Here is a 72,089-nt window from a genome sequence, read left to right as displayed (position 1 = left end):
ACCATCTTTTTGCTTGAAGGTTTGAACATCCACTCTCAGCTTGCTCAACTTTTGAGGAGGAAAGAATTTATCCAGAAAGGCAGTGACCAGCTTATCCCAAGAGTCCAGGCTATCCTTAGGTTGTGAGTCCAACCATATTCTCGCTCTGTCTCTTACAGCAAAAGGGAAAAGCATAAGTCTGTAGACTTCAGGATTAACTCCATTCGTCTTTACAGTATCACAGACCTGCAAGAACTCAGTTAAGAACTGGTAAGGATCTTCAGATGGAAGTCCATAAAACTTGCAGTTTTGTTGCATTAATGCAACTAGTTGAGGCTTAAGCTCAAAGTTATTGGCTCCAATGGCAGGAATGGAGATGCTTCTTCCATCAAACTTGGACGTTGCCTTTGTGAAGTCACCAAGCATTCTCCTTGCATTATTATTATTATTATTTTCGGCTGCCATCTCCTTCTCTTGTTCGAAAATTTCTGAAAGGTTATTTCTGGATTGTTGTAATTTAGCTTCTCTTAATTTTCTCTTCAGAGTCCTTTCAGGTTCTGGATCAGCTTCAACAAGAGTGCCTTTATCCTTGTTCCTGCTCATAAGAAAGAGAAGAAAACAAGAAAAGAAAAAGGAATCCTCTATGTCACAGTATAGAGATTCCTTTATGTTAGTAGAAGAAGATAGGGGTATAAGAAAGAAGACGGATGGATTTGTAGACGAAGAGAGGTGAAGAGAAGTGTTAGTAATTAAATAATTAAATAGAAGAAGAGATGAGAGGGAGAGAAAAATTCGAAAATAATTTTTGAAAAAGGGGTTAGTATTTTCGAAAATTAGAGATAAAATATAATTAAAATTAAAATTTAAAACAAAAAGAATTTTTGAAAAAGAGAGGGAGAATTTTCGAAAATTAGAGAGGGAAAAGTAGTTAGGTGGTTTTGAAAAAGATAAGAAACAAACAAAAAGTCAGTTAGTTGATTGAAAAAGATTTTGAAATCAAATTTTGAAAAAGATAAGAAGATAAGAAGTTAGATAAGATATTTTGAAATCAAATTTTGAAAAAGATAAAATTTTGAAAAAGATAAGATAAAAGATAAAAAGATATATTTGAAAAAAAATATTTTGAAAAAGATTTAATTTTAAAATTGACTTAACTAACAAGAAACTACAAGATAAGATTCTAGAACTTAAAGATTGAACCTTTCTTAACAAGAAAGTAACAAACTTCAAATTTTTGAACCAATCACATTAATTGTTAGCTAATTTTTCGAAAATTGGATAAAAAGATAAGAAAAAGATTTTGAAAATATTTTGAAAAATAATTTTGAAATTTTCGAAAATCATAAAAAAAATGAAAAAGATATGATTTTTGAAAAAGATTTTGAAAAAATAAGATTTTTAAAATTGAAATTTTGACTTGACTTGTAAGAAACAACTAATTTTAAAAATTTTTGACCAAGTCAACCCAAAATTTCGAAAATTTTGGAGGGAAATAAGGAAAAGATATTTTTGATTTTTAAAATTTTAAAGAAAAACACAAAAATGACCCAAAACATGAAAATTTTGGATCAAGACACAAGATGCATGCAAGAGTGCTATGAATGTCAAGATGAACACCAAGAACACTTTGAAGATCATGATGAACATCAAGAACATATTTTTGAAAAATTTTTTGATGCAAAGAAAACATGCAAGACACCAAACTTAGAAATCTTTAATGCATGAAAAATATGAATGCAAAAATGCACATGAAAAACAACAAAAGACACAAAACAAGAAATCATCAAGATCAAACAAGGAGACTTGTCAAGAACAACTTGAAGATCATGAAGAACACTATGAATGCATGGGATTTTCGAAAAAAATGCAAGAAAAATTTTAAAAGCATGCAATTGACACCAAACTTAAAAATTGACTCAAGACTCTAACAAGAAACACAAAATATTTTTGATTTTTATGATTTTCTAATTTTTTTTGTATTTTTATTGATTTTTTCGAAAAACATTTTTGCAAAAACGAAAAATAAAAGAAAAATTTTTGAAAAAGATTTTTGAAAAGAAAATTACCTAATCTGAGCAACAAGATGAACCGTCAGTTGTCCATACTCGAACAATCCCCGGCAACGGCGCCAAAAACTTGGTGGACGAAATTGTGATTCCCTTTTTTTCTTGTAATTGGATTTATAAAAGATGTATACTCTGAGGGCATTGTTTATTTTCTTCACAATCTCGTTCAACTAACCAGCAAGTGTACTGGGTCGTCCAAGTAATAACCTTACGTGAGTAAGGGTCGAATCCACAGAGATTGTTGGTATGAAGCAAGCTATGGTCACCTTGTAAATCTCAGTCAGGCAAATTAAACATTATTTATGGGTTTGAGGATAGGAATAATAAAAAGAAATAAATAATAAAAGGGATAGAACACTTATGCAGATTCAAAGGTGGGAATTTCAGATAAGCGGATGGAGATGCTGTAGAGCTCTTGGACGCCTGCTCTCCTACTCCTTCTACTCAATCCTTCTTACTCCTTTCCATGGCAAGCTGTATGTAGGGCATCACCGTTGTCAATGGCTACATCCCATCCTCTCAGTGAAAACGTTCCTATGCTCTGTCACAGCACGGCTAATCATCTGTCGGTTCTCAATCAGGTTGGAATAGAATCCCTTGATTCTTTTGCGCTTGTCATCATGCCCAGCCTTCAGGAGTTTGAAGCTCGTCACAGTCATTCAATCATAGAGTCCTACTCGGAATACCACAGACAAGGTTTAGACTTTCCGGATCCTCATGAATGCCGCCATCTATCTAACTTATACCACGAAGATTCTGTTGGGGAATCTAAGAGATACACATTCAAGCTCTTGTTGCATGTAGAACGGAAGTGGTTGTCAATCACGTACATTCATAAGTGAGAATGATAATGAGGTTAATCTGACTCATCACATTCATCATGTTCTTGGGTACGAATGAATATCTTGGAATAAGAATAAGATAGAGAATTGAATAAAAGATAATAGAATTTCATTAATACTTGAGGTACAGCAGAGCTCCACACCCTTAATCTATGGTGTGCAGAAACTCCACCGTTGAAAATACATAAGCAAAGAGTCCAGGCATGGCCGAATGGCCAGCCCCTCTCTAACGTGATCAATGATCCCCTAAGATGAAGAATAAAACAAAACTGAGACCAAAGATGTCTAATACAATAGATAAATGTCCTATATATACTAGACTAGCTACTAGGGTTTACATGGGTAAGTATTTGATGCATAAATCCACTTCCGGGGCCCACTTGGTGTATGCTTGGGCTGAGCTTGATCAATCCACGAGTAGAGGCATTTCTTGGCGTCAAACTCCAGGTTATGACGTGTTTTGGGCGTTCAACTCCGGATCATAACGTTTTTCTGGCGTTTAACTCCAGACAGCAGCGTGTACTTGGCGTTCAACGCCAAGTTACGTCGTCTTTCTTCGAATAAAGTATAGACTATTATATATTGCTGGAAAGCCCTGGATGTCTACTTTCCAACGCCGTTGAGAGCGCGCCATTTGGAGTTTTGTAGCTCCAGAAAATCCATTTCGAGTGCAGGGAGGTCAGATTCCAACAGCATCAGCAGTCCTTTTGTCAGCCTTCTTCAGAGTTTTGCTCAAGTCCCTCAATTTCAGCCAGAATTTACCTGAAATCACAGAAAAACACACAAACTCATAGTAAAGTCCAGAAATGTGAATTTAACATAAAAACTAATGAAAACATCCCTAAAAGTAGCTCAAACTTACTAAAAACTATATAAAAACAATGCCAAAAAGCGTATAAATTATCCGCTCATCAGACATCTTAGCCATATCTGTGATCCCATAATAGAAAATGTCTAGCTTCACCCATTCTAAAAATATTTCAGTGGGGCATTTTCTGAGCATCATTCTGTATCTTCCCAAGCATCATGCAAGGATTCATTTGCTTCTTGTCTGAAGCCTTGGATGTCCAGTCTCAACTAGGTCAGCTTTCTTGGAGGAAAGTATTGATTTAAAAATTTATCCACCAACTGACTCCATGTTTTCAAGCTAGACTTGGGTTGGTTGTCTAACCACCTCTTTGCCTGCTCTTTAATAGCAAAGGGAAAAAGTAACAACTTATAGACATCCTGGTCTACTCTATCAGTGTACACTGTGTCAGCATATTGCAAGAAATTCGCAAGGAATTCTATGGACTCTTCTTGTGGAAGTCCATAAAACTGACAGTTTTGCTGTACTAGTGTAATTAACTGAGGGTTTAGCTCAAAATTGCTTGCTCTAATGAGAGGTATACTGATACTTCTTCCATAGGGGTCAGGAGTGGGGGACGTATAGAACCCCAAAGTTCTTCTGAACTGTTCATTTCCATTTGGGTCCATGATGAACTCTTCTTGTTCCTATGCACTCAAGCAAGAAACAAGGAAATGGGAAGGTAGGTGTCTCTACATCAGAGTTTAGAGCATTTCCAGTGAAATGTCTTGAGAAGACAAGAAGATTGAAGGTAGAGGAAGAGATGGGTTCAAATTTTTAGAATTATAAGAAAAAAAGAAATTAAAATATTTTTGTTTTTTATTTTATTTAATTGTTAATTTCGAAAAGAAGAAAAAAAGAAAAATAAAAGAAAATTTAAGACAACTAATTAATTACAAAGATTTGAATTTTTTAAAGGTGGTTTTTGAAAAAGAAGAGAGAGAAAGAAGTAGATGATTTTCAAAAATAGAAGAAAGAGAAAGAGGTAAGAATTTTCGAAAAAGAAGAGAGTTGAATTAGTTAGGAAATTTTGAAAAAGAGAAAAGAGAATAAAAGATAAAACAAGTAACTAACTAATTAACAAGATTTGAAAACAAAATAAAATATTTGATTTTGAAATTAAAAGGAGAAAGTATAAGAGAAGATTCTGAATTTTAAAAGTTGAAAGAAAGTAAAGATTTGAAATTTAAAAGTTTTAAATTCAAAAAGAAAGATAAGGTCAAGATTTAAAAAGATTAAGAAAGATAAGATTTAAAGTTTAAAAATTTTGAAAATCAAATTTAAAAGATAGTAAAGATTTAAAAAGATAAGAATTTAAAATTTAAAGATTTTAAAAAAGTAGATTTGAAAAAGATATGAAAAAGCTTTGAAAAGATAAGATTTGAAATTTGAATTTTGAAAAAGATTTGATTTTGAAATTTAGAATTTTGAAAATTGAATTTGAATTAAGAAAAGATAAGAATTTGAAATTTAAATTTTAAAATTTGAATTTAAAACAAGATAACATAAAATTTTGAATTTAAAGAAAAAGATAAGACAAAGATTTGAAAAGATAACAAGAAAGTTTAAAATTTGAATTTTGAATTTTTGAAATTTGAAAAATTACAAAGATAAACCCTAAAAGACACCAAACTTAAATTTTTTTGAAATTAAAAACACAATTTTTGAAATTTTGACAAAGAAAAATACTAAAAGACACCAAACTTAAAATTTTTAAGCTCAAACCAAGAAAAATACCAAGAACAATTCGAATACAATTAAGAACACTCAAGAACACTGTTTGAAAATTTAAGAAAAGAAAAACATAAAGAAATACCAAACTAAAAATATTTGAAATTAAACAAGAGAAATAACAAGAATAGTTTGAACACCAAGAAGGAAAACAAATAACAATTTTTGAAAAACTAAGGAAAGAAAAATAAAGAAATTCCAAAAAGACACCAAACTTAAAGATTGACACAAAATTCAAACAAAGGAAAAAGATTACTAAAGAAAAGAAAAGGTTTTGAAGAGTTTTTGAAAAGTTTTCTAAAAAGAAATTAAGAAACATAATTAAAAAAGCAATAAAACCTTAAAAAATACTTAATCTAAGCAACAAGATAATCCGGTAGTTTGTCAAATCTGAACAATCCTATCAACGGCGCCAAAAACTTGGTGTACAAAACTGACTCCACACATTTTGCACAGATAAAATGGCAAGTATACTGGATCGTTCAAGTAATACCTCAGGTGAGTGAGGGTCGATTCCATAGAAATTGTTGGTTTGAGCAAACAGTAGTTATCTTGCAGATCTTAGTTAGGCGGATAGAAAATATAGTTTTTCACGGGAAAACGCATAAAATAGATAAATAAATAAAACGTTACTAGATAGGTATGAAATTAGTGGTATGAGACCGATTGAGGCTCCGGAGATGCTTTGTCTTTCCGGATTAACTTTTCTTACTGTCTTCTTCAATAACTTTCTGATTCCTTCAATGGCAGCCGTAAGTGATTAACTCATGTCCTCTCATAAAGTTAACCTCCTCCACTGTAGCAATCCACCATGTTGCAAGTGACTCATGTCTTCTCATCAAGCCACCTCTAGGTTTCTCACTGTAGCAGAAGATGAAACTCTAAGCAATCCACTCCCCTTTATGATCCTACTCAAGGTGCCACAGACAAGGCAGATCTTTCGGATCAGGGAACGCTGCTTTTCAAACTCTAGCCTTAGCGCCACAGAGACCTCACTTACCCACGGTCAACGGGATTTTATGTCACGTAATGACGAATGGATTTATGCCGGTAAAGAAATTCATAAAAATAATCGCGTTGTAAGTATAGTTTCTAAACCAACAGAGAATCCTTTCGTACAAAAGTTTTGTTTGTCACTTAAGCAAACCCAATAAAATTGATAACCGAAGTATTTAAACCTCGGGTCGTCTTCTCAAGGAATTGCAGGGATATGTGATTTATTATTGGTTAAAGAAAACAGTATAATTTTGAGTTTTTAAAAGGTTTGAACAAGTAATTTAATTGATAAGGAAAATAAATTAATAATTAATAAAAACTATTGGCAAGGTATAAGAAATTAAAGTCCTATCCTAGTTATCCTTATCATGTGTGATGAGAATTGGACCCTACTCCCACTTTAGTTAACCCTTACTAAATAAAAGATAGTCAAGCGGACTAATTAATTTGATCCTCAAGTCCTAGTCAACTCCTATGGAAAGACTAGACTTATTGGAGTACAAATTAACCAGCAAAGAATTCCAATTTCAATCAACAGGTGAGTTTGATAACTCAAGTGTTACTAATTACTTAACCAAAGCCAAAAAGGAAAAATAAATCTAAATTAAATTAAAAGCATTCATAAATAAAATAAGGAGAAAAATCAAATCTGAATTACCTCAATTTGCATTAATAAAAGAAATCAAATCTAACATGGGAAAGTTCATAAATTAAATTGGGAAAATAAATAAAAGAAACATTAAACCTGGAAATTGAGAAGAAGAAATCCTAAATCCTTTAAGAGGAGTCCTAATCCTAAATCCTAAGAGAGAGGAGAGAGGAGAGAGCCTCTCTCTCTAAAAACTACATCTAAACCTAAAACTATGAATTATGAGTCTATGCTAAGTGTGTATTGAGTCTCTACATGTTCCCTGCCTTTATTTTGTGTTTCTGGGCTGAAAACTGGGTCAAAACGCGGCCCAAAATCGTCCCCAGCATTTTCTAAATTTTCTGCAGATCGCGCATGTCACCCGTACGCGTCGGTTACGCGTACGTGTCGTTTGATGATTTTCTTCTCCACGTGTGCGCGTCAGGCACGCGCTCGCGTCATTTGTGCGAACTCCAATCCACGCGTACGCATCAAGCACGCGTATGCGTCGCTGTGATTTTGTCCAAATCGCGCGCACGCGTCTGCCATGTGTGCGCGTCACTGCTCATTGGTTGTCTCCTTTATTTCTTGTGCTTCTTCCCTTTTTGCAAGCTTCCTCTCCATTCTCTAAGCCATTCCTGTCCTATGAAGCCTGAAACACTTAACACACAGATCACGGCATCGAATGGTATAAAGGAGAATTAAAATACGTAATTAAAAGATCTCTAGGAAACAAGTTTTCAACCATAGAACTAAACTAGGAAGGAATTGTAAAATCATGCAAATCATATGAATAAGTGGACAAGAATTTGATAAAAACCATTCAATTAAACACAATATAAACCATAAAATAGTGGTTTATCATGTATCCAAAGTTGCCCAAGTACTCTATTGGAATCCGCAATTCAATCTCTAGCTTTGGTTCAACACTATCTGGGTCAGGACTCGCATAGAACCCATGTAGAACAAGGGTGATTGTCATGGGTCACACTCAATTCATAAGATGAAGAACAAAGATGCATAAGAGAATAGAATCAGACATATTGAAATAGAATAGTAATATTATTAATCCATAAAACTCAGCAGAGCTCCTAACCTTAACCATAGGAGGTTAGTGACTCATACTGTTCGAAAAGTACAATGAAAAATGTGTAAAGTGGGAAAAGATATCTAATAAGAATGATCTTTATTCTATATATACTATTCTAATAACTAAGAATTACAGAAATATGATAGACTAGACTTAAGAGTGCGAAGATTCACTTTTGGGCCCACTTGGTGAGTGTTTGGGATGAGCTAAGAGTGTCTCCCACGAGCTTGCTCCCTTTTGGGTGTCCAACGTCAGCTTTGGATTTCCTTTTGGGCGTTGGACGCCAGCTACTCCTTTATGGGCGTTCAACGCCAGGAATTGGGTAGGTAGCTGGCGTTGAACGCCAGTTTTGGGCCTTTATTTTGAAAGCAATGAATGGACTGTTATATATTTCTGGAAAGCCCTAGATGTTATCTTTCCATATTCGTTGAGAGCACGTTATTTGAACTTCTGTAACTCCAAAAAAGCTCCTTTGAGTGCATGAAGGTCAGATCCTTACAACATCTGCAGTCCTTTCTCTGTCTCTGAATTAGACTTTTGCTCAAACCCCTCAATTTCAGCCAGAAAATACCTGAAATCACCATAAAACACACAAACTCAAAGTAGAATCCAAAATTATGAATTTTGTACTAAAACTTATGAAAATATAATAAAACTTAAACAAAACATAGCAAAAACTATATGAGAATGATGCCAAAAAGCGTATAAAATATCCGCTCATCAAGGACATATCGCAAGTAATAATTGGCAACTTTACAAATAGCTAATATAGCACCTGATTCATAATCTTTTTCATGTTCTTCATATTCAGTATCATTATCTGTTTCGTAATCACTTATCCTGTATAATTTAAATCAACATGAAAAATAAGATAACAAAGCAAAAAATACTATCTATAATGTCATTATTAAATAAAAGTTTCAAAATATAAAATTAAAATACAAATTATAACATTGTCACTAAATTAAAGTTCAACAATAACGATAATAAAAATTCATGCAGAAAGAAAAATTTAAAAATAAAGTTTAGAGACGGTTCATGTCATCTAATTTAAAAGATTCTAGTCATCCAAGTTATAGATTGGGATCATCACTCAATGCAATAAAAAATTCTCTATATTGTGCCTTAGCCATTAATCTAATTCCCAAGTATAATTGTGGGCTATATGGTTCTAGGCTAGGTAATTTGCGTAGCAACTTGATGCAATTTTCTATGAAGCGAAGATCATATACATTAGTTGCAGCTTTTGACTCCACACCAACTAAAATACAATTAAGTGAGCCGTATAATCTAGATGCTATTTAATCTTATTTCTCAACTCTTTTGCTAGAAGTCTTCATTCTTTTCTCTCTAATAGGATTTTGAACAACTGTATAATTAGTAATGTCTTCTTCAATAAATTCATTTGTATAATTAATATCACCTCCACTCTTGAAACCCTCGTTGTCCTAATTATTAAATTCTTCAGCTTTTGAATCTTTCGATGGCGCCCAAACACTATAACCAGTAGCTATGATGTCCTTGAAACACTGTTCAAGCCTATCTAAAAAGTTAGGACCTTTATTTTTAAACTTAGCGAATTTTGGATTAATCTATTTAAAATATGCAAAAGAATAAATATAAAAGATATCTAATAATTAAATTTAAAAGATAAAAATAAATTATGTATTATTTTATAATGCAAAATTAACATACCTTAATTTTATCAATCCACCAAGATTCAGAAGCTAACGCTGTTTTTTCTTATGATCCCAACTAAGATCAGTCTTTTGTCCAACTAATTTAGCCCATAATTAAAAATAAGATTTAAGAGCATTTCATCTATTTCTTAGTTGTCTATACACATATGGGAGTGATGTTCTCTTTCTAAATTTTTTTTTAGATTTTTTCAACCAATTTTGCTTAAATGTTTATTAAGTCTATTACCATCTCGTATTTATTCTACACAGATAATAAAAAATATTTCAATTTTCTAATCATCCTATTTTGCTTTTACAATTTCTACTTTTCTTTCATTCATTGCATTTTCGTTTTCAATATTTACTTGACTAAAACTTTTTCTTGGATTTAGTTTTGGAGGCATACTATATAAATTATAAATTGTATCAATATTTATAATGTATAACGTTAATAAAACAAATTATAATGTAAATAATAACATTGAATATAATAACACACTAAATAAAAATAAAGTACTATAATAAAAAACCAAATAATAATAGCGTAAAGTAAATAATAATAATGTAAATGATAACAAATTAATAATAATGAAATGATAATAAAAGAATAAAATAAAAAATTAATATGAAGACGGAAACAATATGAAAAAAAAAAGATAACAAAAGGGTAAAAGAAATAAAAGAAAGTAAATTGAATCTGTTTACAATATGAAAAGAAAGAAGATAATAATAATACGAAAAAAAAGTACAAGAAAAAAATTTGATAATTTGTTGTTGAGTGTATAAAAGAACAATGTCAAAAAATAATATTCTTTCAACCTTTTTTTATATATATAAAACTAAAGGAATATGTTATATTTTTATTTGTGAATCATTCCAGATTTTTTTATTTTTTATATCTTGATATTAGTATATTTTTTATCTTTAATATGTTTATATTTTATATCAAATCATTAAAGATTTTATCTCAAAATATTGCATGATTTGAATATTAATGTAGTACATTCATCAATGAAAGAAAGCGGATAAAAGATGTATTTTCAAAATTTTAGTAAGAATATTTTTATCTATCAATGATTACAAAACATTTTTTTAAGAAAAAAATCTTTGAAAAAAAGTAAATTGTAACTTTTTAAAAAAGATTTTTTTAATTTTTTTAGTACTTTTACTTTTATTACTAAAAATTATCAAACACACTAAAAAATAAAAATATATTTTTTATCAAAATAATAACATTCAAATAAGCACTAAGTGGCACATAATAAAAGAATTATTTAAGAAGTTTTAGAAATGAAAACTTACAAAATAGGTGAGATGCAAGTTTTTTCTTGTCCAAAAATGGCAAGTACTCTTTATATTCATCAATGTGAAAAGGCTTGTTAATTTTTGAATCAATATACACCTCTTTATGTTTTACCAACATGTTATTCTGTAAAATTTGAGTAACACTGAAAGAATCAGTTTTAGCACACAGTATATTTTTAAAATGCACTCAAAGTTCATAGTAATAGAACTTACCACAATATCATGTGGGACACAGTATATGAATTTTTCAAATTTTTTACATTTTTTTCTGTTCAAAATTAGACACATTGTGAAGACTACCTAGGAAAACAAAAAAAATTCAAACTCATAAAAAATCATTAATGTTAATCTAGGATTATCAAATTTTTTACATATGATTTGGCTTTTAAAGATAAGAATTGCATTCTAGTTACCTCTAATTGAACTTCATGGTCCATCTTAAATATGATTTTTCACTCATTAGTGTTATCATCTCTGTAAGTTTTAATATATGTGACTTAGTGATAATATTTTTTTTTAAATTTCTCTAATATTTTCTTTTGCTTTACCAGAATCTTGAACTTCTTAAGGAATCTCAGACTAGATTGCAACTTTTTTCATGAAATGTTTTTTTCTTAACATATTTTAATACTGTTGTAATCCCAATATCTATCACCTCAATTAACTTTTTCAACTCTTCCACCAACACTGGACTGTCTTGAGATTTTTTCATTTTAGCTGATAGTTCACCCTCTTAAGTAACTGTAGCTTCATCATTTGATTGTTTAAAGCCAAGGCAAAATGATGGCACACCAAATTCATCCTTCAATGTAACATTAGTAACTATCATTATTCCAGCTTTCAAGTCTTGAGCTGGTAAATGACTGCATGGTGACACATAGGGGATGGCAAAACGGGTCGAATCCGTCGGGTCGACTCGCTGAACCTGTTAAAAGGCGGATCGGGTTAGCTTTTGAAATCCGCTAATTTAAAAAAATCTACCAAACTTACACTGCCAAATTTACAAATTTTGGCGGGTAAAGCGAGCCGGCTCGTTGGGCCAAGAATTTTTATTTTTATTTTTTATTAAATAAAAGAGTAATTACTACTACAAAAATTAATAATTATATAATTTTAAAATTTTTTTATTTTTTATTTTTATTCTTCTTTTAGTTATTAACTTTATTTCTTTTATTTTGCAATTTCGTATATATGCCTAAATTATGTGACTTATTTTTTAAAATAAAAATGGTTCCATTGATAAATATTATTTTGAACAATTTTATTGAAATTAAAAATTAAAAAAGATAATAAAAAATTATATTATAATTTAACTAATTTTTATTTGTATTTTAATTTTTTAATTATTACTTTTTTATTAATTTAAAATGAATTTTCTTTCATAAAAAAAAGTCAAGCAGGCTAACTCGCCGGCCTGCCATAAAGCGAGGCAGGTTAGTATTTTGAACCCACTTTAGTTAGCGTGGTATGGGCCTAGGCGGATTGGGGCAGGTTAGTCCGCTTTGCCACCCCTAGTGACACATAAAATAGTTTAGAAATGAACCAAAAATATTAAAAAGAATTTTATTAAGTAGAACTTATACATTAGGAGGAACTACATGCTAAGTTTTCTTTTGGAGAGCTTCCTCCATCGTGAGTTTCTTGTTGAGGTTGTGGAGGACTGCAAGATTACACAAACAAAATTATGAAACAAAACTATTAGAAAAGGAATTTAAGTAATACTTACATATTAATAGGTTCTTCTTCCATGTAGTCCTCTATAAGAGACTTTGCAGTAGGCTGTTCAGTTTGTAAAGGACTTGAGACAGTAGTTTTCCATGAAGGAGCAATTGTTCGAAGTGAAACTTTAATGAAGGCAAACAATAAAAAAAGTTAATATGCACTAAATATTCAAGTGCAAATAATTAACTCAATGATTATAACATTAAAAGTGAATTGAAAAACTCACATGTTCATGTTCAGTGGTTCAAATTAAAAACGAGTTTGTTTTTGAAGAACAATCATTTGTTCTTTAGGATCATTATCGTTATCAACAGTTGGGCTACTCATCTTTTCTCGCAATTGGATTTCTTATTCCATTTTTGCTTTCTGAACATGGTTTGGTTTTATTCATTTTTTCTTCTTGTTGTTTGAACCTGTAAAAATCATTTGTTCTTTGCAGCAATTCTAATTCTTCGACAATAGCTTTTTTGTCATTGTTCATCTTGCTGAACATATCAAAAATGGATCTTATGGAGCACTTCAAATCATGAATTTTCTGTAAATAAATAAAAATTATGTTACATAACTACATTTATAAAACAGAAATGGATTGTTCTAATATATATGTGCTAACTTGATATTTTGATCTTTTTTTGTTTGTGGTGCTCCTCTCAACAACTCTCTTGATTGTCATTTTTTCTGTAAGAAATAAAGAATTAAGTTAATATATAATAACAACACCAAATGTACCTCAATTCACATGAAATGCATCAAAAGTCACATCAAATGCACCGAAAATATTTCTTAATTACATCACACAATCTAAGTTCAAAAAGATATACAAATCAATCAAACATGTATAAAATGACACAAAAATACTATAACAACATTCCATGGAATAGTTACAATAAATCCACGAACAAATCCCTCAAACTTAGTTTCAAAGCATGCAAATTCCTCAAACAGACAAAAACACATGCAAATTATTCAAATATGCACAAAAAGAGGATAGCAACACCGATTACACCTCTATTCAGACAAAATGCACCGAAAATTGTTACTAATTATTACACACAAACTTAGTTTAAAATATGCAAATACCCAAACATACACAAAAACACATTTAAATTCCTCAAATACATGCAAATATATGTTAAACTATACAAAAAATAAATATTATAATAATATTGTTACACCAACTTAACACCGTTATCACCAAATAAATTAACAATATATGAGAATAATAATATCTACTTTAATACAAGAACACAAAATAAATTTATTAGATAAATAAAAATATGACTATCTAGCATTTCGTGATTGAAAATACAAAAGAGAAAAGTTAAAAAATGGACGATTAGTGAATAGTACCTTTAATAATCTTTTATTTTCTGTTTTTGTATTTTTTTTTTGAAGATTTTGAATGTAGCTTTCAGATTTTCTTGAATTTTTACAAAAATTTTAAAAAATTTTGAGTAATATTTGAAATAAATTTGTTTCAATTTTAATAGAGAGATATAAAACTTTTTTTATATCAATCTTTGCATTGCTGAACAATTACACGAACGCGTATTTACACACTTTTTAATGTAAAGTTAATTTTTGTTATATTTAGACTAATTTAATTAGATTTAGATAATAAAAAAATTTGTATACGTAACTATATATATATATATATATATATATATATATATATAAAAGCCATAATTAAAATTCTATAATATTTATTCTTAGAAAAGGATTGTCTATTTGTCTTATAAAAGGAATCACGTGTTTGGGACACGGAATGTAAAAGGAATATCCGTCATTTATTATAGTGTACAAGTTGATATTTGTATGACCCCATTGTCTACTTGTATGCATCCAATTGGTCAGTTAATAAAGTGTATGACCCACGAAAACATGCTGGTTTTTGTGTTTTGACTTTTGACATTAATCCTTAGGTAGATAAACAAATAAAATAAGGGACCATCTAGTGTACAGATGTATTTGTACAAATTTTTGTCTTTTTGTAGTTAAAAAAGTGTGTCATTAAAAATGTTGTTTAAAGAAAAAGTGTTATCCTTAATCGTTAATTTGGTTCTGATACCAATTTTTAAAGTCGTCTTTTCTTTTAATTTCTTTTTCAAATTTCTATTAACTCTTCGAATAATTTGCCAATTCATAATAAAAAGTATTGACCGTATTACTAGTATTTATAATTCTGATTTCAATCTTGTTTTAGTTTATAATATTCTTTTTTGCATGGATTATTGTATATAAAATCTTTTATCTGTTTGTCTTTTTCTTTAATATAATTTCTTAAATCCTCAAAAATTTCTTTTGTTTCTACACTTTCTGTTGTTTCTAAATATCTTTTTAATTTTTCAACTTCATTTTTCATTTTTTCTTTTAATAGCTTTAATTCTTTTAAGTCATAATATGGTTTTCCAGGCATTTATAAATTTTTTAAGTTTAACTCCAACTTGTTTATATTTATTCTTATTTCTATCCTTTTCATTATAAGGTCATCAATTTCGATCTGAAGATTATTTAATTCCCTTTTATACTCCTTTATTTTACTTTTTAATTTTTTCGCCCTTTTCCTTTTTTTTATTTTCTGGTCTTTCAATCTTTGTATGCTTCATTATTTATCTTAGAATTTCTGCAAATTCTATCATCGATTCATCACTATTTTCTAGAGATTCTATTAATTTTTCTAGCTCTTCGACTTCTCTTTTTAACTTGTCATAAATTATTTTTAGAGCTTCAAATGCTCTTTGATTTATTTCAGAAAACTGTAAATAATTCAACCGATTTTCTCTTTTAAAGAGCTCTTGTTTCTTGTCTTGATAAATTACATATATTTTTTCTTTATTTATTGTCATAATTTAATGTTTAGGGTTTCATTTAATTTTTCGACTTTTTTTGTTAATTCTTTTATTTCAGAATTTTCTTCTTTAATCTTTAACTTGGATAAACTTAAAGGGCTATTAATTTCTCTTATTTGAAAATTCGATGAAACTAATTTTTCTGATTGTTCTTTTAATAATAGAACTGGGTTTTCAATAGCTTTATATTTTGGTATTTCTGTTTTTACAATTTTCTGAAATAATTCATCAACATAAATTCTTTCTCTGTTTTTAAATATTATACTATGATGGCTATTTGTTAAAGCATAATTTATTGCATATGTAATTGAAAAAGGTTCATCGTCTTGTTCCATTAGATTCTTTCTATGAAATTTATAAGCCAAACTTATAGATCTTCCAAGGTTTTCAGTTGATAAAGGTATAGCATATCCAAGATGGGCATTGAATTTAACATTTACGTTTGCCAAGTTTCCATAAACAATTCCAATTATTTGATCTATTGGGTCATCAGTAATTCTTTTGTCACAGATTGCTAAGCTTATTGGTGAATTAATTCCTTTCATATATGTAGATTTGATTAAGACTTGTATAGTACTAATATGAATCCATCCAATTTTAGATCTTTTTTGTTGATCCTTAATTTTCTCACTCTGTTTACTCAATTCTTCATCATTTATCAAAGCTATTTCAAGTTCTCCATTGGCGGATTTTATCTTTATAGGGGCTTCAAGTTGAATTTTTCCATAGTATATTATATTTTTTCTATTAAAAACTTCTTTTAAAAGATTTTGTTTATTAAAATTTTCATTTGATTTGAGATTTAATTCTGTTTTTAGAACAGCCTGTTTTTCATTATCTAATAAAGCAGTTAATCTATAATAATCAGATTCTTCTGTTAATTCTAAGCTTTCTAAATAATTCATAACTAAGAGATTAGGATAAAGGCGTACCTTTCTGGAGAAAAACTTCCTTTATTTAGTATATTTTACATAAGATGTTTTTATCTCCAGAGGGGAGATTGTAGATACTAACTCCAGAGGGGAGTTTAGAATTGGTTTTTCTTAAGGGAATTCTTCATCAAACTATAGAATCGCCTCGGCAGCTTCCTCCTTGCTCTCCTAGCATATGAGTACTCTTAGCCTCCTGCTTTCTATTGTTTGATGCCTTCTACAATTGTCTAAGCAACCTATTTATAATAGTTGGATTTGATGGACAATTCCCATCCTTACCCTTCTTATGACGTCATTGCTTACGTCATTGTTTGCTATCTTGCACCAGCTACATTGTTGGTGCTTTATGACCTAAGTGCTTACGTCACTATGCAATAATGTTAAGAAATGCTTCAGATGTGCTGTCCTCCTCTTTCATCATGTGACCTTCAGATGCGTTGTCTTCTTCCTTTATCATGTGGGTTGATTCCGTTTCATTATTGCTTTCTTCATATATCTCTGAAGCACATAGCTGGCACTTGTGGTCTTCTCTGTCTTTTATTAAATAGCAGAGATTCCTCTTTATCCCTTCAGGGAGCTTTTCTAAAAGTCCAAATAAGTTGTAGAATGCTGATTCAAATTCTACCAAGAGTCTCATCTCTCATTCTTCAATTTCATTTCTTTTACTGGACACAAGCAGAGTATTTCTACTTTTATAATTAATCCTTGTGTGAGATTTCTTCGTTATTTTTTGAGTTCTTTCAAAGACCCTTGCTAATGTGCTGGCTAGCCTTCCTTCATGATTGTAAATTGTTAAATCTTGAATCTGATCAATTGGTTGAAAATTTCCTGGAAAGACGGACATGAATATTACTTGGTGTGCTGGGACCAAGCATTCTTCTTCTTTAAAAATAGGTTGACTGTTTGTAAATTTTAGGGATATATCCCTTAGATTTACATTGTCAATCATATTTTTAAATCTCTTTACTGCATCAACGAATCCTGCAGGAAACTCACTGATAATTTTTAGATCATTAAAAATTAAAATTGTATCAATTAATCCATACTGGAAAAATTGATAGGTGTCAGATGGGGAAGCATCTGGAAATATAACCAGCTTTGTTAGCTATTCTTTGGCAATAGGATAATATCCCAAGATTGCCCTTTTTTCTTCGGTCCAATTCAGGACTATGTTAAGGGTTTCTCTGAGATTTAATCTACAGACCCTTTTCTTTTCCTTGATTTCAGCCCTTGTAGGAATGTTTCTTATTATCCATGTTCTCTGGGTTTGAATTGGAGCTTTATCTGCTCTTTTTAGGGTTTGCTCTGGATGAAGAGCTTCATATTCCCTGAAGGATTCCTTTGCTTCTTCCAGTGTTAAAAACCCTCCTTTATGAATTATCCTTGATTGATGTGTAAATGGTGCTGTTTTTTCCCAGGCATCATATACTCCTTTCATGGGGTCATTATAAATTACATAATATTTTTTTATCTTGGGTGGATTTTTTGATAATTTCAACAATTGTTTTATTTTCTGAAATTTTTTCTTCACCTGATTTGTCCACCATGCTTAGCTGGCTAAACTCTGATGGTTTTGGTTGTTGTGTTGATTTCATTGCTTCGATGGCCTTCTTGAGGGATTGGATTTGTGTCCTTATTTGCTGACAATGCTTGCATTTTTCGAGTTCTTGTTCATATTTTTGAATTTCTTGATCTAATGCGTTGTAGACGAACTCCATTATATTCTCTTGTTAATGTATCTGCAATAACATTTTTGTCACCCTTAATATATTCAATTTTTATTGGATATTGTAACAAAAATAATTTCCATCTTACCAATCGTCCATAATTATAATCAACTTTTAAATTATATCGTATGAAACCTGTTAGGTAGCTTGAATCTGTCCTTAATGTAAATTCTCTGGGTAGTAAATCAATTTTCCATTTCTTAAGAGATTTAATTGCTGCTAGAGTTTCCTTTTCATGAGTAGTATATCTCTGTTCCGTTGGAGTAAAAGTCCCTGAAATATATCTGCAAAGTAATTCCTTTGGGGAATATTTAGAATCTAGTGATTCTTTTTCTTGTTCCAAACTTTTTATAGCTTTCTTAGCTTTTAGACATCCTGACCAGGTTATGTCTGAAGCATCTGTTTCTACTATTAAGTAGTCATTTTCTTCTGGAATATAAAGTTCTGGAAGTTTTTTACATAATTCTTTGATTCTTTGAATTTGCATACTATCTTTTTCATCCCATTTCCATACTTGTTTAGTACTTATTTTTGGAAATAAGCTTTTAGTGTATTCTGTTATATTCTTTAAAAATCCTTGATTAGAAATATAATTTATACACCCTAAAAATCTTTGTAATTGTTTTCTATCTTCTATTTTATTAGGAAATAAATTTACCTTTTCTAGAATATTTGGTTGAAGTTTTAGCTTTCCTTGAGTGGATAGAATTAATCCAAGAAACTCTATTTCTTGTTTTGCTATTCTTGCTTTCTTTTTGCTAAGAACTAATCCTTTTTCTTTACATCTTTCTAAAACTATTAATAATTTTTGAAGATGATCTTCTTTATCCTATTTTGTAAAAATTAGTATATCATCAATGTATACTAAAGCAAATTCATTTAACTCTTTTAGATTTTCTTCCATAAATCTTTGATAAATACCTAGAGCTTGTTTTAATCCGAATGGTAATACATTCCATTCATAGAGTAACACACTTGTTGATTCTTTTGTTGGGCAAGTAAAAGCAGTTAATTTCTTTGTTTCGTCGTCTAAACGAAGTTGCCAATATCCTGATTTTGCATCAAGAGATGAAAACCAAGTTGCTCCTTTGATTTTTTCTAAAATAGAATCTTTTCTTGAAAGTTTATGAGCATCACCAATAGTTGCTTCATTCATCTTCTTATAGTTAATAACCATTCTTCGTTTTCCCCTTTTAATTTCATTATTGTTTTCGACATAAAAGGCTGGAGCCGCATGAGAACTTTTACTTAATCTTATAATTCTTTTTTCCAAAAGATCTCTACATTCTAAAGAGAACTCTTCTCTATCTCTTGCGGAATAAGGAATTTTATTTGGAACATTTATCTCTTTTGTAGGATCTTTTAATTTAATGCTTACTAATTCGTTATTTGTATTTTTAATATCTAAAGGATTTTCAGCACAAATTTCATCCAAAAGTTCCTCTATCTTTATTTCAAGATTATTTTTTGGAATGTTTATCTGAAAGTATAAATTTAAATAACATGTTTCTAATATAGAAAATATTTTAAATTTTAAAATCTTATCTATAGTAGTAGTTGGTATTTTTATACGTTTTGATTTTTGATTTATTGAAGAATCGTGTGGAGCTTTTAAAACTATATATGTTAATTCTTGAATGAATGGATGATATAGCTTTAAAAAGTTATTTCCTATGATAAAATTCATTCCAGAATCTAACATATATATAGATGGAACAATGAACCTATAATTTTAAATAAAAATTTCAGCCATCTCTGCTTTTTGGTCAATTTTATGTATTGATTTGTCAGCTATTCTAACTCTTAATGGTTTCTTTAATTTTTTCCAATCAAGTTTTATATTTGAACTAGCAAAGCATTGTGTTTCTCCAGAATCTATAAAAGCATTTATAAATTTTTCTGTTATTTTTATAGTAATAAATGTGACATTATTATTCAGTCTCTGAGTCTGTTTCTGAGACATATTCAAAAATATAGTCTAAGTTATCATCAGATTCCTCTAAAGGTTCCATGAAACAAGACTTAGCAATTTCTATTTGTTTAGTAAGATCTTTTTTATCCTTCTTTTTCGGACATTCATTTGCATAGTGTCCTTCTTCTTGGCAATACCAACACTTACAGTTTTCTTTTTTATTTGGGCAATAGTCACTTTTTTGTCTTTTGTTTTTATTGTTATTTCTTGTTCTAAAATACCTCTTTTTTCTCCAGTTTGGATAGTATTTTCTTTTTCTAAATTGGTATTTTCTTTTTCTCTGAAAATTTTTATTAAGCCCATATTTTTGGGGTATCTCTTCGTTATCCTGACAGCAAATTCTAATTATATTTGCAAATCTTTTTTGAGTTGCTTCTTGCATACAACGTTCTTTTATTTCCTCTCTTATTGCAGCGGTTGCTCTACCAAAATTATTTTCAATTGTCCCTTTATTTATTTCTCTTATAAATCTTCCCATTATAAATTCATTAGCAGGATATGAAAGTTTTGTTATATACATACTAAGATAATGATTTTTATCTTCTTCTTTTAATTTGTAATAATGTATTCTATATTTACATATATAAGACTCTACATTACATAGATCATATATCTGAATATTAGCTAAATGGTTTTTTGCTTCTTGATATTCTTTATTATAGACTTCTTGTCTATGATCTATAATATTTTTTCCAAAAAATTCTTTATATAGAATCATCATTATATATAATATCTTATCATAAGCTGTTGTTTTTATTACTAATTCTTCTATTATTTGGTTTTCTATTAATGTCATATAATCTCTTATGGTTCCTTTAGTATGAAACCCTATGTAATTCCAAATATCTCTTCCAGACAATTGACTAAGTTTTGGATTAGTAAAGGCTTCTAATAAAAAGGAATTCAACCAATTTTCGAAAATTTCTTTTTCATTCTTTTTACAGTCTAAGTCAAGCATTCTTTCTCTCTCCATTTCCTGGATTTTAGGAACGTATTTTGATGGTATTTTTGTATATTTTGAATCTTTATTTATAAATCCTTTTTTAAAAGCATAATTATCAAAACCTGTTTCCCATTTAAATTGAGATTGATTATCCTTAGATGTTCCAGCTTCATTTTTTACTTGTATTGGAATTGCTGGTTCTTCGTCACTTGAATAATCTAGGATGTGTTCTTCATTTTCTATATTTTCGGAATTTACTAATTCTTCTTCTATTTGAAATCCATGTTCCATAATATTATTTTCTTGAGCCATTTTTAATTGTTTAAAAAGCATTTTTACTTTTTCTAATTTTTCTTCAATATTCATAATTTCAATGGTGGTTTTACTTTTAAATCTGTTATGTTGATTATATTTTGAAATTTTTCTTCTTTGGGATTCTCTTTTTCCTTATTTCTTTGAAATTTTATGGATACTAATATTTCTTCAAGCATATCTACTATAGAATTTAATTGTGGGTATAAAGTATGATAAAGATGTGGAGAATCATTTCCATGGTAACATTTTTTAGAAATTTCGTGTGAAAAATAAGTTTTTTCAGGTTTTTGAAGTCCTTCAATAAAACTTATAGTAAAATAAAGATTTTGAGAAAAATCATTTTGTATTGATTTTAGGAATTCGGTGTCATTACAATTAACATTAGTTAAAATCATTAATTTTTGATCTATTAATTTTGATAACTTAATTATTTCTTCTCTTAAATCTTCTAATTTACTTTTTTCCATAAGGTAACGCTTTTCTTTGTAAAGAGTTACGGTTTTAAGTAAAAAGTGTGACTTTAGAATACGTGGTTTGAGTGTTGCCACATAAGCACATCTTCAAACTTTGATCTGTAACTTATAATTTCCTATAAAATAAATACTTTTCGGGAATGTGGTGAAATATTTTCATTATTTTTTCATTAAAAAATAAGATCATAAATTTGTACTTAGATAAACTATTATCCAATTTGATATACCTCCAATTTTATTGAACATAACAAATTATAATTCAATCTTAATTATTGTTTATTTTAAATTTGATGAGATAAACTATTATCCAATTTGATCCCTTATCAAGATGAGTATACCTCCAATTTTATTGTACATAACAAATTATAATTCAATCTTAATTATTGTTTATTTTAAATTTGATGAGTTTAATAATGGAGTTAAATTTTAAAATGATTTTTAAAATTAGTGATATGTATTAAAATTGTCTTTGAAATTTTAATTGTATAATTATATTTTTGAAATTAACAAAAATATACCACGTTAGTTTTTAATTCATTTTTTCGTTAACAGTGTAATAACATAGCTTTATAATACAGACTGTTAGTGATACGTGTCACTCCATGGTTTGACCATGTATAATGGTATGATAATGTGTTGACCAGTGATACGTGACATGGTGATATAAATAGTTATACCACGTGTCACAGTGCTATTTGGCCACATGTCGCAACAGTATTCGTCCACGTGTCATTCGCTATATATAATTATAAATACACCAAATTAGTTCCTCACTTTGCATTAAATGACTATTTTTGTCTCTGAAATTGAATGTCGTGCACCAAATTCGTTCATTTACCAATTTTTTCTCATTTTTTTAAAAATTCAAAATTCTCAATATCTTTGGACTTTGAATACACTAATTTTAATTCTATTTTTTCACATATCATTTAAATACAAGTGTTTTTATAAATTTTTTCAAAATTTTAGTTTTAATTATATAATTATTTACATAATAATTTAATATTGATAAATTTTGTAATATATAAGTATGTTATTATAAAAAAAATTATATAATTGATTAGATATATTTTTTCATCCAAAAATACGTATTTTTAACCGGAAATCAAGAATTAAAATACGCCATTTTTTTTCCGATTCTTAAGAAATACATGTTTTCAATTGTGTGTAAATGGACTAGATTGAAAACACTTCATGATAATGAGGATGTTTGAATTGCCTTCACGTCAGCTCTAAGATGGCGGTTAGAAATACTTATAAGAGAAAAAATATTTTATAAACATACTTGTGTTTAAACATGTGAAATAATAGAATTTTAAAATCAATACATTTAAAGATATTGAAAATGTTGAATTTATAACCAAAAAAAAAAGAGAAAAAACTACTAAAAGGACTAATTTGGTATACGACTTTCAAATTTAGGGACTAAAATGAATTATTTAATGCAAAGTGAGAAAGTAATTTGGTGCATCTACAATGATGACATAGTAAATGATACGTGGACTAATACTATTACGACACATGACACAAACTAACACATGACCAAATAACATTGTGACATGTGGTACAATCATCCACGTCAGCATGCCACGTGTCACTGGTCAATATATCACCATGCCATTACACATGGCCAAATCATGAGGTTAGGGATGTTCACGGATTTGATTGGTTCGGATTTGGGGTAAAATGAGAATCGAACCAATTAAATTATAATTGGTTCAGATTGATTTGGTTTTATATATTTTTTTTGTACTCAAACCAAACAAAACCCATTAAAAATAGATTACTTCGATTCGAATAATTAGGTCCCAATAAAATAAAAATTCAAAAAAAATTGAAAAATGAGAATTTTTAAGAAAAATAATATAAATATAATAAACATGTAATACCAACTAACAAATCAATAATATTTTAACGATAGAAAATATCCATAAATTCACAATTATAATAGAGTTAGGTTAATTATTGTAAAAAGGTTTTTTTTATATATATATATATATATATATATATATATTAGAATTTATATTTTTTATTTAGGGTAATCGGGTTTGCAGGTTCATGGGCGAAGTTAGATGAAATATTAGAGAGGGACAAAAAATATTTACATAATAAAATAAGACTAAAATAAAATTTTAAAAGGATCTAAACTGAAATTTACATATAATTTACACGTAAAAAAATTAAAATTAGGGAGCTATTGCCCCCCTTTGCCACTATGTATGTGGCTCTGCCTCTACGCAGGTTGGTTCAGATTTTACTTCTCCAAAACTAATTTCCAAACCAATCATGATCGGGTACCATTGGGTCGGATTTAATTATACCCGATTATCTATTGGTTTCAAAACCAATTTAATCGATTTGGATTTGAACGGGTAATTTGGTTATCCGAACTCGTGAACACCTCTACATAGAGTGACATGTGTCACTAACCTTCTACGTCATCAAGTCATGTCGTCATGACGTTAACGAAAAATGAATTAGAGACTAACATGGTACACTTTTATCAATTTCAGAGATATAATTAGTGCAATTAGAATATTAGGGACAATTTTAGTGCACGACACTAATCTTAGAGACTATTTTAAAATTTAACTCGAGATTAATGTCTATCATTACTAATTCAATGATTAAATAAACATAATATCAATAATTTAATGAATTTTATGCTGCTCATAAAAGACACTCTTTATAACAAGGTTGTAAGAACTGAATCGGTAAAAAAATTGGTAAAGTGATTGGTTTAATAGTTTAAGCGGGATCTAACTGATTTAATTAAATATAAAATAAAATTATTAAAAACTTAATATATAATTTAAAATATTAAAAAAATAATATCAATCATCAACAAAATTATTTCAAAAATTTAATAAAACACCCCATCAATTATCATCCATCAAAATTTAAGAAAACAGTGAAATGCCATCAACAAAATTATTCAAATCAACCATCAACAACTATTCCAATTTCATAAAAATTATAAAAAAAAAATTTAACAACAGAAACAACAATATTATTGTCCCCAAGTTTAGAATAAATAAATCAGCACCACCATAGCACCATCAATAACTCAGAATTAAAAAAATCAGCAATTAATAACTTAAAAATCAGAATCAATAAAATTAACAAAATTTAATAATACAATAAAATTCTGTAATATTATCCACAAAAGTATGAGAGAATTTAGGATTTGTTAAATTGAGGCAGCAGTGCTTACCGGCAGTGAGAGGAAAAAGGAGGTGACGACACGACGAATACTCCACCACCAAGCAATGAGAGACGTCGCAGTGAGAAAGAGATAGAGAGAGCTCGAAGAGGAACAAGGCGATACGAATAGCTTTGTGCAGGCCTTCGTGCGATGCCGAGGAGAAGTAACCAGACCTTCCACAGGCAAAGACAGACACGGGCTTGATGACAAGGACAGGGCGGTCGACGATGAAGACGAGGACCGAGAACGAGCCAACCTTCTAGCGACACGAGGAGAAGAGCCAACTTTCTGCTAATTTGTTCCGGTAGGGTTAGGGTTGGTGAGTGGGGCTTTAGGTGTTTCAGCGTTTGTGAGAGACTGGAGGAGGACAGGGGTTTTGGTTCTAGGCTAAGGTTTTTATTTTTTATTTTTTTTTTGGATCAAAATGGTGCCGCTTTGAGAAGAGTAGTGAACTGAGAGTTTAAAAAACTAGTCCGGTATTGGTTAGTAGGTTAACTGTAACACCCTAATATTCAAATCCTTATGCTCGAGTCATAAGTCAATGATATTACGGTGGTACGACTCTCAGGTGGATTTTTAATATATAAATATAGGTAAATTCGAAAGGAATATTAATCGAGAAGCCTGAAAGGAGTAGAAATAAAATCGCGAAGACGTATCACTCACGTTTCGACAACGAAAAGTTAAACCGCGAAGCCGAACGCGATATACGGACAAGGCATATAGGAGATTAAGAGATAGATAACAGATAGATATATATAACATAAGTAAATAGCCACTAGTCGCGACCCGCGAAGTTTAGGCCGGCTAGGGTACAATATGAAAGTAGTTGACAACAGTGCATCCTAATCTCTCCCAAAGGAAACATAAGAGCCTCTATAGGCAAGTTCCAAAAGAGTTCAACACATAACATAATATCTTCAAAACAAAGGTGGAGAGATTCTAAGCAAAACACAAAGTAGAGAAAATGAAGATCTTCGCCGGCTCTCAGACGAACCGCAGCTCACTTCTGAGCACTTGGACCTGTATCTGAAAAACAAGAGATATATACGGAATGAGAACCCCGGGCCCATGGGTTCCCAGTACGGTAAAAGTGCCAAATAAATCCAATGCACTGCAATAAAAACTCACTAAGCATCCTAAACTCCTTTTCACCAAAAATCCAGCCTAGATTCTCACTAATCCATAAATAGGCATCTGACGTAAGGGGATGCTAAATCTAGTTCATGTTACACATGTTTCCCGACTCGCTGATTCTCCCACGAATCAGACTCAGAATCATAAGCAAAACCATCGCCAGTTGTTCTGCCTCAGCAACTCTATTTCAATACATCGTACCCTCGCCTGGAGCTAGTGAAATCACATCACTGCGTCTACCCAAGGGGCTCAAATTATCCCATTCAAAAATCATTATCATCATGCAATCGCATCATCAATTCATCTCATCAAGAACAGTCCTCAACATCCACGACGCCAACATAAGGGATCTCTCAGTGGTACAAACACAAACAACACAGACAAGTAATACACAATTAAGGTACAAGTAGAACAAGTAGCACATAATCAGGTGACATAGCATATATGATGTAGAAATCCAAAATAAATAGGCAAACCCAAACAATTCAAACATATGCAAATGATGTATGCCTGCCCTATGGCTGATGATATCATCTGTCGGTTACCAAGCCAACCCGACGTGTCCGGTAGCTAACCCGGGCACAGTCTCTCTGTTGCGTATTAATATCATTAGAGGGTATCTGCGCCCTGTCGCCATTAGAGGGTATCGGTGCCCTGTCACCCTTACAACCAGAGAGAAAACACAAGCATTGACCCGGAGCAAGCGGGACGTACCACAACCCTTGCTACTACCCAGGTAAAACTCGTATCTCAGATAGTGGAAGTGCAATTCACAATTATCAATAATTCAGCATAAACATGCATGAATCCTCATCCATGGATCAACATCCATTTCAGCCATCCGGCTCACGGTTAAATCCATAACCAGCCAATATTCATAGCATACACAGCTATTCCGGCTCACGGTTCAATCCAGAACCAGCCAATATTCATAGCATACACAGCTATCCCGGCTCACGGTTCAATCCAGAACCAGCCAATTCATAAACAATTACGGCCCTTCGGCCAATGGCATAACAAGCACTTCCACTACCATCCTCCACATCTCACATAATCCTCAATGATCCTCATTGATTATTCATTTTCCCCTTGCTTCACTCGCAAGTTATCTCATTCACTAGCCCTTTTCTAATAGCTAGGCATATCATAAAGATTTAAGATATAAGTGGTGAGATCGGAGGCTTAGAAGTATGAGATTTGGCTTTTAAAACTCAAATATCAACTTTGGCATGAAGACAATGCCACGCGTACGCGTACTCCACGCGCACGCGTGGATGTCCTTAAAAACTCATCGACGCGTAAGCGTCATGCACGCTAGCGCGTGGATTCCAAACTTGCCCATCGACGCGCACGCGTCAACCACGCGTACGCGCGGGTGTTCTCGTGCCCCAGGCACAACACCGGCACAGTTCTGGCATAACTCTCTGGAAAATGGCTGGGCTTTGGGTGCAGCACTATCGGCGCGCCCGCGCACATCACGCACACGCGTGGATGGCACTTCTTGGAAGATCGGCGCGTCCGCGCCAGGTGCGCCCACGCGCAAGGGGTTACTCTGCTAAAAATTTTCTAAGTTAAAAGCTGCAGAATTTCACAGATTTAGACCCCAATCTTCCAACGGACATAACTTCCTCATTTTAAATCGTTTTTCACCCGTTCTTCGAACGGCATGGACATCCCGGATCCAATTTCATTTCTAAATAGATTTGGTACAAAACGGAGATCCGTAGTCCAAGTTATGTCCCGTCAAAGTATGCCCAAGAACCATATTTTCATATGAAGCCACAAAGTGCCATTTTCAAAACAAGCCATTTTCAACTCTTTTCAAAATCAATCAAAACATGCCAATTTCATCCCTTTTCTTTGAAATCAATCAAAATGTATCAAATTCAACATCAAGCCTCCTCAACTCACACATTGACACTTTACCACAATATACAAAATCACTATCCCATCATTTTAACCCACTTCACCCAAGTGGCTCAAACTCAAACATATTGACATATCATATACTCTTCCTCATGCCAATTCTCAACAATACTATTCCCAATCAACCATCATTATACATAACCAATAACATACTCACTATCACGTGGTTTCACCCCCAAATCAACCTTAATCATTTCTCAAGCATATATCACAACATACATATCTCTCACGCATTATCATCCCATCAAGGCATCAAAAATCATACTCACATATATGACCACATAATATATCTCAACCAAAATCAAACATACCTCATCTATACTATTTCACCCAAAATTTACCAATTTCCACACTTCAACTCCTCAAACCTCATTATTCAATAACCAACCCAATCATTCATATATTCATTATATGAAATTCATCCATTTACTTGTGTCATCATACAATGCACACATCAACTTACCTTTCTTACCTCTTTCCGGCCTTCGGCCCAAAACATACGGCCTCCGGCCCAATTTCACAATTTAAACGCATAAATCACAATTTAATACTCATTACCCAATACATCAAATTTTCAATACACCAAGCACACAAGGCCACACAATTCTCAACCCAATCATCAATTCACATTACATACCAACTATGCATATTAGCATCAACCATTTACACAATCCAAACTTAATCCTAGGGGCATCTAGCCTAGGAATTCTCATCACACCACACGGTACTTAAATGAAACTTAAACCGTACCTCTTGTAGCCAAATCAATTGAGCCTCTTCTATGGAAGTCTCCACCAACCCTTAGCTCCAAGCCTCACCAAAGCTCCACAAGCAATACCAACCTCCCAATTGTGCATCAAAATCACCAAATACACTAACATAACCAATATCACATACATACATCAACCTAGGGCTCATAAGGATGATAAATCACAAGGGTTTGAGCACTTCTTACCTCAGCCCATATGAAGTAGGGATAGAACCCACTTAGAATCCATGTTGGAGTATCCCTAAACACCCAAAATCACAAGATTTCAACACTAACTTCTAACAGAGGAGAATTCGAAAACTGGGCAGAGATGAATGGAATACTCACCACAAAACTTAGATAGAAATGTAGAGGATGAGAAGAGCGACGCGTGGCCGCAAACGGCTCGTCAATCGGAGCTCCGTAGCTCAAGTTATGGTGGTTTGAAGATCAAAGAGAGTTAGGTTTTCTCTCTTCTCTTCCCTCTTCTCAATTCAGCGCCCCAACCCTTCTCTTTAGGGTAAAATGAGCTGAAATGCTCATAACTAATGTTTATATATGTTGGGTCTTGGGCCCACTTAGGCCCAGTTCACTTATTTTTGTCCGTTGGCCCAATTTTGGGCCAAAACCTTTAAGATTAGCGCTTCAAACCGCACTTTAAATATTTCTACCTCCCCTAATCATAATTCCTCATTTCTTAATATTATTTACTCATAATCAAATTTCTCAGCTGCAGTACCAGACAGGTCTCAGCCGGTACTGCCGGTCAAAATCCCACTGCGCGCTTTTACGCAGAAAACTATGTCTTCCGACTCGGAAAAATTCACTGAATCCAAATGTCATATTGAAATCATCAAATTCCAATTGCCAAATCTTCCAACCATATTCGCTCCTACTTAACTTATTATTTAATCAATTTCGGTTAGACCGGGTATTACATTAACCACCGATTCAACCATTTTTTTAATCAATTTTTTGTAACACAATTTTAGGTATCAATCGGGCCAACCGGAGAATTGGTTCTTAATTAACCTAATTGAACCGATTAATCCGGTCCAATTTTCAAAACATTACTTTATAAGACTTGCATGCTCCGATTACAATCATCAAAAAGCTTCTCACAAAAAAGAAAATTAATCAAGTTATAGTTCAAGATTACCCCTCTATTTTGGCTGCACCCTTAAGTTATGTTTGTTTGAGAGAAAATAAGAAAGAAAGAAAAAGGAGGAAAGAAAATTGAGAATAAAATGATTATTTTTTATTGTTTGTTTAAGGAGAGAAATTAGAGAGAAAAAGTTGAATAGCATAAAAAAGTGGATGAGATTTACTAATTTTTTTCTCTCCAATATTGAAAGAAAAAAAGAGAAAAAACTTATTATGTTTCTCTACTTTTAATATTATTCTTTTTTTCAATATATTTTATAATACAAGAGTGAATTTATCTTTCTGTAACATTTCTTTCCTTTTTATTTTTCTTTCATCCAATACATTTAAGAAAAAAATCTACTCAATTTTTTTTGTTTCTTTCCTTTCTACTTCTTTTCTCTTTATTTCTTTCTTTCCAACCAAATACAGCCCCAATAAAAAAATTAATTCAAACGACTAATCACATCCTTAAAGAACTGTATATAAAAAAATATTTTGACACTAAAATATACCTATTTGAATTGACAAAATATATATATTTTTCCAATAATTAACATATCTGTTTTTTTTTTGGATTTTTCAATGCTTTAAATTTGCATTGCTAGTTATTAATTAATAAAAAAAATCTTGTAGCACAACTGTTAAGAATTGACCCTAACATAAAGAAATGACATAATACAAGCATGGTCCAAGGATGCCCCCATCACACTCGGCAAGGGGAAGCAAATTCACCATTTCAATTCAGACATCAAAGGATAGGGTTATGTTTATATCATCTTATTATCTACAGCGATTTATTATTTCTATCGTAGAAAACAAAAATGATAGGATCAGATAATGTATGGGAAAAAAGACTCTCTTAAAAAGGACGGCACGATAGAGAGATATAAATATAATCATTTAATTATTATATATAACTTTATCAATATCTTTTCCTTTAAGATAATTATAAAAATAAAAAAAATCAATAATTAAACAAAGGCAAAAAATTAATAATCATTATTATCATAATTAAATTAAAAATTTAATATTATTATTATTTTTTTATTTTTCATGGTATTTCTCGATTCGACGAGACTAATTCATTGCGATACTGAGCTCTATTTAAAAATTTGTGGCTAGTTAAAGATACCGTAAAAAAAATAAATGTTACATTGTTATATTAAACATGAAATATTGTGAAACTTATATTTAAAAAAAAATTGAATGATATATTAATTGGGAGGGTTGTGTCTATTGAAAAAAAATCTGTAAAGAATGAATGGAGAAAATAATTTGATATTTTTCATATTTTATGTCTTGTCTAGGAAAAAATCATTTTATCGTATCCAACTAAATATTATCACAAGAATAATATTTTTTATTAAGTGGATCCTATAAACCATATATTTTATATATGGGTAATGTTATGGTAAATAGTAAAACTCTGATAAAAAGTGAAAATAAAAATTATGATATATATAATACACGTATTTTTTTATAGATTTAATAAAATTTTTTGTTCTTTATTCAATTCTATTCTTTATCCAAAAAATTTCCATATTTTATATATAATAAGTCCTGTTTGCTATTTTTTTTTTTGGTATATGTACTGTTTGGTACTTTGGTTTATTATTAAACAACTCCGATCCCACTCCAACCGATGAATACATTTTTGTTTTTGGTGATAACCAACCAATACATGATCTTGTGCAAATCATTTTTTGGTGATGTAAACCCATGAAGAAAAGCCATTACCCAAAACGAGAGAGAAAAAACGCCTCTCAATTAACAAATTCATATTATTCCTGGGCCTGCACCCTGCTACTCATCAGAGGAGGAAATGCATCCATGATGCTTTATGCAAACTTGTAGTTGAATTAGGCCAATGAGATTTAGCTCAAGTGGCATATATTCTTTTTTTTTATTAAAAGATCTTGGGTTTTAAGTTTTATGTAGTGTAAATTTGATTAAAAAGAAAATATCATGTGTGTGTGAATGTGATGTGTGTAAGTATGTAATTTAGAATTGAGAGTTATTCAATTTATCAACAAAAAAAAAGTTGAATCAGTGTTTTTTATTTTTATTTTTTTTCAAAAAATAAAAATTTGATTAAGAGCAAGTTGAGTATAACGTGTCAGCATGATATATATATATATATATATATATATATATATATATATATATATATATATATATATATATATATATGACCTAATTCATTCAGACTTAACTGCCAAGATAATAATCACAACTCAATATCATATCTAATCTAATCAAATATTTAAATAGGAACAACTCTTCACTAGAATAAAAATGCAAATATTGTTTATCAAATTGTTTTGCAATGACTTTTTAAAAAGAATGAAACCATATGGACTTACATATGCAGTGTTGACCTTTTTACTAACTGCCATAAACCTACCACCCTCAATTAGGCCATCGACACTGTCTCACTTTATTTGAGTACAAGCCACGCCACATGAAGATACACGTGTATTTAGACCCAAAAAACAAAATTTACAAAGACAATTTTTTTTTTCACTTCAACCACCTATATCAATTTCTCCTTATTTTTGGTTTCGAAATAATTACTAAATTTAGCATAATAAACGTTTATGCAAAACAAACATGGCACCGATAAACTATGAGGCATAGTTTTATAAAGAGGAGTGCTAGAAGGCTAGTAAATTTTGAGATTTATAATTATTAATTAGTTATCATTAATATTTTAATAGTAAAAGATTATATTTAATAATATAAAATTATTGCTATTGGTCAAATTTTAATAAAAGTGTTAGCCTAAAATTTTTTCGTTTCGAAAATTAGGGTGACCCAAAAAATTAATCCAATTCAGAATAAAAAAAATTAATTATAAAAAATCGATCAAATAATCAATAAAATCGGTTAAAAGTCAATAGATCGATTGAATTTGTCTATTTTTTATTGAAAAAATTAATTTTTTTAAAATATATATATTATATAAAAATATATTATTTTATAATTCGATTTAATTTAAGTTAAATTTTAATATTAAATTTTTAAACTGATTTAGTTTGGTATTTGAAATTGGTATATATACGTATATGGAAAAGTATATGTAGATAATAAAAATACTAAACAATATGAATAATAAATATATTAGAGGTTCATTTTACTAGGTGTGCGAATGGTTATCTTAATATTAAAATTTAGGTAGATAATTTGAGGATGTAGTACATTTTTATTTCATTGGACTAATTTTAAAATCCATTATTCACATTGTTTACAAAAACTATTTTACATATGCAATTACAACAATTTTTTTAAATAACTATTTATCCAGTTAATATAAAAAATAATATTTTTGCTAATATGACTGTATAAAATGATTTTAGAAATCAGAGTATAAAAATTAGATTCTATATATAAAGCATGGGGTTCTTATAAATGTTATTCCTAGTCTTCAAAATTTAACTTAGCTTTGAAGTTTGAACTGCTCTCGCATACAACACAATGGGTGGTCACCCAAGAACATTTCAATTTCATGCATGTTTTGTAGGCATCTTTTTCTTCATCCATTTTCTACATTTCTCAACTGTTGTTGAAGCCAGCAACAATGGCGGATTCAGTGTTAAACTGATTCGAAAAAAGTTGGCCAGAACAACAACTCCCTACTCTCGGCGCCTCATGGATTCATCAAAAGTAGTACAATCCACATCAAATGCATATCTTGGTCACTATCTCATGGAGCTTTCGATTGGAACTCCACCAAAAACCATTTATGGCATTGCTGATACAGGTAGTGATCTTATATGGACCCAATGTGTTCCTTGTCATAACTGCTACAAACAACTCAACCCCATGTTTGATCCTCAACAATCCTCCACTTACACTAACATTTCATGTGAATCAGAAGCATGCCATATACTAGACACAACAATCTTGTGTTCTTCTTCTTCTTCTTTCTCTGCTCATAATGATCAATGCAACTATACATATGCATATGCTAGTGCTTCTATAACACATGGTGTTCTTGCACATGAGAAATTCACATTCACTTCTACTATGGGCCAACCCATTTCACTTGAAGGTGTTGTATTTGGTTGTGGACATAGCAACAGTGGGGATTTCAATGATCATGAGATGGGTATAATAGGGTTAGGAAAAGGGCCAGCTTCACTCATTTCTCAAATGGGTTCTTCATTTGGAAGCAAGAGATTCTCACAGTGCTTGGTTCCATTCAACACTGACATTGATGTTTATAGCAAACTAAGTTTTGGTAACGGAAGTGAAGTGTTGGGAGAAGGTGTGGTTTCTACTCCTCTTGTTAGAAAAGCTGATGATACCACTCCTTATTTTGTTACATTGCTTGGTATAACTGTGGGGAATACCTATTTGCCATTTAGCAACACTTCTTCAGGAACTGTTGCTAAAGGTAACATGTTCATTGATTCTGGGACACCTCCTACTATTTTGCCACAAGATTTGTATGATAGAGTAGTTGTTGAAATGAGGAACCAAATTGCATTGAGGCCCATTGAGGATGATCATGATTTGGGTTCACAGCTTTGTTATAGAACAGAGACTATTGTTGGGGGTCCTATGATAATAGCAAATTTTGAAGGGGCAGATGTGCAATTAACACAAACTCAAATATTTGTTCCACCAAAAGATGGTGTTCAATGCTTGGGATTCACCAATACTAGTAGTGATGGAGGAATATATGGTAATTTTGCACAATCAAATTATTTGATTGGGTTTGATCTAGATAGACAAATAGTCTCTTTTAAGCCAACAGATTGTACCAAACAATAAATAGTATTTTGCCTAAGATTTTCTGTAACCATGTTATAAAAGCATTATATATTCGAGTGTGAGTAATGATTCAATGATATGGCTTTTGCTTAAAGAGAAAACCTTCAAAAGTTTTGTTTTTCTATAATGTTTTACATATATATATATATATATATATATATATATATATATATATATATATATATATATATATATATATATATATATTAGAATATATTAAAATCAATTACCATTCATTAGAATTATTTAATATATCTAAATATTTATTATAGAATATTACGTTTTTATTATTACGATCCTCTTAGCACTTAAATACCTTTTTATATTGTATCATTTTGAGACAACTTAAATACACTTAATAATACACAAATCCTTTCTCCAGTTTAATCTCTTGTTTCTAACATGGTATTAGAGCCATAGTATCATCCTTGAAGAAGATAGGTTGATTTTCTTTTGGTGAAATCACCGTACTTTTCATACTTTTCTTTCGTGTCATTTTTTTTCTTCTTTTCTTTTGTCGATCAATGCTTTGATACTTTCTTACCTAACCGATTAGCTCATTCACTACTTACTTATACTCATAGGAAAACCATATATTTTTCGTCACCTTCCGATAGTTTGCCATCTCTTTACACTTTGTCACTTTTTTAGCAGTTTCTTGGCTGTTGGTCATTCTTCCGACAATTCCGTCTGTGTTTTTTTTTTTTGTAACAGTTACATCTGTGTTTCCTTGTGGCAGTTTCGTCTGCATTTCCTTGTGGCAGTTCCGTCTGCATTTTCTTGTGGCAGTTTCGTCTGCACTTCCTTTAGACAGCGGCAGTTCTGTCTACGCTTCTTTCAGACAGCGGCAGTTCCATCTACGCTTCCTTCAAACAGCGGCAGTTCCATCTGCGCTTCCTTCAAATAGCAGCAGTTTCGTCTGTGCTTCCTTCAGACAGTGGCAATTCCATCTGCGCTTCCTTCCGCGAGTTCCGTCTACACCCGTTCTATTAGTTTATGAATTTTTTATTTCGTTATTTTAAATAAGTTTCAAACTCAAATTGTCACTTGAGTTTGGGTTTGAGGGGGATCTCAGAATATATTAGGATCAATTAGTATTTATTAGAATTATTTAATATATCTGAATATTTATTATAAAATATTACGTCTTTATTATTACGATCCTCTTAACACCTATAAGTATCTTTTTATATTATATTATTCCGAGACAACTTAAATATACTCAATAATACAAAATTCTTTCTCCAATTTAATCTCTTATTTCTACCGTCACATATTACTCTGCCCAATGTATTAGTTTAACTTTTTAACTAAATTTTCTTTAAATCTTATCTAAATAGTCTTGGATAAAACTATGTAATAGTTAAATACAAGGAGAATACATTTTATATCTATATACATGAATTTAAGGATATATCAATATTTTTGTCAACAAATTAAAAGAAAGAAAACTTACCTTTAATACATTTAACTACGTAACTTATAAAAGAAACGGGCTTGCTGCACATACAAGTAAAAACGAATTACAAGTTTTACAAGTTGGCCCAACCCATAAACAATACACACGCATGAAGAGGGATTGAATGGAGCGTAACATTCACGCGCTCCCATTCAAACGGTTACGTACGCTTCGAGTAATGGTAGACTCTTCCACTTCTTCCACTTCCTCTTCTCCTTCAAAGATAACACAAATCCTCAAGTTTCGAGCAACATTTCAAACTGAAGAGACATTTGAACTCGTCGCGAATAATAGCAGAAACCATCAACAAAATATTATTCAAGGTACGTTATTGTTTTACTCATCTTATACATTTTCCACATTTCTGTTTCTGATTTCGAAATCGAAGAACTATGCTTTACTGTTCTTCTATGTTCTTCTAGGTTTTATTGATCTTCTTGTTCTAAATCTCATATCACTGTTTTTACTATTCTTCTTATTCTAGGTTTTACTCTTCTTGTAAGTTCCTCTAGGTTTTACTGTTCTTCAAAGTGGTTCTAGGTTTTACTGTTCTTCTTGTTCTAGTTCTTCTCGTAACTGATTTTTCGCTGTATATTGCTTAATTTATTGGGTGTATATGGAGTAATTTGTATGGGTGTATATGGTTGATTGTTGGGTGTATATGGTTGATTGTTGGGTGTATACGACGTAATTTGTTGGGTGTATATTCCTGAACCCATATCATGTAATATAATCAACTGTTGCAACTGTTCTAATATTGCTTGTCCTTAGGTGTATATTGCTTGACATTGTAATATTGCTAGAGCTTGTATATTTATCGTTGTTTGAGTCAATTGAACATCATTTTGAACTGATCTCATTAAATACTTATAAAATCGGTTTGCGTGTATGTGGTTGATCTATGGGTGTATCTGACTGATATCTATGGGTGTATTTTTCATTGCAGTAAAAATGGAAGGCAAAAACCAAGCTGAAAAAATGTAAGAACAAATATATGTCTTCGATCAAATCAGTTTTTCATAATAGAAATATATCTAACTCTAATTTTGCTTTGTTTACAGCAAATCAATGACCTAAAGTGTGCAACCCATCTGTTGAGTGAGAAATTCAGAAATATGAACGAGGAGAAGTGATGCAATAAGACTGTCCAGGCCATCCTCATAGTTATTGAGTTCATTTTGTCAGATAGATTCTAATGATATTGTCACTGATTAATGTAACTGTTATATACTCTTGTAAGAAATTGAACACATGGTGTAAATATATTTGATCCAATTATAAGTAAAAAAAGTTTTCCATAATTAAACTCTCTCTGGTGTATTCAAAATGTCTGATTTACAGGTACTATAATATGAAGTGGTGATCCAGATAGATTGAAACCCATATATGATGGTCTGCATAAAGATCTGCATAATACACCCAAACACAGACTATAAATACACCCGATAAAAAATTAAATTTACACCTCTACTGCAGATTTTAACAAATCATTTTTGTTTACAAGTCTTACAAGTTGGGCCTAACACGCGCGTTACAAAAGAAGAAGCAGAAGAAGATGGGCCTAATACGCGCGTTACAGAAGAGAAGCGTGAATATAAATGACTTGTATGATTTGTATGGAAAAGAGTTCTCTCTTTGCCTTCGATCTCCTTCTGTTTTTTTCGATTTTCATGGTTTCTGAAATCAAGCTTTGAAATTGTTTTGAAGATGATGGAACTTCAGAAATACACTCGAACGATTACAAAAATACACCCAAACGATTATAGAAATACATCCAAAGGATTACAGAAATACACCCAAACAGTTACAGAAATAAACCAAACGATTACAGAAATACACCCAAAGGATTACAGAAATACACCCAAAGAATTTAAGAAATACACCCAAAGGATTTAACAAATACACCCAATATAGGGAGAGACAGTATATTTCTTCTTGAAATCAATACACCCAAAGAATTATAGAAATACACCCAAACAGTTACAGAAATAAACCAAACGATTACAGAAATACACCCAAAGGATTACAGAAATACACCCAAAGGATTTATAGAAATACACCCAAAGAATTATAGAAATACACCCAAAGGATTACAAAAATACACCCAAAGAATTTAAGAAATACACCCAAAATTCGTTGAAGTACACCTTATGCATAATTCATAACTCTCTCTCTCTCTTTTTCCTCCTCATCTTCTGCTGCTGCTTCTTCTTCTTCAAAAACGATTTCAGAGCTTGATGTCAAAAAACAATGGAAACCGAGAATAACGAAGAAAGAAAACAAAGAGAAAAGCACATAAATGAAGAAGAAGAACAGGAAGAGGAAGAAGAACGTGTAGCAAGAAGAAGAAGAAGGAGAAAGAGAAGGCAAGAAATGTACCTTGAATAATGTTTTTTCGTTTTTTCTGGTGATTTTGATGAAGGAAAAAGAGAAAACAAAAAGAGGAGAAGAAATTTCAATAAAAAAAGAGGGAGGAAGAGAAGAAAAAGAGACACAGAGAAAGAAGAAGAAGAAGAAGAAGAGGAAAAGGAAGATGAAGCATAGAGAAAGAAGAAGAAGAAAAAGAGGAAAAAAAATGTGAAACGGCGTGAATATAGCGCGTGTAAGTGACGTAGGAGTTGCAGCACGTTTTGGTGGATTAGGCGTTAATGAACTTGTAATAGTTACAAGCCCTAATCGCTTGTATACTGAGCTTTTCTCTAAAAGAAATTTGGAGAGTAATAACATCAATAAATTTGGATCATAGGTAATGTTCTAACTCATTATAATTACCATTGGTTATCATCCCAATTATGTTTTGATATTAAATGAAAATATTTGAATAAAACTTTATAGTGTATAGTTGATACCCAATATATAAGTTTTTTGCTACTAAATCACTCCTGGTGACTACTATCATCTCAGTTTGGTTTTATTATTAGTTGATGCAACTTCTTTATGAGTCTCGTTATATTTCTGTTTTAAAGAATATTAAACTTTTATTTGTGTTTTATTTTTATTTTTGGTTAGAAATTTGTCTTCATTTTTCTGGAGGCTTATGTAACTCTGGTTCTATTTTTCTTTGACCTGTTAGAACTTAGAACTTTTGTCTTTATACCTCAAGAAAGGCATCACTATTAAAATTGGAAAAATTTTATTTATTTCTTATTTATTATGAAATGTCTATAAGTTATTTTCATTTAAATATTTTTATTAAAAAATTATCTCAATAGACTTGTGTATACAAATAGTTAAATACATCGAGAACACATTTACATTTTATATATAAATGCTTTAATTTAAGAATCTCTTAAAAAAATTGGTCAACAAATTAAAGAAAGAAAACTTACATTTAACATATTTAGCTATATATCTGTTTTTGGTCTGCATGTTCCTTAGTTAAACCTCATGTTTCTATATATACCAATCCAAACTTTTCTAATCTTGACCTTTATTTTAAGTATTATTATTTTGTGTTACTTAGTAGTTAGCAGTCTGTATCACAAAACTTAGTTTATGCAACAATTATTTGGTGTTGGATGATCTCAATGATGTAGCTTCTGCAAGTTATTTATGCAACAATTATTTGGTGTTGGATGATCTCAATGATGTAGCTTCTGCAAGTTATCTTTGGTAGGTATAGGTAGTGTTGATTCTTCGTATTCCTTCGTCGTATATCTTCGAGTCATAAAAATTCAGTTACTATGTCATAAAAACATTTTTCTCATAAACTTAAATTGATAAAAAAAATGTAAGTGAATAATTATATTTCTAACAATTACCAGGAACTCTTGTGCAATTTTTACCCAACATTCTAGCTTCACTTGCTACTCATTCAAGTTACAAAAAACACGGTAAAAAAAAGAATTTTATGATTAATAGTCATAAAAGAATGAGAAGTTAGAAAACTAGTATGATGTGAAATTGAAGAATGTGATCTTTGTCCAATCCCTTCTCTTGGTTAAATAAAAAATACTTAAGATTTTTTTCCTTTAATTGTTGCATGACAAAATTATAAATCAGTTTTCATTTATTGCCCCTTTTAGTGAGATTTGGACAATTTATATCATAATACTTAAAATCTCGATTTAACTCTTAAAATCTTTTGATATTACAATTTTAAATGAATCAATCAATTTTATAAAATTTATATTAAATCTAACGATTTTACAATTTAAATTTTATTAAAATTTTACGTAGTTAATTTACTTTTTTTTCATGTAAAATTTTAATTTTCTCTACCTTGCTCCATATAATCATATATTGCTTTCCTTCTATAACGAAACGGTCAGACTCGTATAATGTTTGATTGTTTCCTTCTGTCATTGGTCTGTTAAATTATCTTATTGGATTCCTTTTGAACTGATTTTCATGCTTTACTCCAATAAATTGTGGGCTTAAGAAAAGGGATATTGATATATTATAGAATATTGAAATCAGATAACACAGGGTGGTTACTGATGTAATATTCAATGAATCAATTTTAACACAAGTCACTCACATGCTACTCTTGTTTACGCCTTGTGACTAATTTCTACAGTTATCTTACCTACACCCGCATTCACATGCACAGATCACTATATAAACTAAATAAATTCTTCTATTTTCAAAAGACTTTGTCCCTTGCTAAAGCTAAACTTCATGGCAAACATTCTCTGCTTCAATTTGTGTTTATTTGCTTTGTATATGCTCTTATATCTAACAACATTTGAAGCTTACAATCCTGGCTTTAGTGTTCAACTAATCCGCAAGAACTCATTTTATTCTCCCTTCTCTATATCAAATCATTTTCATAAACATAAACATAGACATCTGCCATTTTCCCGGGTTCCCAAGAAACCACTTGCCTCAGGTCCCTTCACCAGAGTCATATCCAACAATGGTGACTTCCTCATGAAGCTTTCATTGGGATCACCCCCGGTGGAGATATATGGTTTGATTGACACAGGCAGTGACCTTGTGTGGACACAATGTATACCCTGCAACAACTGTTATAAGCAGAAAAATCTGATGTTCGAGCCGCAACGGTCGGAAACATACAGTTCCATTCCATGTGACTCAGAGGAGTGTAATTTAGTCCCTGGTCAGACATGCTCTCCTCAGAAACTCTGTGGCTATAGCTATGGCTATGCAGATTCTTCAGTGACACAAGGGGTGCTTTCAAGGGAAACAACCACATTTAGTTCCACCAATGGAGATTCCACTGTTGTTGAAGGCATAGTATTTGGATGTGGACATAAGAACACTGGAACTTTCAATGAAAACGACATGGGAATAATTGGACTTGGAGGAGGGCCTCTATCACTTGTGTCACAAGTTGGTGCAAAATATGGGGGAAGAAGGTTCTCTCAGTGCTTGGTTCCTTTTCATACAGATCCTAACTCTTCAGGCACAATCAGTTTTGGTGAAGCCAGTGACGTTTCAGGTGAGGGAGTAGTCACAACTCCTTTGGTCTCTGCAGAAGGTCAAACCCTTTATTTGGTCACACTAAAAGGCATAAGTGTTGGAGACAAATTTGTGCCTTTTGATTGTTCAAATGAGGTTTCCAAGGGGAATATAATGATTGATTCAGGCACACCAGCAACATACCTACCACAAGAAGTTTATGACCAATTGGTAGAGGAATTGAAGATGCAGATTAACCTGAGACCTATTCTGGATGATCCAGACTTAGGGACACAACTCTGTTATAAAAGTGAGACAAATCTTGAAGGGCCAATTTTGACTGCTCATTTTGATGGGGCAGATGTGCAATTGATGCCCATACAAACCTTCATTTCACCAAAAGATGGGGTATTTTGCTTTGCAATGGCTGGTGCAAATGATGGAGAATATATATTTGGCAATTTTGCACAAGCAAATATTTTGATTGGATTTGATCTAGACAAAAGGACTGTCTCCTTTAAGCCAGCTGATTGCACCAAACAGTAGACTACTATAATGTAATTTCAAATGTTGATAGTGATAGTTATATCTAATAATTTGAAAAACAGGAGGGGGGGGGGGGGTGTTAGAGATTACTCTACTCATGTATATGAAGAATTTCACAAAATATGTAATCATCTCAAATCTGCAATAGTATATAATAAATGAGCCTGTGCTAATTTTAAAATTAAAAGTTAAAAAGAGAAAGTAGGATTTACCTAGATTGTAGTATCCCCGCGGTAAACTGTTTCCATTATTTTTAGACCTTTGATTGAGGACAAAATAAGAAGAAACGGAGGAAAATTGGACACTGCAGCATTTGGTGTTAGAAACCTTTTTTTTCTAGCATCTAGGTTCAAATGTCTACTAAGTTTAATAAACCTCAATTCAAGATTAAAAAAGATGCCGCATGGAATTAGCTCTTCACTCGAAATGCAAATCATGTACAAACTCTATATGAGGATAATTTAACATGCCATAATGTCCCAAAAACCCACCTAGAAAATCAAGCTCCCTTCCCACACTGCCCAACTGAGATTTGGAGAAGTTCTTTGCTTGATTTGGTTTGCCTGCAACAGAGTCGACGTGGAACCTACGACAGCCAAATGGTGGAGTTTAGGAATGTGCAGAAGGTTGGCAATTGCTAATACCATCATATGTAATGAGTAAGAACTTGAAAACATACCAGATGCCAATTCTTGCTCAAAGGATGCGCCACTACCTGGATCTCTTGCACATTGCGCAAAGGTGGGATGTGAGGAAAGCACAAAATTCTTCTTTTGAAATCGTCTTTATCTCCACTCCGAACATATGAGCCCAAAGTAGCATTACCTTCTTTTCTAGCATCTTTGAGAAAGAAGAGAACTGGTTTTCTACAAATGGATCTGGATGGGTCCCTAGCATCAAAGTCGAATTCATTCCTTTGACTAATGCCATTCCAAGCAGAGTAAGTTCGTTCCGAGCGCTCCAGCTCACGGGGAGATACAATGTTAGGAAGGACTTGAACCCCATAACCGAGTGAAACTGAGAACGTTAGATGCTGAGAATTGTCGTAACATATTGAACGCTGCAAGAAGCTTCTGGGATTTGCTCTCATGGCCTTTGTAAAAAGTTTCAGGCTATCCAAAGAGCTCAAGCCAGGGTAAAAGGGATTAACAGCTTCAACATGATGAATAGACACAAATGGTGCTATCGGGTGAGAGGAGAGCAGACCACGGGCATCACCTCTTATGTCCCACTGAAAGAAGAAAAATCAATCACAGTCAATCACCAATTCTGAGAGTTGAAATGGATTGATGAGAGCCATGTAATAATCTAACCAAGATATTATTCCCTAGACAATGGAAAAAGAAATAAATTATGATGATAATAGATCAAAAGTACCTGGTGAAAACCATGCTCCCATGTCAACGGAATTCCAAGCTCAGTAATGCAGGCGTGTAAGCGGTCATCACTACCATAGAGTTTGGGATACCTCTCTATGCATTCATCAAGAATCTCAGAAAGTGCCTTTGCAAGAGGATAACTTACTGCAATTCCGCCACCACCAAAGGCCATTGAGTGACTAAAATATGAATTTGCTGAATGGCTCTCCGAGGGGCTTCCTATATAGATCATTTCAGAGGAATCATACTTGCTGAGAACATCCACAAGGTTATCCACATTGAAGATGGTATCGTCATCACAGAGGACAAACCAGCGCACATTTGAGAGGCCAAGGTCAAAGCTCTCTTTGACAATGCGAGAAATCCGAAGACCAGAAGGATGACCAGTGGGATTAGTGTAGCGAAAGTGTGAGATGTCTTCAGAAATCATGGTTGGGGGCAATAAATCATCTCCATGTTGTTGAAGTACTTGTTCATCTAGCCAAACATGCCCACGCATGTCATTGGGACGCCACCATAGTCTGACATATTCTTTTCGTCGTTTCCAAAGTTGAGAAGATCCTGCTATGCCAAACACAATATGTTTAAGTGACAAGCCTTCCTGGTCATCAGTACTGCTACCATTGTGAAGACCTCCCTTGGTTCCATATTGTAGAGAAGGTGGAGATTTTCCTTTTGAATGGTGATGATGAAAGCAGTTATTCCAAGGGAAATAGCGGGGGCTACTTTCCAATCCCCTTAACCGATCAAAACAACAAGTAGTTGCATCAGAGAAGACAAGGGAAAGCCAAGCAGTGGTAGACATGAGAAGTGCTGCAATTGCAATAACCAAAGTACCAGTGCATCTTTGGCGCCATTGACAGCTTCCAGGTCTAACAGTGGGCAAGGTAGAGAGGCGCAAATTCTTGTCATGGTCATCATAGGATGACATTTTTGTTTTCAAAGTTTGAGTCATCATCACCATCACTCCTATGCGCATGCCTTTCTCCCACCACCAGGGGAGAGAAGGTAAAATATCCAAAGAATGAAACAATATAGAAGAGTTTCAGATGCAAAATTGAACCCCCAAGAAAGCTTTTCACACCCTACAAAATGCAAACATAAAAAGGAAACAGTTACAATTGTACATAGGAAAAACCTGCAAGTAGGGACCAAATTGTAAACTAGGATAAATGAAGATCAAGCACAGATTGTAAAAATTTTTTTTAGGTGCCAAGCTTGGAAAACTCAAACTTAACAAATGGAACTATTTCCATTAGAGTTCATTTCACCCAATTCATAAACAATGTCTGATAAATCTATTAAAACACATTTGGAAGGTCAGAGAGGCAGGTCATTCAAACAACTAGAGCACATCACAATCGAGTTCACAAGCGCACACAGAGACAGAGTTTCACACATCAAGATGAGGGAGTTTTGCAATTGGGCATTTCCTCAAACAGATAGTGAACAACCAAGCAATATTTAGAAATACAAAGGGATGCATCAAAGAACAGTCAAAACAAGTCCATCATTGAAAGAATTTACCTGAGGAAACAAAGCTGAATTGTGTTTGGGTGTGAGAAGTGAAAGCTGCAGCATCAGATAAGTGGTATTAGCTCAAAAATCAAAGAGATCGGTGGTGTTGGGAGTTAAAGTAGCAAAAAAAAAAAAAAAAAGAAGGAAAGAAAAAATTCCATTTGGTTCTCTGTTTCTTCTGCTACATTCAAGAGTGTAAACTTTAATGGTGGGTAGGTACACGCATCAGAATCCATTTGCATATCTCTGCATCTGAATCTGCACATGCATACCTATTCTATCTATCTATGCGTATCTCTAATTAGATTCGATTCACCACCTGATCAATGACATGCTTTTTTGGACCACCAAATCAATCATGACAACCAAAAGTTTTGAAATTTTCTTAATCCAACACATGGAAACGCCAGATATGTAATCATATAATCACCGATACCACCGTGTCCGTTTCTCTTTTTTTTTTTTCTTTTAAGAAAAAATACTTCATCATGAGTTAACTTTATTTTAAAAATAATAATAAAAAAACTCAATTTAATAAAAAAAAACTCAATATTTTAAAAATTGAATATATTTTAAAAAATCCCTACAAACAACAATTCATCTTATTCTTCAAAAAGATTTAGGAGTTCAACACTAATAAATTTGCTATGTATTAAATTAAACAAAGAAAAAATAAACGTTGATTTTACTAATAAATAAACATATACAGTAGGATAGCATATAGTGCTACACAAACATGTATCTGTTTCTGTTACTTGGTTAAGTAGTTAGATAAGATGCAGCAGTAATAAGTAAGTACTTCAAGCACTTAATTAACTTGATGCATCTTCAGCTTAATAGCTTCTGAAACCATTTCAATATATGGTAATCACAGTACTAGAAACCTTAAAGAAAGAGATAGAGGAGGATAATTGTAATTACCTGAATTTAGGGTTTAGATGATGAAAGAATGAAGAGAGAAGAGGAAGGTGAATGAATGAATGAAGATGTGATGAAGTAGCCGTTGGGAAGTAGAAGAAGGGAGAGAAAGGTTCAAAAGGACAAGGATCTTTCAGTTTCGTAAAACGCTTAATAGAGGGGACACGTTTACAAACCAAAAATTATGCTTCTAACGAGGATTTTTATTTTCTTCTTATTTTTTATTAATTATTTTTAATGTACAACGTTAAAGATATGCGAAAAAAGAGTATACATGAAGTTATACATATCACATTTTATTACGAAGAGGACACTTACATATTCATATTCGTAGTTGGATCAACAAATACGGCAACTCATTACACCTATGGCCCCACCGATCCCATTCTTTGGTAACCAAGTTGAATTTATCAAGTGGTCACTATTCTGTTAAAATAAATATTAAAAGTTTGAATTTTATATTGTACATGATAGATTAATTTTTTATCTATTAAATTAAAAAATATTATAAAAAAATTATTTGAACAGTAATTTTTAATAATTTTTATTTTTATTTAATAAATATAAATATTAAATTATTTTTTATGAATAAATTTTATTAATTTATATATATAAATTTTAAAAATATAAATATAAATAATATTAATTTATATATATAAAATTTTGATAAATATATGTATAAATTATATTTTTTGTATATAAAATATATATAAATATAAGTATAAATTATTATTAGTTAAGTATTGACAAAAAATAATAATATTTACTAATCATGTAATATTATTTTTAAGTTAATACTATTTTAAATTTGAGAAATTTTTTATTTAAATTAATTAATATATTATTTATCAAAATTCTTACTTTATAAAATCTTTATAGATATACGTAATTTTACACGTCTCGAATATTATAACCCAAGGCATATTAAACATAGAGATAAGTATTGTTTTGGTCCCTCACGTTAAGGGTCGGAATCGAACTCGTCCCTAGTGTATATTTTGATTTAAAATCATCCTTAAAGTCGTATTTAAATTTAAAATTGTCCTTTCTAATAAAATTTTTTAATTTATTCCTAAACTACCCCTATAATAAAAAAATTATAAAATTTAAAAAAAATAAAAGAAAACGCGTTTGGGGGGGAAGAAAAGGGTATTCAAAGGGGGGATAGGGGGAAGGGGGGAAGGAGAAGGGGGAAGGGGGAGGGGGGACGGCGCCGGTAGCGAAGAGAGGGAGGAGGAGAAGTGGAAGAAGTCGGAGAAGAAGAAGAAGAAGAAAATAAAGGGGGCGCGGATTCGGGGTGGGGGAAACGCATTGGGGGGGAGAAAAAGGTATTCGAAGGGGGGGAGGGAAATGGGGAAGGGGAAGGGGAGGGGGACGGCGCCGGCGGCGAAGAGAGGGAGAAGGGGAAGTGGAAGAAGCCGGGGTCGGGGTCGGGGTCGGGGTCGGGGTCGGGGTGGGGGTGGGGGAGATCAGAGGGGGAGGGGGAAAGGACGTGGGGTCGGGGTGGGGGTGGGGGAAGGGGAGATCAAAGGGGGAGGGGGACAGCGGCGGCAGCGAAACTTGGAGCCGCCTCTGCCTCGTCTGCCTCTGCCTCGCCGCCTCGCCACCTCTGCCTCGCCACCTCGCCGCCTCCGCCTCGTCGCCTCTGCCTTGCCGCCTCGCCGCCTCCGCCTCGTCGCCTCTGCCTTGCCGCCTCCGCCTCGCCGTTCTGCTTTCTTGCTTTCTGGTTTTGCTTTTTGGTTTGGTGTTGTTTGGTGTTGTTGCTGTTGTTTGATGTTCTTGGTGGTGGTGGTGGTGGTGGTGGTGGTCTTGTTTTCTGTTTCTGTTTTTTAATTTGGTGTGGTTTGGTGTTGTTTGATGTTGTTGCTGTTGTTTGATGGTGGTGGTGGTGCGACGTTGCTAGTTGTGGTGGTGGTGCTGGTGGTGCTGGTTGTGGTGGTGGTGCTAGTTGTGGTGGTGGTGTTGGTGGTAGTGATGGAGGAGGTAATTGTGTTGGTAGTGTTGAGGGTATTTTTGTCCAAAAAAATTAAAATGACGATTTTAATACGAAAAAAAACGTTAAGTATGATTCTAAATCAGAAATTACGTTGAGGACGGTTTCGATTTTGACCCTCAACGTGGGGACCAAAACAATACTTATCCCTTAAACATATATCTCAAATACTCGATCAATATACTATAATTATAAATAAAATGAACAAAATACAAAAATCGATAAAATAAAAAAATTAATAAAATTGTGTTTTTTAATAAATTAGACATATAATTATTAGACAACAAATTACAAAAAAAATATTAATAAAAATATTAGATTTGATATTAAAATAAAAATATAAATAATGAATAAAAATATAAAATTTAAAATTAAAATATTTAAAATTAATGAAGTAAATGAAAAAAAATTTGGTAAACAATGATTTAAACATTAACATGATAAATAAATTAAATCAAATAATATATATTTAAATTAATTAAATTAAATAATTGATATAGTAAATTAATTATAATTATTTGGCTTAATAAAATAATTTAAATAAATAAAAAATATCTTATAAATATGTCATATAAAAATCATAATACTTTTAAAAATCATTAATCAAAATACATAAACAAAAAATTAATGTAAATTAAAATAAAATTAATTTATTTATTCCAGTAAAATTAAATACTAAATAATTTGATATTTATTTCAACTACATCAAATGAATAATTAATTAGGACGCTCTTAAAAATTATTAATTAAAATACATAAAATAAAAAATTAATACATATCAAAACAAAATTAATATATTTTTTAATCAAATCAAATAATTAATGTAATTAATTATTTATAATTAATATAGTCAAATAAAATATTAAATAATTTAATATTTATCTTAATTAACTCAAATAAATAATTAATTAATCAACGTATTTAAATAAATCAAACAAAATAAATCAAGAAACATCTTTAAGAATGTTATATCAGTTATGCTATTAACTAAAGAAATCTGATATTAATAAAATATAATAAATAATAATTATATTATGTGTATATTAAAATTAGATATTTTTAAATATTAGTATAAAATATATGTTAAAATATAAATATATATTAAAAATAAATTAAATTATATATATAATATCTAAATATATTAATAATTAATTTTAGTATATAAATAATAGTTTTTAATAAATAATAAATAGATAAATAAATAAATAGATAGATAGTATATGTAAGTCGTGTGCGAAAATATAGGTTGTTTCGTAAATCTATTTTATCTTTTGATTTTTTAATCTATACGTAAGAGAGTTAGTTTATATATGAATATTTGATATATTCTAGATAATTTTGTATTATTAATTTATAGAATTAGTTTTATATATAAATTTATTTAACGAAAATTATATATAATTTTCGGTATCATTTATATAAATGATTGGTGACCGAGTTCATTTATTAAATTAGATGATAGATACATAATATAATAGCATGTTAAAAATATATTAGTTTTGTGAGCATGTTCATATTTGATTCTGAATTTTATTTTTCTAAAAGGATGTAAAGATTGAAATTTGCTTATAAATAATTATTATATACAGGCTTAAGTTTTAAAATGGCCTTTAAAATTAAAGTCGTACACTAAAATTACCTATAAAATTTTAATTATATTAATTATATTTTTGAAATTAACAAAAATACAGTAAATTAGTCCGACCTATTTTTCGTTAACGACGTGATGATATTGCTTGATGATATAAATTGTTAGTGACATGTATCACTTCATAGTAACACGTGACATGCTAACATAGACGATTGTGTCACGTGTCACGATGTTATTTGGTTACGTACTTACGTGTTAATTTATGATGTGTCGCAACAGTATTCGTCCATATATCATCCGCTATGTCTCATTATAGATGCACTAAATTAGTCTCTAATTTTACATTAATTAACTCATTTTAGTCTCTAAAATTAAATATCATGTACCAAATTAGTTCATTCAAAAATTTTTTCTCATTTTTTTTAAAATTCAAAATTCTCAATTATTTAGATGCACTAATGTTAATTTTATTTTTTCATATATTGTCTAAATATAAGAACTTTTATAAAATATTTTTAAAATTTTAATTTTAATTATATAATTTATTTTATAATAATTTAACATTGATAAATTTTGTAATATATAAGTATGTTATTATAAAAAAAAAAACTATATGATTAATTAGACACATTTTTTTCGAACCAAAAACAGGTATTTTTAACAAAAAATCAATTATCAAAATACATATTTTTTTATTTTTTCGATTATTATGAAATACATGTTTTTAATTGTGTATAAATATGTTAGATTGAAGGCATTTCAAGCATTTTCACTACCATCTTCGACTTCTTTTGTCTAGCCCTAGACAAAAAAAGTCGGAGATGGTAGTGAGGGTGCTTGAAGCATCTTCACGTTAGCTCCAAAACAGTAGTTAGGGATCCCTGCAAGAGGAAAAAAAAACTTTTTATAAAAGAACTTGTATTTAAACGATACATAAAAAAAATAAAATAAAATTAGTTATTGAGAATTTTAAATTTTTAAAAAATGAAAAAAATTGGTGAATGAACTAGTTTAGTATACGATATTTAATTTCAGAGACTAAAATGAGTCATTTAATGTAAAATTAGAGACTAATTTGATAAATTTATAATGATAACATAATATATGATATATGGATAAATACTGTTGCGACACGTATCACAAACGAACATGTGATTAAATAACATTGTGACACGTAGCATAACTATCTAGATCAACATGCTACGTATCACTGATCAACACATTATCATATTATTACACGTAGTCAAATTATAAAGTACCACATATCACTAATATATCGCTAACAATTTATGCTATCAAACTATGCTATTATATCCTTAATAGAAAATAAATTAGAGACTAATATATACATGATACACTTTTATCAATTTCAAAAATAATTTTAGCGCACCGTATTAATCTCAAAAATCATTTGGGACTTAACTTCGCGTATAATAGCTATCATAAGCAAATTACAATCTTTACATATTTTTAGAAAAATAAAATTTAGAATCAAATATGAACATGCTCAGAAAACTAATATATTTTTAACATGTTATTATATTTTGTATCTATCATCTAATTTAATAAATAAACTCGGTCACCAACCATTTATATAAATGACACCAAAAGTGATATATACTTTTGTTTAAATGAATTTATATATAAAATTAATCCTATAAATTAATAACACAAAATTATCTAGAATATATCAAATATTCATACATAAACTCTCTTACGCATAGATTAAAAAATTAAAAGATAAAATAGATTTACAAAACAACCTTTGTTTTCGTGCAGAGCTACTTATATATTTATTATCTATTAGAGTAAAGGATATTTTTGTTTCTGACCTTTTTTTTCACAGATATTTTCGACTTCAAACAATAAAAAATACATTAAAATCACTAACCTTTGAAAAATATGGACATTTATGTCCTTCCATTGAATTCAGCCGTTTGCACTGGACGGAAAAAGTTGAGCTGGCAGAGGTGGCACTGAGATGGCACGTAACAGATGCCAGGTGGCATGGAGCATTTCGTAACAGGACGTATAAGTCCTTGGAGACGGAGCATTTCGTAACAGGACGTATAAGTCCCTGGAGACGAAAACGACGCCGTTTCATCTCCTCCCCCATCTGCCATTTTCTTCTTCCTTCATCCCTTTTCCCTTCCATTCTTCTTCCTCAGCCCCTGCCTCCATCACCGCCGCACAGCCGCACCTCCGTCAACCACCATCAATGCCGGCGACCTCCTCTTTCCTCTCTTTTCGCGTCTTCTTCCCTTTCTCACTCCCTTACTCCCATTAGTCTCTCTCTCCTCACCCTCCTTCCACCCACCGTTCGTCTGCGACAACCTTCTCAGCGACCCACTACCGCCGCGCTGCCGCCTCTCTGCAAAAATTAGTCTCAAATCTCGAGGGGTTAGGGTTTTCCTCCGCACCAACAATAATGAACAGTGTCCGATCGGGATCCTCGAACCTCTGCATAAATGACACTCTCATTGACGACGAGCTTCTTTCGATCCTGGCAATGGTTTCACATGCTTGCTCGAATTGGACCTTGCCCAGTCCGTTTCGCGGTCGTTCTATCCCGACGTCACCGATTCCGACCTTGATGTCATTGCCAATGGTTTCACATGCTTGAGGGTCCTCAATTTGCATAATTGTAAAGGTGAACTCTTTTTTCCTTTTTTTACCCATGTTATTTTTGTTTGTTTTGCGAGAAAACCGTTGAAATTGGCCTTTGGGATGTTGCTTTTCTTTTGATGGAGAGTGAAAATTTCAATGAGATTCACATGGAATGTTTTTTACTTTTCCCCTTCATAGATCAAGGAGAATGACACTGCATGGTTTGTCAAGTTCTGCGTTCCCTGGTGCAAGTATTGGTAATTGATTCATTCATTCTCTTAACTGCTTTTATATTGTTGAGCTAAGAGTGATTTCTAAGCTGTAAAATGATGATGCTTATTATTACAGTAAGAACTTGGGGACGTTGTGGGATGATTTAGGAAAAGCAATTGAAGAAACTGATGAAATAGAGATTGAAAAAGTGGATTGCGGTGATCATCAAAGGAGCTTTGTGGCATATGCTTATAATGTAGTGTCGCATGTTTCTTAAAATCTCATGCTATGTTTGAGTCTACTCTGCACTCTGCTTCTACATTTATGAGTTCAATGATTGATATATTTTGTTCTTGTAAAATTCTAAATTGCATTTGACAGTTAATTGAGTATCAACACTGTCAAGACACAAGTGCGTGAATGGAGAAAAATATTTTTAAATGGTCTTGGATTATTGGATATAATTTATGTGTGATTCTTTACTGCTTTATTTAATTATCTAAGCAGCCATGAATGAAGAAAGGTATTCTTTAACTCAATGAAAAACATCATGGCTTTTTTTACCATCAATTATTAACTGATGTATCCACTTAATTATTTATTTGTTTTACTTGCTGGATGCCTGTATTATCTATTCCCCATTGCACTCTCACCCCATGTGTTAACCAACGTTTGAGGGAGCATTAATATATCGAATTTTAAGTTTACATGTTTTTTGAATTGCCAGGTTCAAGGAATGTTGATTCATTGAAGAACTTTGTTTTGGAAGAAGCTGATAAGGCAACAACAAATGCACAAGCACAACAACTAGATAGTGATAGAGAATTATAACTACTTTTTGAGGTATATCTTTTGCTTCAGCTTTATTTTTATATTCTCTGTCTGGACCCTCCAGTGTTATCCCTCGACACATGGAATATTTTTTGACAAATTGACCTTTAGTGAAGGCTGGCAAGAGAGAGAGAGACTAATGGGAGCAAGGGAGTGAGAAAGGGAAGAAGACGTAAAAAGAGAGGAAGGAGAAGGTCGCCGGCGTTGATGGTGGCTGACGGAGGCGCGACTGTGCGGCGGTGATGGAGGTAGGGACTGAGGAAGAAGAATGGAAGGGAAAAGGGATCAAGGAAGAAGAAAATGGCAGATGGGGGAGGAGACAAAATGGCGTCGTTTTCGTCTCCAGGGACTTATACGTCCTGTTACGAAATGCTCCGTCTCCAGGGACTTATACATCCTGTTACGAAATGCTCCATGCCACCTGGCCTCCATTACGTGCCACCTCAGCGTCACCTCTGCCAGCTCAGCCTTTTCCGTTCAATGCAAACGGCTAAATTCAACGGAAGGACATAAATGTCCACGTTTTTCAAGGGTCAGGACTTTAATATATTTTTCATTGCTTGAGGACAAAAATGTCCGCGAAAAAAAAGGTCAAGGACAAAAATGTCCTTTACTCTATCTATTATTATCTATCTATTTATCTATGTATTTATCTATCTATCTATTATTTATTATATTTATTAAAATCAGATTTCTTTAGCTAATAGCATAGTTGACATACCATGTTCTTAAATGTGTTTTTTGATTTATTTTTTTATTTATTTAAATATGTTAATTAATTAATTATTTGAGTTATTAAAATAAATATCAAATTATTTAATATTTTATTTGACTATATTGATGATAACTAATTAATTATATTAATGATTTGATTTGACTAAAAAAGTAAATTGTTTTTTAATTTATATTAATTTTTTATTTTATGTATTTTAATTGATAATTTGTAAGAATGTCCTAATTAATTATTTATTTGATTTGATTAAGATAAATATCTATCAAATTATTTAGTATTTTATTTTAACACACTAACTATAATTATTTAATTAACTGGAATAAATTAATTGAATTTGTTTTAATTTATATTTATTTTTTTGTCTACTTTAATTAATGATTTTTATAAGTGTTATAATTTTTATATACCATATTTATAAGGGTTTTTTTTAGCTTCTCAAAATTCAAAATTATATATAACTAACATTTATTGTGAGACAATAAAGTAGGATACATATAATTGTAATTTCAACCTGATTATACATACATTTATATTTAAAGCATATTTTGATATATATGTGACATACTTTGCATCTCTAGCAACAATAAGCTCCTCCAAGTTATTAGGAATGCCGATATCTATATGTATCAATATCTCGTCTTCTATAGTGAGATTGTACTCACTCCTAATTGCTCTTAGAAGCTGATACACTTTACATATGGTTGGTCTCTCCTTTGCAGTTAAAGAAACACAATTGCAAGCGAATTTCAGAAATTGCTCTCAAGTATTTTCAAGTGACTGACTTCAAGGTTACTCAAATAGCAAAAAAAGTAAAAAGCATAAACGAGTAGCAAATTCTAAATGACCAAAGTTTCTAAATAATATCATGTTTCCTTTTTCAATGCAAATTTGATAAAGCGGAATTGAACTTTCATAATTTTTTCAAACACAATTAGACATGATATAGGTGATACAAAAATATATTCTAGAAAGACAACCCAAGCAGAAAAAACCAAATAATAGGATATTGTGTTGTCTCATAAATAAGAGCCAACAACTGAGTCGTTAAGGATGAAGATATATAAAGATTTTTTTAGAAGCTGCTTATGTTCTTTGATTGCTTTCCATTCCTTTGAATGTACAGTTTGATAAGTCTATAGTCAGGATCATATTATAAAGGACGCAAATAACTCTATCTATTTTTAGTAAGGTAATACTACGGTGAAGAAAGTGATTCTTTTTCTCACCTTGCTGAAATGTATTGGAGTAAGGAGAAGAGAACACGTGAAATGTTGGTTCTCCCTACTATAGTTTATTAATTGAAGTTAACTTTGTATAAATAATAATTTTTGAGCTCATTTTTTGAATAAAAATGGTGTTGACTTTAAAATTTTATGAGACTTATCATGATAATAAATAGAACAATAAAAATAATACATAAAAAATATGAGAGTTTTTTATTCAACAAAAAATGAGCTTAAGAATTATTATTATATTCAATTTTATAAAAACTGAGAACACTCTTACTTATTTATTATTATTAAAACAAAAATTATAATATTAAAACATTGTAATATTAAAACAAAAATTATTACTATTATTATTATTATTATTATTATTATTATTATTATTAACAACGAATGCTATAGCATTAAACATGATTTTAATCTTTTAAAGATCAAATATGATATTATTATTATTATTTATAAAACCATAATATTAAATAGACCAAAATAATTTGATTATTATTATCTGCAAAAATAAAATTATTCTTATTAGCATCCGCAACAATAATATCAACTTAACAATTCAATATATTTATTAATAACACTAACTAAATATTTTAATTTAAAAAATACAAAAAAAATTTCTGTTACGTCAACAATAACAATAGAATATTTAAAATTAAATATATAAATTTTTAATTATATTTAACATAAGAAATGGAATACTCAATAATAAAAATATAAGTATAAAATATATATAAAGAATGAAATATAATATACCTAGTGGGAGTAATTTGACCGTGTCAAAAGCTTATTTAAAAAAAATTGAAAAAATGGTGAGAAAACGTTTGAAATTATTATTATTATTATTATTATTATTATTATTATTATTATTATTATTATTATTATTATTATTATTCGTGGTATTTTTGTAATAATTCTTATTATTAATTTTTTTTGTTAATCTCACACATTCACAAAGAAAGAAAAAAATTAATTTTAAATTTGACTCACATTTCATATTATTCTACAAATGTCACAGTACTTATCGAACAATAACAGACCAATATTCCACGTGTTATTTTCTCCTTCTTTCAACATATTTCAGCAGGTGAAGAAAAAAAAAATATTTTTCTCATCATAGCATTGGTCTTTTTATTATTTTACAATAACATCCTCAACTTCAAAATCCAAAACATCTGCATTGGTATAATATTTTTCAGTAAGTCTGAGTTGAGTTTTACTGTTTAAATTTACCAAAGTTACACAAATTTATGTAAACTCTTAAGAGTTTGATAATCTTATTTTATATTGGTGTAAAAATACAATGAATCATTTCAATTATAAACCACCAAAAATGATCTATTTTATATATTCCAATTATTGAAAATCAATAATATATGAAATTACTAAAACCTCTTCTTTCAAAGAAATTATAGACAACCCTAATAAAAAAGGATTGTTTTTAACCTGTTTTTTTCTAAAATTAAACACATAAAAATATAAAGAATTAATTTCTATCTCAAAAAACGTGGTTTCATAGAGGACATGTATTGTAAAGTGGACTCTGCACAGCAGTTTCTTGTATATAAAATGCCAATAAAAAAATCGAATTTGGATCCTCTAAAGTTTGAATTTTACTTTAAAGAGTAAAGTGTGATCTCTTACCATTTATTTCATAGGTGGGACCAAGAATAAATATAAAAGAGAAACTATTCAATGGTAGAAGATCACACTTTATTCTCTAAAGTGAAATTTAAACTTTAAAAAATCCAAATCCAAAAAAATCATATAATTAATCAAAATATGACATTTTAGAGAATAACAAAAAATAGACAAAATTGCTGCATTTAAATTCAATGATGTCACAAGAAAAAAAAGAACGGAAGATGTATATAATGGGTGGGTGCCAATAATATTAAAATTTGGTTTGAGAATTGGATACAACAAAGATGTTAAGGGGTTATATAAAAATAAGTGATATAGATTATTTTTTGCTATTATTTGGATTATCTGACACAGTAGAAATATAAAAATTTTTGAAAATAAAGTGTCTGATACTAATATAGCAGTTAGTAGCATGTTAATGCGCTTGTAAATTAATGGAGTGTAATAAAAAAGAAGAAATATGATAGATTCAAGTTAAAAAGGATGTGTAGAAAGTTAATGGAACGTGGATTTTGTGGGTATATAAAATATATGTTCTCTACATGTAATACTTTTATTGTTGATGGTTACCTTAAAAATTTTTATGATATGATAAAGTGTTTTATAGGAGAGAATGTTATTGTTAAATTTACATGTGAGCATGGAGAAGAACAAGAACAGAGAAGCCAAGAAGGAATTGAGAATTGAACTTTTATAATGATGAGACTCAAAGAATACAAAGCTATAATTTGCTATTTATACAAATACTACTTCTAACAGAATGCTATAGCTGCTCTAACTAACTATACAGCTCAACATGTGCAATCAAACCTACTACTAACAATTTTCTATACAAAGAGAAATAATAGCTAAAATTAACAAATTCTAACTAATAGAATAAATATCAAGTAACACCCTCCCGTAAGCTTGGAGCATTGGGAGAAAAGAGATCCAACAATCCAAGCTTAGAATAACCTGCATTGAAAGGCCCAGGAGCAAGAGGTTTAGTGAGAATATCGGCAGCTTGATTATTGGTGGAAATGGGAAGAAGATGAATCAACTTTTCTTGCAATTTGTCACGGACGATATGGCAATCAGCTTCGATATGCTTGGTACGTTCATGAAACACAGGATTAGTTGCAATGTAAATAGCTGAATTGCTATCACAGTATAAATTAATAGGCTTTGTGATTGGAACACCAAGATCTTGAAGAACATAGCTCAGCCATTGGGCTTCTCTGGTGGCCAAAGCTAAAGCTCTATACTCTGCTTCTGAGGAGGAGGCTGCAACTGTAAGCTGTTTCTTACTCTTCCAAGTAACCAATGATGGTCCCAAATAAAAACAATATGCCGAGATGGATCTTCGAGAGTCAACACAACCAGCCCAGTCAGAGTCAGAGAAACCAGTAAGTTGCAAATCAGATTCTGCAGAGAAGAAGAGGCCTGCAGCAGGGGAACCTTTTACATAACGCAGCACTCTATGTGCCGCCTTTAAATGCTCAGTAGTGGCGCAGTCCAAAAACTGGCTTAGCTTCCCAATGGCATAGCTTATATCAGGCCTAGTATTTGCTAGATATAAAAGCTTGCCCACAATTCTTCTATATTGACTAGAATCAGTGAGCAATTTTCCAGCAGTTTTACTAAGCTTTGCTCCATAATCGATGGGAGTGGTGGCAGGTTTGCACCCTTCAAATCCTGTTTCCTTGAGTAAATCAAGAACATATTTTCTCTGGTACAAAGCAATTCCTGTCTTAGATCTTGCCACTTCTAGACCAAGGAAGTACTTCAAGTCTCCCATGTCTTTTATCCGAAATCTCTCATGAAGAACATCTTTAACTGAGTTAATTTCATTTAGATCATCACCTGCCAATACTAAATCATCGACATACACAAGAATTGCTGTGAATCCAAGTGAAGTAGTCTTGGTGAAGAGGCTGTAATCTGATTTACATTGAGTGAATTTTAACTCGAGTAAAACTGATTTGAGCTTGCAATTCCACTGCCTACTCGCTTGTTTCAATCCATACAAGGATTTTTCAAGCTTGCAAACTTGACCAGGCGAAGCTTCCAAACCTGGAGGCACCTTCATATACACCTCCTCATCAAGTTCACCATGTAAAAATGCGGTGTTGACATCAATTTGTTTAAGGTGCCACCCTTTTACTGCTGCAACAGCAAGTACCACTCTCAAAGTCCCTAGCTTTACTACAGGACTGAAGGTATCTCGATAGTCAACACCAGCCACTTGTGTGAATCCTTTGGCAACAAGTCTTGCCTTATGCCTCTCCACTGTACCATTTGGGTGGTATTTGGTACGAAAGACCCATTTACATCCAATTGCTCTCTTTTCAATTGGCAAAGAAGTTAGCTTCCATGTTTTGTTTTCTTCCAAGGCAGTCAGTTCAGCTCTTATTGCCTCTTGCCAACAAGTTTGAGTGATTGCATCCTCATAAGTTTTAGGCTCTAAATTTTGAATAGCAACAGAAAATGCAAAATGCATGGGGGAAAACCTAGTATAAGACAAGACATTAGAGATAGGATACCTTTGAGCAGTAAGCTGCGATGAGGGTGAAACAGTGTTGATGGTTTGACACTCATAGTCCTGCAAGTATGCAGGTGGTTTAGTTTGCCTAGTTGATCTCCTTACATCAGCAACTTCAGGCATAATGGAGGATTCAGGCAGAGCAGCAGAATTATGAGTTGAAAATTCTTCATGTGATGCAGATGTGGTTTCCAAATGATCATGAATTTTAGGATAAGGGAGAATTTCATCAGTTTCATTTAATTCAGAGGAAGCATTATCTTCCTGCTGGCTGAGATTTGGGTGATGCAAGCTTGGTTGAGTGGCTGCATCATCAGTGTTTAAAACTTGTATCTAACTCCCTTCCAAAAATTCATAATCAAAGGGATGAGATGCAACATGAGATGAATGAGAGGAAGCTGAAAAATTATCATTGTTGGCATTATTGGAGTGACAGTAAGGAAAACAATTCTCATAAAATTGGACATCCCGAGATAAGAAAATCTCTCGAGTTTGTAAATCAAAGAGCAAGTATCCCTTTGTGCCCTCCCTGAATCCAAGGTGTAAACACTTTCTTGCTCTTGGATCCAGCTTGCCTCGTTGTCGTGCAAGGCTGCCAGCATATGCTAAACAACCAAAGACTCTGAGAAGGGAAAGATTTGGCAAAGTCTTATAAAGAACTTGATACGGAGACTTGTTTTGCAAAAAGGGTGTTGGCAGTCGATTAATTAAATAGACCGCATGTCCAACACTGTAATTCCAAAAAGATTTTGGCAAATGAGCATGAAACAAGAGAGTTCTAGCCATAGCAAGAATGTGTTGATGCTTGCGCTCAACAATGCCATTCTGCTGTGGAGTTTCCACACAAGTTCTTTGGTGAGATATGCCATTAGAGCTGTAGAAAGTAGGCATTAAAAACTCAGGCCCATTATCTGTGCGAATTGTTTTAACCACTGCATTAAATTGGGTTTTAGCAAAAATGACAAAATCTTTAACCAATGAAGAAGCCTCAGCTTTAGTTTTCATGAATAAAATCCAAGTAAATCGAGAACAATCATCTACTATAGTGAGAAAATAACGCTTCCCAGTAAAAGAGGGAACAGAAATAGGTCCCCAAATATCAATATGAATGAGGTCAAGTACATTAGCTGTAGTACTAGAACTAACAAAAAAAGGTAATCGCTTTTGTTTGCCAAGATGGCAAGAATGACACGGTTCTGTATGTTTTGCACAATCAATAAACTCAAAATTCTTTTGCAATGCAACAAGCCTATCATGAGATGGATGCCCTAATCTAACATGCCATAAAGACTGAGAGAATTGGCTGCAGGAAGTTGCTGTGATGTGAGGAAGAGCTTTGACTTCTTTGTGCAGAATGTACAAACCATCAACATTGCTAGCTGCACCAATCATCTTCAAAGTGTGCAGATCCTGTATCTCACAAGCCTTGTCAGTAAAACTCATTTTGCAATGTAAAGATGCAGTAAGTTTCGAAACTGATATGAGTTTGAAGTTAAAAGTGGGAATAAACAATGCATTAGTGAGAAAAAGATTGTCAGAAAACATAATGGTGCCCATGATGCAGCTAGTAGTGAGTGCTCCATTAGGTAATTTGACAATAATTGGATCAACTTTGAAGTAATTTTGAAAATCTGCCAGGGTATATGATACATGGTCAGTAGCTCCAGTGTCAAGTACCCATGGCTTGTGTTTATTGATTGAAATATTTAGAGCTTTGACATGAGAATCAAATTGTAAAATGTTTACCATTCTACCTTTATAAGGAGAAGGATTTGCTTTGGCTGAAATCTGGTTGACACTATGAGAATGAGGCACATCTTGCTTGCTGAGTAGGGCTAAAAGAGCTTCTCGTTGCTCTGGAGTGAATTCATTAATGGTTGGTTCACCTCTAACCAATTGTGGAACACTAAAGTCATCATTTTCATCTTCAGGATTGTCTGCTGCAGTTATACAATTGAGGACAGGAGACTTTTTCTCAAATCGGAGTTTGAAGTTAGGTGGATAACCATGCTTCTTATAGCAATTATCCACAATGTGTCCTGATTTTCCACAATGAGTGCACTGCAATTTGATGCGATTTTGCAGAGAAAAAATTTTATTGTTGATGGTTACCTTAAAAATTTTTATGATATGATAAAGTGTTTTATAGGAGAGAATGTTATTGAAAAATTTGATAGTGAAGCTATTATTACAAATACGAATTAGTGTTTCAATTTTTATCAGAGGAATTACAGAGCTAAAGAAGAGGACATTTTGATATTTATTGATAACAAGAGTATACTAAAATGGCTAAATGAGAAGAAAAGTCATGGAAGCAATGAAACTTAAAAAAATAAAACTCATAAAATAAAGTATTTAGTACAAAATATTAGGATAAAGAATAGGAATACGAGATTTTAAGACAAAAAAGGAATGGGAGAGTGTGGCTGTGACTATTGGGTGAAGTGGATCACATAAATATAAGTATATGGCAATGAAAGTGGGATGAATGAAGTGAGTGGCGAAATTAGAATGATATGAGTGGTGAGCATGGTGAAATTATTTGGGAGAAAATTAAAACAAGGCAAACATAATATTTAGAGTACTCAACAACAGATGTAAAGAAATTTATTCGTGTTTTCTCATATAATGTCACTCATTATTTGTTTGTTTGAAAGTCTGTTATGTTTTGGTTGTAAGTTTCTAGATTTTTTAGTGTGATGTGTATTTGGTTTAATTTGGATTTATCCTTGATAACATTGCCAAAGAGATAATTCACAAATTAAATCTTTTCTCCTCAACTTGGATCGAGTTTTATAACAATGATGTAAAAAAAAGTAAATTAAAATTTAAAATAAATGAACAAAATAAATTAAAATAAACAAATAAAAAGGATAAAATGAAATAAAAAAAAAGTTAAAATAATGAAAATAAAATGAACAAAAGAAAATTAACTCCAGACACTCACATGCACTTACACTCCATAAATTTTCTTAGCATTAATTTTCTATTGTTCATTTTATCTTCGTTATTTTATCATTTTTTTATTTATTTTAATTTATTTTGTTCATTTATTTTAAACTTGGATTTACTTATTATTTCAGTTATAATTTTTATTTATTTCATTTTTTTCTTCTTGTTATTCTGTTTTACGTTGTTTATCTTTTTTTCAAATATTTTATTTTTAAGTTTTATCTTCACTTTATTTATTTTCTTTTTTTTATAATTTATCATAAATATTTTGATGTAACCATTCTATCCCATGAGGCCTGTAATTTTTTATTCTTTACAGCGTTTGCTGGCGCGTATAAGATTAGATATATGAAAAAATAAAGCGTAGATAATGAATTAGTTGAGAAATTAGCCTAAAAGCATTACCAACTATTAACTCGGTTTTTCCTTCCTCTTCTTCGAAAGTATAATTTTTTTCTTCTCTCGGTTCAACCGAACCAAACTTTCCCTGCTCAAATCTAACCCTGATCACTTCTCCTCTTAGCACCATTTGGGACCATGGTTACACCTCTTCAAGCATGCATTGATGTTGTGTTGAGGTAAGGAGAAGCCACGAAGTCTTATGTACCGCCTCACCCACTTCCTTTTCTTCCACTTAATAAATTTAGTACTTCTCATTTTCTTTGAACCAAAATATGCACAAACGAAGAAGAAGAACATAGAAGGAAAGCAAAAAAAAACTGAAAAAGAAGGAAGAAGCCAGCTGCAGCAAGAAGGAAGGCGCCCCATCTCTCATCACTTGGAATCTTCGAAGCTTCTTTACTGGGTGAGAACCAACAACTCTCTTTCTTCCTCTTCTTCAGATTCAAATTCTGTTCTTCCATTTTATTCCACTTCTGCCATTCTAATTCCAATTCTTGCTAGAATAGTAGTGACCATAAGTAAGAACCCTTCCCTTGTTCGAGTTGAGGTCGCCATTCGTTCTTGGAAGAGAGGCCAAAGCTCTAATTCCGTACTGTTAGGGTTCTGATTCCAGAAAGAAGTAAAAATAAAAATTTCAACCTCAAAAGAGGTAAGGGTTAGAATGATGGGTAATGGGTAATTGATAGATATAATTTCTGATTGAATGTGATGAGTTGATAAGATTTTTGTTGCTGAAATTCTGTTGATTAGTTGGTTTATTATTGTTAGAAGAAGTGCAGAATTCTAATGCTTTAAAGTGTGTGCTTGTATGATATAAATCATGGTGATTTCTGATAGGTACATGAAACTGAGGTTTCGGGGTAGGGTTATGATATAATTTAAGTAGATATGGTGATGAATAAGAGAAATGGTGGATTAGTATAAGTTGAAAACCTAGATGACTAAAATTGGTTAGTGAAATTGAGAAGTCTTGCTGCAGAAATTTCTAAACTGTTTAGGTAGCAACTTAAAATAAAAACTGAAAATAATCTGGACATGATTTTCAAATCAACCCATTTTCTAACAAATTCCTATAAGTCAAGATTACTCCTAAAATATCTCAGGAAATTTGGCCTAGTGGTTTGGAAGATATAAATTTTTGAAGTTTAGTAGTTGCTGCATAATTTGCTGATTTTCTGGTCCTACAGTACCAATTTCCAGACGCTGTAACTTTTGATTTCAATAGAATTTTGAGTTGCTTCTAAAAGGGTTTTAAATATCTATCAGTATATTTTAAGTGAGTACAAGTTTCATGTCCATATCTATTTTTTATACTTAAATAAGTCACTTGAAATATGGGTTGTTTGTTGGAAACTCTGAACTGAATTATGAAAATATGGCACCATTTCTAATTGCTAATTAATTAATCAAATGAAGTGATATGAACCTAAAACTTGTGAATTTTGGAACTTAGGGGTGTTTATTGTAATCTCACCAAAATTTAGAAGCAACGAATTAGAATTGAAATTATTGTGAAATTTATAAAAAATACTGCTGCTGTCTGTTCTTTTCTGAATCTTTGTAAATGCAGTAGCAGAATTCTAAAACTTGTATAAAATTTAATTCTAATCCAAATTCAGAAAAACTTAACTCAAAATAGATATTAGGACCTCTAGAGTTACCTTACCAAGAGAAATAGGTCGTGCATAAGTATTCACAACATAAGAATTACATAGCAAAATAGCAAGGTGCTGCCCCCAAAATCTAAGGATAGCAGTCTTGGATTTTCTTCAATATCTAGTGTCAAACTGACTAGAAAAATATGATCTCTAAACCTTTAGAAACTTGAGTTCAATACGAACATGTGGACATAAAGTTTGCTCAAATCCGAGTCCGTTTGTTACATTAACTGTTAAATAGAAAATTGGTCGTCAATAAGGTTTTAGACTAAACAAGCCTAGGAAATGAATAAGGATGTAAGTTGCCCCTAGAAAGGTTTCAAGTTAAAAAGTGATGCGGAGGTATACTTAGTAACATGGTGATGTGGAGGTATGCTTAGTAATATGGTGATGCGTAGGTATGCGTATTTATAAGGTGATGTGGAGGCATGATGAAAAGAAAGAAAATGAAACCATGAATGGATAATGATTCATGAGAACTGTTTGTTTGAATGGGTCTTTGCGCCAAAGTGCTAATGCGGGAATATCCGCCTAACTGATAGCATAATGTATGATTGAATGGGCCTTGTGACAATTTGCTAATGCGAAAGTACCTGCCTAACTGATAGCCTGAGATTGCTAATGCGGGAATGTTCACCTAACTGATAGCACTGTTCCTTACTATGATACACATTAAAATGTTATTATAATGAGGCCTAATTAACACCGGTAACCGTGATGTCAAGGTGTCTAATTGACACAGTAAAGGGACCATATTCGGGGTTCACTCCGAGTAATGTCGGGTTGCGGGTAGACAACCGACGCATGAGCTCATGGCCTGCACTAGGAACAAGCATGCATCATCTTGTTTGCGCTATGTATTTCTTGTGAATTATTCACTGCTATTTTCCTGTTTGTCTATTCTATCTACTTGTTATATGTATATTTGTGCCTTGAGTCTCTGTGCTTGTTCTTTTTCTCTGCTTCGCGACAATTTAGAGACAAAGACCTTAGGTTCCCCTTTTACCTTGCTGAGAACTCTAGGTTCTCACCCTTCTTCTCTTTCTTTCTCCCCCTCCCCATATGGGTTCGGCAGAGGAGTCCGTTGAGTTTTCGGTTTCGGTTCATCGCCCACGTTTCGACCCCAGCATGTCATACGTATTCACTCTAGTTGGAGGCCATTTCGGAGCTTGACCTAGTTGACTTTTTACTCCTTTTGATGATCAATATTATTACTTTTCCCTCGCTTTTGTAGTACTTTTAGAGGGGTAGGACATCTTAGTCGGTCGGTTCCAGTTTAGGAAACCCGTGTGAGGGTTGGGACTGACTTCTTCTTTTGTATCTGTACATATAACTTGGTGTGATACTCGGCTTTTAATAGATGGCACGTATCCTTAAACTTAACTCATGTGTATATTTGTATATGTAGTAACCGAAAAAGAGAGAGAGAGAGAGAGAGAGAGAGAGAGAGAGAGAGAGTAGCACGTGGGGGGCACATGCCCCCACTTAATCTCCTTTTTTCTCTTCCTGAACTCTCTCGAGCTCCCTATCCCTCTCTATCTCTCGTTTATTTTTCATTCTTTCATACAAGAAACAACAAACCATCTCCTTCCCTTCATCTTCTCTTCTATCCTATCTTCTTCATTTCAAAAATTTTTATTTCAACCACAACTCACTAAATTTCATTTTATCCTTCTATTTTATCTCCATTTTAATACATCATTTATAACCAAAGAAAAATTTTAGTTTTCACAATCCGAAATCAAAGAGTTCATCTTAATGAGTAAAGGAAGCATTCAACTTTTTAGTTTCAGTTATTATTGAGGCTTCAAGGTAACTCTTTGACTCAATAATTAGCTATATCTCTAATTTTTGTCATCTCTATACATGTAGATATAGCAAAATCCAAATTAGAGTTATTAAGATTAGGAAATTTGGGGCTTTTATCAAAGTGAGTAAGATTGTTAGAGACACCATGGGCTTTTATATATTTACAGGATACCTTTCAGAGGTGTACATGAACTGGTTATTTGCAACCATTTCAATGAGTTTCTGAGCTTCTGCAGCGTTTTCTTCAGGTGAATAGATCCACCTGCAGAATGGTCCAATGACATCTTAGACAATTCAGACAGACCATCATAGAATATATCCAAGATGGTCTATTCTGAGAGCATGTCAGAATGACACTTTTTGGTCAGTTGCTTGTATCTTTCCCAAGATTCATAGAGGGATTCACCTTCTTTCTGCCTGAAGGTTTGAACATCCACTCTAAACTTGCTCAGCTTTTGAGGAGGAAAAAATTTGGCTAAGAAAGCCATGACTAGCTTATCTCAAGAGTTCAGGTTATCTCTAGGTTGAGAGTCCAACCATATTCTAGCTCTGTCTCTTACAGCAAAAGGGAAAAACATAAGCTTATAGATCTCGGGATCAACTCTATTGGTCTTAACAGTATCACAGATCTGCAAGAATTCAGTTAAGAACTGAAAATGATCTTCTGATGAAAGTCCATGAAACTTGTAATTCTGTTGCATCAGAGAAACTAATTTGGCTTAAGCTCAAAATTGTTTGCTCCAATGGCAGGGATTGATATGCTTCTTCCATGAAAGTTGAAATTTGGTGTAGTGAAGTCACCAAGTATCTTCCTTGCGTTGTTATTGTTGTTGGGTTCATCCACTACTTCTTTTTCGAGATTCTCTGTAAGGTTTTCTCTGGATTGTTGTGCTTTAGCTTCTCTTAGCTTCTTCTGCAGAGTCCTTTCAGGTTCAGGGTCAGCTTCAACAAGAATGTTCTTGTCCTTGCTCCTGCTCATATGAAAAAGAAGAGAACAGAAAAGAAGAGAAATCCTCTATGTCACAGTATAGAGATTCCTTTATGTGAGTAGAAGAAGAGAAGAATAGAAGAATAATGTAGAGAGAAGAGATGAAGAATTCGAACACAGAGAGGGTGAGAGGGTTCAAATTATAAGAAGAAGAGAAGAGTGTTAGTGATTGAATAAATAAATAGAAGAAGATGAGAGAGAGAGAGTTTTGGAAAATAATTAAAAGGAAAAGAAAAATATTTTTGTTTTTATTTTAAAATTTAGTTAGAATTCAAAAATTAAGAGAAGAAATAAAATTAAAAGTTAAAACAATTAGTTAAATAAAATGATTTTTGAAAAAGAGGAAGGTGATTTTCGAAAATTAGAGAGAGAAAAGTAGTTAGGTGGTTTTGAAAAAGATAAGAAATAGTAAAACAAACAAAAAGTCAATTAGTTAATTGAAAAATATTTGAAAATCAATTTTGAAAAGATATGAAGTTAGAAAAGATTTTTGAAATCAAAATTTAAAAAAGATATGACTGAAAAAGATTTGATTAAAAAAGATATGATTTGAAAAAGATATGATTAAAAAGATATGATTGAAATTTATTTTGAAAAAGATTTGAAAAGGAAATTAAAAATATTTGATTTTTAAAATTAAAGTTGATGACTTAACTAACAAGAAACTAAAATATATGATTTTAGAATTTTAAAGATTGAGCCTTTCTTAATAGGCAAGTCACAAACTTGAAATTTTTGAATCAAAACATTAATGTTAGTAAAGATTTTCAAAAATTTGAAGTAAAAATAAGAAAAAGATTTTGAAAATCAAATTTTTTTTAATTTTGAAAATATTAAGAGGAAAAATGAAAAAAATTTGATTTTTGAAAAAGATTTAAAAAGATAAAATTTTTAAATTGAAATTGAAATCTTGACTTGACTAACAAGAAACAACTAATTTTAAAATTTTTTGACTAAGTCAACCCAAAGATTTCGAAATTTATGAGATAAAAAGGGAAAGATATTTTTTTTAATTTAATGAGGAAAGAGAAAAACCACAAAATGACTCAATACATAAAAATTTTGGATTAAAACAAATGATGCATGCAAGAATACTATGAATGTCAAGATGAACACCAAGAACACTTTGAAGATCATGATGAACATCAAGAACTTATTTTTTTGAAAAATTTTCAAGAAAAGAAAAATATGCAAGACACCAAACTTAGAGATTTTTCATGTTTAGACACTATAAATTCAAAAATGCATATGAAAAACAACAAAAGACACAAAACAAGAAAATATGAAGATCAAACAAGGAGACTCGTTAAGAACAACTTGAAGATCATGAATAATGCAATGCATGAATTTTCGAAAAAAATTTTTGAAAAATTAAAACATGCAATTGACACCAAACTTAAAAATTGACTCTAGACTCAAACAAAAAACACAAAATATTTTTGATTTTCTGATTTTATTAATTTTTTTGTATTTTTTCAAAAATTATTTGGAAAAAGAAAATAAGAAACTCAAAATTTTTAATAAGAATTCCATGAATCATGCAAGGTTAGTCTAAAGCTTCAGTCTAAAAAGATTAGACATGGTTAATCAAGCTTCAGTAGGACATTACATACAACAATCAAATTGATGGGAATCAACTAGCTCCTGTGATGATAAAAACATCATCTGAAACTCTAGAATTCATTCTTAAAAATTCTGAAGAACAAAATAAAAAGAAAAAAACATAATCTAAGCAACAAGATGAACCGTCAGTTGTCTAAACTCGAACAATCCCCGGCAACGGCGCCAAAAACTTGGTGCATGAAATTGTTATCACTAGGCATGGCTCCAAAAACTTGGTGCACAATACCATGATTCACACGTCTCTTCACAACTTCGCACAGCTGACCAGCAAGTGCATTGGGTTGTCCAAGTAATACCTTACATGAGTAAAGGTCGATCCCACGGAGATTGTTGGCTTGAAGCAAGCTATGGTCATCTTGTAAATATCAGTCAGGCAGATTCAAATGGTTATGAAGCTTTGATAATTAAAGGATAAATAAACATAAAATAAAGATAGAGATACTTATGTAATTCATTGGTGGAATTTCAGATAAGCATATGGAGATGCATTATTCTTTCTGAATCTCTGCTTTCCTACTGCCTTCATCCAATTATTCATACTCCTTTCCATGGCAAGCTGTATGTTCGAACTTCACCGTTGTCAATGGCTACCTCCCGTCCTCTCAGTGAAAATGGTCCAACTACGGGTTACGTAGGGCTAATCATCTGTCGGTTCTCACTTGTGTTGGAATAGGATTTAGTAATCCTTTTGCGTCTGTCACTACGCCCAACAGTCATGAGTTTGAAGCCCATCACAGTCATCCCATCCTAGATCCTACTCGGAATACCACAGACAAGGTTTAGACTTTTCGGATCTCAAGAATGCTGCCAATTGATTCTAGCTTATACCACAAAGACTCTGATCTCACAGAATGAAAGGCTCTGTTGTCAGGAGAGGCAACCATGCGTCGTGAACCAGGAATCCAAAAGATATACATTCAAGCTTGTTTTCAGGTAGAACGAAAGTGGTTGTCAGACACGCGTTCATAGGTGAGAATGGTGATGAGTGTCACTTGATCATCACATTCATCATGTTCTTGTGTGCGAATGAATATATTGGAATAAGAATAAGCTTGAATTGAATAGAAGAACAATAGTACTTTGCATTAATACTCGAGAAACAGCAGAGTTCCACACCTTAATCTATGGTTGTAGGAACTCCACCGTTGAAAATACATAAGTGATGAAGGTCCAGGCATGGCCGAATGGCCAGCCCCCATAAAAGTCTAAGATAGCATAAAACTGATCAGAGATCGATCTAAGGATAATCCAAAGATATCTAATACAATAGTAAAATGTCCTATTTATACTAGACTAGTTACTAGGGTTTACAAGATTAAGTAAATGATGCAGAAATCTACTTCCGGACCCACTTGGTGTGTGCTTGGGCTGAGCATTGAAGCTTTCATGTGTAGAGACTTTTCTTAGAGTTAAATGACAGCTTTTATGCCAGTTTGGGTGTTTAACTCCAGCTTGTATCCTGTTTCTGGCGTTTAATGCCAGAATAGGGCAGGAAGTTGGCATTTGAACGCCAGTTTGCATCATTAAAACTCGGGCAAAGTATAGACTATTATATATTTCTGGAAAGTCCTGGATGTCTACTTTTCAACGCAAGAAAGAGCGTACCATTTTGGCTTCTATAGCACCAGAAAATCCATTTCGAGTGCAGGGAGGTCAGAATCCAACAGCATCAGCAGTCCTTTTTCAGCCTCTGAATCAGATTTTTGCTCAGGTCCCTCAATTTCAGCCAGAAAATACCTGAAATCACAGAAAAATACACAAACTAATAGTAAAGTCCAGAAATGTGAATTTTGCTTAAAAACTAATAAAAATATATAAAAGTAGCTAGATCCTACTAAAAATTAGGGATAAGTATGATTTTGGTCCCTAACGTAGAAGTCGAAAATTTTTTTCGTTCCCGGCCTTTTTTTCGCTATAAAATGGTCCCCAAAGTTTTAGTTTGTTTTAAAATCGTTCTTTTTACCAATTTTATTTTTTATTACCAAATTACCCTTTATTTAAAAAATTTTAAAATAAAATAAATATAAAATAAAATAAAATAAAAGAAAGAAAGGGATAAGAGAAACGGGGTGGGTGGGGAGAGAAAGAAAGGGGGAGGGGAGGGGGCCGAGAAAGGGGGGAGGGGGAGGGGGAGGGGGAGGGGGGAGATAAGGGGGATGCCGCCCTGCCGCCACTTCTTCTTCTTCTTCTTCTTCTTCCCGCCACCCCACCGCCGCCGCCCGCTTTTCTTCTTCTTCTTACCGCCGCCCCGCCGCCCGCCTTTTCTTCTTCTTCTTCTTCTTACCGCCGCACCACCGCACCATCGTACTGCCGCCCTGCCATCTGTGATCCCGCTACTGCCCAACCGCTTCTTCTTCACCACCGCACCACCGCACCGTCGCCCTGTCGTCTCTGATCCCGCCACTGCCCGCCCGCCGCTTCTTCTTCTTCTTCTTCCATTCTACTTTTGCTTTAATTATGTTGTTAATTCTAGTTGCTTGATTGATTATATTGTTACATTATTATTGTTGTTGTTGTTCTATTTTTGCTCTTATTTCTTCTGTTTCTACTTGATTCCATTGTTGTTTCATTAGTGTTTCATTGTTGTTGTTGTTATTGTTGTTGTCCTGCTGCTGCTTTGTTTTATTGATAAATGTTGTTATTTCTGCTGGTGCTTCTGCTTGTGCTTTTCTGCTGGTGCTTCTGCTTGTGCTTCTGGTGTTTCTGCTTGTGCTTCCAGAATTTTGGGGAAGAAGGGAAGGGATAGGGGCATTTTAGTCCAAAGGACGGTTTTAAAACAAACTGAAATTTTGGGGACCATTTTATAGCGAAAAAAAGGCCGGGGACGAAAAAAATTTTCGGCCTCTACGTTAGGGACCAAAATCATACTTATCCTAAAAATGACCTAAAAACAATGCCAAAAAGTGTATAAATTATCCGCTCATCACCGTGAAGTTGAGTTTTCCATAGAATTGGCTCCGGGAGTGTTCTGTGTCCATTCCTCCCTATCGTATGGCTCCAACTAAGTTACAAGAATTAGAAGTTCAATTAGAAGATATGCTAGAGAAAGGATTCAATCGTCCTAGCACTTCTCCGTG

General features: G+C 31.9%; 3 protein-coding genes across 7 annotated transcripts; 2 read left to right on the top strand and 1 right to left on the bottom strand.

Annotated features, from left to right (window-relative positions):
- The first annotated feature begins 33,732 nt into the window (after positions 1-33,732).
- LOC112801364 (aspartic proteinase CDR1-like) lies at positions 33,733-36,027 on the top strand. Its single transcript, XM_025844039.3, has 3 exons — positions 33,733-34,945; positions 35,774-35,802; positions 35,845-36,027. Exons 1-3 carry the CDS (start codon positions 33,733-33,735, stop codon positions 36,025-36,027), a joined length of 1,425 nt encoding a protein of 474 aa, XP_025699824.2.
- Positions 36,028-40,869: 4,842 nt separating this feature from the next.
- On the bottom strand, positions 40,870-46,399 carry LOC112801361 (uncharacterized). 5 transcript variants are annotated; one of them, XM_025844036.3, is made up of 5 exons: positions 45,310-45,751; positions 43,781-44,867; positions 43,083-43,634; positions 42,895-42,989; positions 40,870-42,061 (listed from the first exon to the last, which is right to left on the bottom strand). In XM_025844036.3, the coding sequence occupies exons 2-4, from the start codon at positions 44,759-44,761 to the stop codon at positions 42,903-42,905; spliced, it is 1,620 nt and encodes a 539-aa protein (XP_025699821.1). In that variant the 5' UTR covers positions 44,762-44,867; positions 45,310-45,751; the 3' UTR covers positions 40,870-42,061; positions 42,895-42,902. The 5 variants fall into 5 exon arrangements, with proteins under 5 accessions (XP_025699821.1, XP_025699819.1, XP_025699820.1 ...); XM_025844034.3 differs by lacking the exon at positions 40,870-42,061 and adding an exon at positions 46,222-46,399 and having other exon boundaries at positions 42,784-42,989; positions 45,310-45,354; XM_025844035.3 differs by lacking the exon at positions 40,870-42,061 and having other exon boundaries at positions 42,784-42,989; positions 45,310-45,354; positions 45,620-45,765.
- On the top strand, positions 41,114-42,403 carry LOC112801363 (aspartic proteinase CDR1). The gene has a single exon (XM_025844038.3). It carries the CDS (start codon positions 41,114-41,116, stop codon positions 42,401-42,403), a length of 1,290 nt encoding a protein of 429 aa, XP_025699823.1.
- Positions 46,400-72,089: the final 25,690 nt, after the last annotated feature.

This window comes from Arachis hypogaea, chromosome 5, assembly GCF_003086295.3.
Source record: "Arachis hypogaea cultivar Tifrunner chromosome 5, arahy.Tifrunner.gnm2.J5K5, whole genome shotgun sequence".
In the NCBI taxonomy this organism is placed as follows: domain Eukaryota; kingdom Viridiplantae; phylum Streptophyta; class Magnoliopsida; order Fabales; family Fabaceae; genus Arachis; species Arachis hypogaea.
The sequence above is the reverse complement of the archived record's forward strand: the minus strand, read 5'-3'. Positions and strand labels throughout refer to the sequence as shown.

Coding starts and splice junctions, on each gene's coding strand:
- LOC112801364 (XM_025844039.3), top strand. CDS start 33,733: ATGGGTGGTCACCCAAGAACATTTCAATTTCATGCATGTTTTGTAGGC. Junction 34,946..35,773: donor TAGTGATGGAGGAATATATG/GTAATTTTGCAC, acceptor TCCTTGTGGCAG/TTTCGTCTGCATTTCCTTGT. Junction 35,803..35,844: donor CATTTCCTTGTGGCAGTTCC/GTCTGCATTTTC, acceptor CACTTCCTTTAG/ACAGCGGCAGTTCTGTCTAC.
- LOC112801363 (XM_025844038.3), top strand. CDS start 41,114: ATGGCAAACATTCTCTGCTTCAATTTGTGTTTATTTGCTTTGTATATG.
- LOC112801361 (XM_025844034.3), bottom strand. CDS start 44,761: ATGCGCATAGGAGTGATGGTGATGATGACTCAAACTTTGAAAACAAAA. Junction 43,635..43,780: donor GGGAGCATGGTTTTCACCAG/GTACTTTTGATC, acceptor TTCTTCTTTCAG/TGGGACATAAGAGGTGATGC. Junction 42,990..43,082: donor TGAGCAAGAATTGGCATCTG/GTATGTTTTCAA, acceptor TGGCTGTCGTAG/GTTCCACGTCGACTCTGTTG.